The following is a 71,014-nucleotide window of genomic DNA, read 5'->3' on the forward strand; positions in this document are numbered from 1 at the left end:
TTTTTAGAGTGTTATATTGTGTAATTGAGATTTACTGATAAGTCACATTAATTGATTTATCAATAAATCTCAACCATACAATATAACACTCTAAGAAAGCTTTAGGAAAATTTCACGAGAATCCGTAATCGGAGAGGATCCGTAATCGGAGGGAGCCCGGTCCTGCCATACATGAAAATGAAGACTCCTCGAACACCACCCAGAACGTTACAATTTCAACCAATCACATATCGCCAGCTGGAATCAACATATCTGGCTCAGATTCACCAACCATGGTCCCATCCGGCTTACGTTAGCATCACTCGCCACGGTCAGAATCTCCTTCAACGCTTAAATATCCCAGATATCGCCACGTGTCTCACCCCTCCCCGCGTTGTTGATCCATCCGTTAACCCTATTTATTCTCTCTCTCTCTCTCTCTCTCTTTCTTCTGCAACTCTTCCGTTGAAGAAGAGAAGAGAGAACTCAAGAAAAAATTAAAAAAAAAAAAAAAATGGGAAAACTTATATGCGACTCGACGACGTCGTCACAGATCATCCCATGGAGGGACCCAACTTCAGCTCCATCAATAGATAGCATCGAGACCGTCGATCTCACTGACCAGATCACCACCACCGCCTGGGAAAACGTGTCCGGCTTGGAAGACCAACAAAAGCGCCATCTACGGGGGCTCTACGCTAAGGGAGTCCTGTGGAAGCACCCAGGCGATCCTTCCTCGGCGGTGGTGTTCCGGCTGAGTCACGGCGGAGAAGTCAAGGCCGACGGGAATTGCCTCTTCACGGCGTCTCAAAAGGCGATGATGAAATCATCGACGGCGGAGATCATGGATGCCGGAGATCTACGGCGGAGGACGGTGAAGAGATTTATGGAAGATCTTGGATCTTTTGTGAGCGGTGAGGAGAGAAATGCGATTGATGATGCGATAAGGCATATGTACTCTCCGGATCTAAAGTCTGGTTGGGGTATACATGTGGTTCAGGAGGTCAAGTTATTGGCTAAGAAGGAAGATCGGGAGGGTTTGGATTCATCTATCAACGAGCTTCTTCTTCTTGGAATGCAAAGGTGAATTTCTTGCTTCTTTGTAGATCTGTTTTCATTGAATAAACGTTTCTCGCTTTTGATTGTTTGAATGTGTGTTTTCTTTTTATTTATTTTACTTCTGTTTGATTTTTGTGGAAATATAGGAAAATTAGAAGAACATGTTTATTACATATTGAGCTGTTTCATTCTTCGTTGTTTGGATCAAGAATGCCAAAAAAATTCCATTTGAATGAGTGGAGTGCAATACCACTATGCTGTATATCTTTGTTAATCTTGAAACCGGTTTTCATTTTTTTCCCTTCGTTTTCTCAGCAACCAAACAGGGTCGGGAGCTTGCATATAGTCAGTGACAGGGCAGAATGATTTATTTATTTATAATGTAATCAACCTACCTGATTGGGACACGAGGTCTAGTTTGGAGCAAGGATCCTCTAGAGCGATTTTTTCCTAAAGTTTCCTAGAGTGCTACATTGTGTGGCAAGTAAATCTCAACCACACAATGTAGGACTTTAGGAAACTTTAGGGAAATTTCACTCTAGAGGATCCTTGGTGTCTAGTTTGGTTTGGATTGATTCGCATGGCTTTTTTTTATTTATTTTTTTTATTTTTACCCTTGGAATTTATTTACATTACTACAATTAATTTTAGGGTAGGGCTTCTGGCCAGTCCGTGCTGTTGGGCCCATGGAGGTCCACCACGGGTCCCTTTTTGATAAGCTGAACCGTTCAATGTGTAAAACTCGTTGAGTACTATATGCCTGTAAAAAATCATGTTGATCGGATATCGATAGGTATGTGATCAAAACATTTTTTTGTCAACCGTTAATTTGTTCACCGACCAATTTTTTTAATACGAAACTAATTTGATCATATAGCTATCGATATCCGATCAATGTGATTTTTTATAAACATATAGTACTCGGCGAGTTCTACACATTAAACGGTTCGAATTATCAAAACGGGACCCGTGATGGCCCCCCATGGGCCCAACAGCACGGTCCAATCCGATCCCGGACTGGACAGAAGCCATATCCTTAATTTTATCTGGTTGGTTATATAGCCATTCTTTGTACATATTTCACAGTGGGTTTTTCTTCTTAATAAAACTTTTGATTACTTTTGTTTTTCAAATGGAACAGTGCATACATAAATAAATTCACAAATATGTGAATGCTGTATTTATGTTTTTATTTGAAAAAACTAGTGATAAATTTGTTACTAGATGTTGTTTGATAGGTATGAGTTCTATTTATTAGAATCAAATTTGTAGATTGTTGTGGTTTGTAGTATTATATGTTTGTTAGTTTGTATTTTGATTTTTCTTTTCTGATTGAAGAGAGTTTGCCGCGGAGTCTATTTACAAAGAGAGATGTATTGCTGTGGATGACGGCCCGAGTTGGGCCAAGTACATGTCAATCTCTGGTTCTCCTGATGATGAACATGATATCATCACTTTGCAATATACTGTGGAAGGTTTATTAACTGTAGATGAGAATAGAGAAGGTCATGCTGCTGCATTTGGAGATGATTTAGCAATAGAGTGTCTTGCAACTGAGTTCAAAAGAGAGATATATGTGGTAAGAAGACAATTCGGTCCCTTTTATTGTACCTGTTGCTCTCTTCCTTTTTTAATACAATCTGATTGATCTCTGATAGTTTCAAGTTTCTTGACTCTTACTCTTGTATGGAAAATGATTGAATATCTTCTTAACTTGCATGCTGATTTTGTCACTTTAGAGTTTCGGTCTTTGGTTCCATCCATTAAGTCCACTTGCATGATTGTCAAAGTTGAGTCTTGCTACAGACCCCTAAAACATCACTCATAAATTTACCCACCACAACGTGGTAGAGGTTGTGTTTATAGGAATTTGATTCCTACACGAATCAACAATTGACATGTAAGTTGTAAACATCTCGATATCGTTCGGGCAAATTTAGTGGTGAGATTTTAGGGTTCTCAAACTTTTTACTATTGTGTTATTAATTTGGGAATTTGCACTGATGGTACTCTGAGAAATTTGTGAAAATGAAATGAAGAAAGTTGTTGACTTGTGCTTGCTTACCTGAATTAACAATTAATTAAGATCTTGAAGAGTGGGAAACTTCAATTAGTGTTGGATGAAAATTGTCATGGCCCCACATAAAGCAAATTGTCCTTGGTCGTGGTTATAGTAACATTTTTATATAATGAGATAGAGCAACCGAGTAATTGTTGAGACATAACAGGAGGCTTGCTTTGTGATTGCTTCCTCTTCCCCCTTTCAACAACGGACATATTGTGTCCTTTTGAAGCATCCTAAGCCTTGTGCTTTATGTGGGGCCATTACTACTAATGTGAGATGAGCTAGGTTGAAGTTATAAAGTTATAAGTACTGAAATTACATGGTTGGCAATACACTACGAGTTTTTCTTTTCATATCCAGTTTTCTACTCCTCAATACTGCAATTCCGGAGGTTCTTTTCTTGATAAATGTTCTGTTTCTTTCTGCATAAAATCAATTACAGGTGCAAGCACATGGGTCAGATGCAATGGTTGATGAAGAAAATTGTGTTTTTTTCCTCCCACATCATCCAAGGAGTGAAATTTGTCAACCTCCCTTCTTTCTCTTCATGAAAGGAACAGGTAATAGAACTTCTTTGTCAACCTCACAGGCTTTTTTTTTTTCCTTTTTTTTTTTTAAACGGGCGCATGCTCGTGTAGTTTAACTGCTTCAGTCTCACTCTCTCATCCATCCTCAAATTGTGTGCTTAAACCTTCTTACTTACAGGTTGGTGTGGTGCTGGAGGAGATCATTATGAGCCCCTTGTTGCTTATCCTTCAACACTCATTTCCCAAGAGAAGGTTGCGGTTGTACTGTGAGATTATCAATAGTTTGCCAGTATTGTGGGCGTAGAAGTTAAATAGTAGTAGTTATTCATTTTTCCCCCAAAATTTTTGGCATATGCAATATTGTTCTCCTCATTCATTTCTAGGCACAAGGAGAATTTTCATTGCATTGCCGTCATTTTTCATTGTTCTGCATTTTTTAGGCTTGGTCAATTTCGACTCTAACTTGCGGGTTTTAATGCCTGCCCTTGAGGAACTTTGTAGTGTCGTATTTGTAATGGTTTTACCGGCTGTTGTTATTGTTGAGTTTTTTGAAGGGTACTTGTATCGTTTTGGTACTATTTTGTTTGATTTGGGGAAGAGGTGTCTTTTTGCTGTATCCGAAGCTGGATTTTATCTATTCAATGATAGTAAGCTAGCGATTATTGGAACCGTTATCTTTTTTAGTTCGCACTTTTACATGTTCTTTCATCCTAGAAGCTGCATGGCACAAAAGCTGTACACTGCAAGAGTTCCAAATTCTAATCTGCGGAGTCAACTCGTCTGAATCTTTTTGATTTGACTTAAAACATAGACACCCTCGAGAATCCAGAATCGTGCATTCAACATCCTTGTCTGTACATAATGAGAAAGATGTGAATTTCGGAAACATGGACTGCCAAATTTGAAGTTATTTTTGCAATTTTTTTTGCTTGGCATGTTTGACATTTTTTTTAAAATTATTTTTTATGTACATAATAGAGGAAAAGAAAACATGGCTCGGTTTCAATACGCCTACTGGATGATGTTAAATGCTTTTAACAATATCCCACGAGCAAACTAGCTATTTCTTTTGGGTGGATCTTGTAAGTTGGATTATTCAATTTTGGGGGTTTTTTTTATAGGTTCCTGATATTAAGACTTTATAGTATAAAGAACATCTTAAATAATGTTTAAGGTCTCTCAATTTGATCCAGATAAATTCTGTTCCAGATAAATTCTGAATTTTCTCTGGGTTCAACCCAGAGAAATTTTTTGGAAATTCAGAATTTCTCTAAAACTATAATACTCTGATTTGATCAATTTGTCTTTGGTTCTGCTGTTGCTGATTCAATCACAATTTCTTGCACAAACAAATTAATAGTTCTTCTATGAATTTGTGATAGATTTTCTTTAAATTTAATGTTATGAATTTCTCTCGTCTAGAATTTCTTTGGAATTATAAAACTCTGATTTGATCAATTTGTCTTTGATTCTGCCGCTGTTGATTCAATCATAATTTGAATGAAGGATAACCTTTCGTTCCTGTTCTGTCGATCTCAAGCTAAACCACGTCAACAATTTGAACTTGAATTTGAGTTTAATGTGACCTTCGCATTCAAGTCACCGAATGATCTTCACACAGTATTCGAAATTCTCATCCAAGCACCTTGACTCATTGCCGATTCTGAATGGTGATCCGTCAACAAACTTCATTGGGATAAAGAAAATTCGTGCTTACTCTCACTGTTCAAAAATATCTGTAAGTCAACACTTCAATTAGAAAAACATAATTAAACCACCTATGTAGATACAAATTCGGCCGTATCAATTTATCTATGTGAACTCATCATTATATATGTGTTTTACTAAATTATTAATCCAGTGAAATTCTTTGATTTAAACCCAGAGAAAATTTAATTTAATCCAGAGAAATTCTCTGGTCTAAACCAGAGAAAATTCAATCTAGTGAAATTCTTTGGTCCAAAGCCAGAAAAAATTCAATTTAATCCAGAGGAATTCTCTGGTCCAAACCAGAAAAAATTCAATTCAGAGAAATTCACTCTAGTCAAATTTTCTCTAGATTTCACAGAAAATTCTGGTTCACAAAAAATTTCTCTGGTGACTTCACAGAGAATTTTCTCCAAATCAGAGAAATTTCCAAATTTCTCTGACCAAATCACATACTCACCCCTGTGATTTTCTCTGGCCATCATCTGAGTTTCTTGCAATATATTCACACTCAATCTGCTTCTCATACAGAGCGATGTGAGTTGCCGGCAGGGAATATACAATAGTGGTGTAATACTAGATGATCTTCTCTTTGCCCTCATGTCATTTAGTTTAGGATTGATCGCTTTCTCAGTAATGTCCGTTAAGGCCGAATCATACATGACCGCAGGCAACATACTAAAGTAGCAGAACATCAACCCCTTACCTTATGACATAGTCAAAAGTCACAAAATGGTACATAAATGAAAGTCATATCAATAATGACACGTAAGACTCACATGGTGAGGAAACAGGGATCCATTCTCTCACCTCATTACTCAGTCGCCAAGCACATATAGTATGAATACATATTACGGTGGAGTAACTCTTCCAAAAGAGTGACGTCATCCTCGATACACCGTACAGATATAAGTCTAGTCGCTTTCTAGCGCCTAACCCGAATTCTCTATTTGCTCACCTTCTAGGCGCCAAATGAGATCTCGCATCTGGCTAATCATAACAGGCACAACATGGAAAGTGGGTACTAATATCCATGTTTGATCCTTAACACGACCTCATCTTGGTTGTAACCAAGGCGACATATATAGTGGATTATTTAAGCCTCTCTTAGCTCCAAATAAAAATAAACCACTAGTCTCATCCTTGCTCGCTCCCAGGCGCCAAGGGCGATTGCTCATGTGAGTGAGCCAATCTTGCCTGCTGACATCATCATTTGCTAATCATTATGACACAAATCATAATAATGTCAACATCCCATCATCTCAAAATAAGTGATCGATTAAAAAAAAAATTGACCACAGCTTGCACAATTCTAGATTCCAAACATAAGCCTTATCAGCACCTCTTGCGATAAGTATATACAACGGAATCTCCTATGTGTGCCTCACATGAAGTGATTCAAGATCACAATTCTAGATTCCAAACATAGGCCTTATCAGCACCTCTTGCGATAAGTATATACAATGGAATCCACCATGTGCGCCTCACATGAAGTGATTTAAGATCACTACTTCTTGCGTAATAACCTCTCTAAAGATATTTTGGTGACCAATTTGCGTTCATTCTTGATGCGCCCAACTAGCGCATATGCACCCAACTAGCGCATTGAATCTTACAAGGAGCAAATTAATATACTACTAGTAAAGCATTTCATCCACAGTCTAATGAGCAAGGTCAATGTCTAAACAACTCAGTTAACCATTTACCAAAGATAACACTTATCATGCCGAATACGCCCACATAGCGTACTTTAGGCTCCCACAACAAAGAAAAGATCAAGGAATATAGGCCATCTGTTTCTCCTAAAGACAATCCAAGGATTCACTCAATAGCTAAGGCTTTGGCTTTTATCGATAGATAAGTCAATGGGTTTGTAATTTTGCATCTAGAATCGTTCTAGGATATTTCTTATGTAAGTCATCGAAGACAAAACATGAATTCTCCCAAAGCAATCCCTAAGGATCGTACATCCGAGCATATAAATTATATCACCCATGTCCATCATATCTAACATAGAGGACTGCCCACCCTAGGTGGCGACAACCTTATAAATTCCTGGCTCATAATGACTAAGTAAGGAAAAATTTCTTTTGGACCATTGATCATGCCTCAGTGGTCTTCATTGATCATCGTTGGCCTATCATGGCTTGACGAAATCTAAGAACCACTATTTAGATAACTGTTTTAGGTTGTAAAAGATTTATTGGAACTAGCAACTTTTTTGCGCTCCTAACTTTTCACCATAAAAGCAGAAGGTAAATCTCTACGGATCTACTTATCCAACTCTCTAACGAGAAAGTTGGGTCATAATGTCCACAAATCAATGTTCCGAACTTATATCAATCATAGCCTAAGTCAAAATAACCTCACTCCCCAGGAGGAAGTCTTCTCATGGTCTACACTTTCCTCAATGGTGCGACTTTTCGGTATCAAACGAGCCTTATGCCTCAACAATGACTATCCAAATTACGCATAACTTTATAACAGTTTTGCGTCATAATGGAAAGTCAACCAAATTATAAAAATAGTTAATCCTCAAAGACTTTGTCTTAAACTACGCAACATTGATCCACTTTCTAAAAATAGTGGACTAGAGCCTTAGGCATTATCCTAGGCTCTTTATCATCTTGCGAAGCAATCATGAATGTTTCCTTCTCAATCACCCAGTGATGACGTGGAAAATTTTCACATTCGCTACCACGCAACTAAGAATATAGAGTATTCTTCTCTAATGTAGGCACATCGCTCCCACTGTCCCTAGGATATTGGAAATTTATTTCCATTCTCAACTAGGCTACATAGAGCGCTATGCTTAGAATTCTCTATCTTATAGAGTTCCAAAAACTCTATTCACGTCACCTTTACTAATAAAACTTTATGTGACTTAGTTACACTACCACAAAGCTGCTTACCGCTGATCAAAAAAAAACAAAGCTGCTTACCTATATGCACATGACCCGGAGGATTTACATGACCGCATACAATAATGCACCACACGACCCTTTGTGTTTATAAGACAGCATACAATAATGCGCTATAGAACCCTAGGTCTTAACTTCGCAATCTTATGAGAAGTAAAATAAAGATAAGCTGCTTAACGGTTACAGATCGCCCATAGATGGCTCTCCGCTAACCCATTACTCAAATGGAGTGTAAAATCTGATATGGAGGGAACTTAGTTAGGGATATAGGCAACAAACTAGTGCAATTCCCAATTGGGAAACATTTTGCGCCATTATCCACCTAACATTAACAATATTTAATTCCTTATCTCTACTACACCATTGTGTTGTTGAGTACTAGGAATAATTAATTTTCTAAGCATCTATCTCTCTTCACAGAGTTTTCTAAAATAACTCAAATAGATACTCGCCACCTCCGTCAAAACTAAAGGCACGAAAGCTATTATCTCATTGATCTCAACCTCATATGTGCTATGTCAAAAATCATCTCAAAACTTTTGACTTATGGGAGATCAAATAGTCTTGACTCAGATGCGTAAATGTGTCGAGATTGAGGCTTAGCTATCATACCCTTACACATATCTAGTCACAAATATCATAATGGACTAAATGCGCCAAAACAAATGACCTTCTACGACTTTCCTACTTACTTGTGCGCACCCATTGCAAACAAAGTTACACATTCACATGAGAGCAGGATGTCATAGGCGAGGGGCCTGAGAAGGCCTACTCAAACCATCATGTCATCATCTCATTAATGTGATTAAGTATAATAAGCCACTGGTTCATGACCAATGTCATAAATTAATTTCAATCATCTTAATGTGTGAGTTCTCAAAGACAAGTTTTAAAGGTTTAAGTCCAACTAGGTAATGACTCACGACTAATTCATATTCACTAGATCATAAAAGGATGTCATGGAGATATCAAGTGCGCCTAAGTCGAAAATTTAACTAGTAAGTGCTAATCCCCTGCACCTTCAAGTCAATTTTATTCTCCATACACTTTACTGCATCTAGTTGAAAGATGACGATACTCATCTTGCTATATCTATTTCTCGCTTCATAGTTACTTGCAATTAATTCTACTATCCACAAGAATGAGAGAATAAGCTATCAACTATAACAGCTCCTGAAGTAACTTAAATGCGAATTAGGCTAAAGAGTCTAATTTAACACGATACTCTCACGAGCCATGCGTCAAATTCTTAGAGTCATAACAACCTTGTCAGCTTTGACTTTTTCATTATTATGCTGCAACGTTTGCGCTTAGTGGTAAACGTCATTCAAAAACGTTAGCCTAGCTAAGGAATCATACAAAGAAGCCCCTCCTCATGTCTCACACTCAAGTGTGGAAACAGTAAGTGTCCAGTCTTAGACAAGTTGGCAATGCTAATAGATTTTGCAGCCACTAAGCGCTAATCTTTTCACTTAGTGTCAATAAATTTTGCAGCTTCTAAATGCTAATCTTTTCACATAATGTTAATAGATTTTGCAGCTTCTAAGCGCTAATCTTTTCACTTAGTGTTAATTCAACGCACACTATTATAGTGCATGAAATTTTGCTCCATCCACTCTCAATAATTGGGTAGAGAGCAAAACACTGCTCATACTTGTTACTCGTCTTACACTTAATGACTAATTTATTTAAGCTCGCATTTCTTGGATGACGTGACTCTTGAATGTCATTTCATCTAATGATGTAACATTATTTACAAGTCAAATTACAAAGTCAATCCGCGCAGCTCAATAGGCAAGATCATATACAGATCTATTGAGGGCTTACTAATTTCATAACTCCAAAACTCGCCAACCAAAACTACGTAGCGTGCCGCTAACCATAGCACATACATTAGTTTTTATTATGCCAAACAAGGCAACAAAACCACGGCGACTTTGAGTCATGTTTCCTTACTTTAGCTCAATTAAGACTTGACCTAAAGTCTCCAAGACTTTTGCTCATCTAAAGAATGGGATTACATTATTCACATTTGAACATCTTTACTAAGTCTAGGTCAACCAATTAACTTCCATAAGCTAAGTCAATTTAGAGAGAAATTCGCATTTGGATTAATTTGATTAGCATAATATAATTTTGTCACAAAAATCTAAATTAAATAGTGACAATATTACACAAGTCACAAGATCAAAAATCCGCTATACTCGTAATCATCTCTTGCACCACAGGTGACAATTATCCAAAATTTAATTTAATTTATGCGCAAAATATTGGTTTTCGGAAGTTAATCTACAAAGATTTCTCTCAACCGAATAACCTCCCACTGACTATGGCATGTCTAAAAGCATGATAAAAAAATTCTAATTCCATACAATAGCATCATAATGTAGATTCACAATCAATACATGCTATGTTACATTTAATAACGGAATTAAAATAAAAAATAATTAATCATGCTATTATAATCACAACATATTACAAATCCTAAAAAAAATAATATGCTGTATTTAATATTCAAATTATGCCATAACAGAAACTGTATCACTTCTGAAATTTTCTGGAATTTTTCTGAAATTTTCTGGAATTCTAAATAACTAATAAACACACATTAAATTAGAAATAAAAAATTTCAGAATCTGATAAACTGAAAAAATTATTCCAGTAAATAGTAAAACATTTCAGAAGTCTACAATAAAAAATTCAACCCCAGAAAATAATTTATGCAATACCAGAAGCATTTTAAAGCATAAATAATGAATTATAATCACAGGAAAAATACTTTTTATTTTCATAAAATTTTTAAAATTTTACAAAAGATAGAAAATATAATTCTGAGTCTAACGGTACTAACCACGCTTAAAACAAAGCTATAACGAATTAATTATGACCATTTAACGTAATTCTGAATTTAAAAACAAAACAAACAGACCCTTACATCAGCAGCCAAGTCAGCGGAGGAAAAACGGCGCGGCGCAGCTCAGCGCGTGGCGCGCGTGTGTGGTGCGGAGGGCGCGCGTATGGAAAGCGCGGAACAACGCGCGCGTAGAGGCGCGTGAGAGTGCACGGAGGCGTGTGAAAGCGCGTGGCAGCGCGTGGAGGCGCGTGGAAGCCTCCCATGGCGTCAGGTGGCGCGTGAGGCCCACGCTTCGCCTTCTAGGGTGTTTTCTGGTTCGATTTTTGTACTGCCGGACTCTATTTTTCACAATAAAAACATTTATGGCATTAAAAATAACATTTAATGAACATAAAAATGAAGTGTATCACATTCTCAATCAATGAGAGTTGAAGTGCAAAAAACCGTGCACTTCATCTTCCTCCATTAATTTTCATGCATATAATGTATATATATTTATATAAAAAAATACACATATTTTAATGCATAAAAAATAAACACGAAAAAACCCATATAGGCTCTGATACCAATGTAAATCATAAAGCATTATAAATTAACGCAGCGGATAAAAATAATTCGGATCATACCTTAATGACACAATCTCGTGGGTAAATCACGTGCTTCCAAAATCTGATCAGTCAACGAACCCAACAATGGAGTGATACTACAAAATGAGTATTACCCACACAAGTCACAGTGCAAAATAGCTTGATTGTTATTTTCTGAGAGAGAGTCAGAGAAAGAGTCTGGAAAAAAGAGGTTATGGGTAAAAACCACATAACTTATATATGATATATGCATATCTTTAGATTAACCATATAATCTGATATATAACCAATATCTATCTATCCATCTATCCATATTTATTGATATGATAGATATAGATATCCTAAATGGTTATCCAAATAAATTTTGAATTCAAATTCAAACTTACATAAATAAGGTTCAAAAGGTTCAAATTCAAAAAGTTCTAAGAATCATGTCACATGAACGTCCAATTTCTAACATGTAATATTTGTTTGAGAAGTGAGAACTTGACCTTCATTTTCTACCATTTTCAAATACATATTGGAATTTCTATGAAATTTGAGGCTGAGACTTGAGCATATTAGTTCACTTTATTTGAATTTCTTACCCTACGGCCAAGGTAGGCAATTTTTTAGGGTGTTTTTTTATGAATTGACAAAACTATCGGTTAGTTAATACGTCTTTAAAGAAGTATGAAAGGATATTTTTGTCAAATCACTAAAAACAATTACTAATCAATAGGGCCACCGGCCAACCTTTTATCTCTAATAAAGTTACATTAATTAGCTTTTTAATTAGAAAGAGAACCACAAATAAATAAATAAATAAATAAATTAGAAAGAGAACCATGTGTTTCATGCCCCTTTGTCCACATGAAGTGTTGCCGGCAATGGTGTGCATGCTGCCTTACCTAATGTACGAAAAATATTTTTTAAAAATATCGATTTAATTTAAAAGAAAAGCTTATAAATTTCTCTTTTAATTGCTGTAAAGTTTTTTTTATTGATATGATTGTTCTTCTTGTTTTTCATTAAAATGATATTTTCCCAAAATGTTAGACATAGAACCCCATTATGTGTAGTAGATCTTATTAATAAGTGTACAAAAATATATAATTTAAATATAAATGAATTGAGACTCATTGTGAGTTTTATAGACCTCTCAAAAGTCAGTGAATTAGAGGGTCTAATTAGGCCACCAAAAAACTAATTGATTAAAACACATGTTTAGGTTTCGTTTGAAAAGCAAAAGTTAGGGTTTTTTTGGTTATTTTAGTCATAAAAAATAAAATAAATTTTTTAACTCAATAAGATAAAACATCACATTCAACTCATAATAATTATATTATTTCTCTCACAAAAAAGTTAAAAAAATCAAAAAAATCAAAGAAGCCTAAAACCCTTCCTAAATCAGACTTTTTAACCCCATATTAAAATAATCAAAAAAAATCAAAAAATTAAAAAATTAAACCACTTCCCAAACAAACCTTTAATATTATAAAAGTTTTCTAGTTTCACTTCCCACCGTAAAATAATAATAATAATTTTTTATTTATATTACAAAGCCTAGTGTTGTTGATTGCATATGGTTGACTGCCTGAAGGTAAAAATTAATAAAAGCATGTCTTGAATAAATGTTGCAACTATTAAACCAAAATTCATGAGATTGGAGAACTGGCGTTGGCAGGCCCGGCCGGAGGTTTTCAGGTTCAAAGTCAATAATCAATTAATAAATTTTTAATATTTTTTATATTTTTTTTTATTGAATGAAGATTTTTTTAAAAAATAAAATATAAAAGATTTGTGTCAAAATCATAAAAAATACTTATCATTACATTTCAATAACTAATAAGTATCGTTTAATCTTCACTCTTCTTGTATTTTAAGAAACAAATAAATCAATCATACTTGCATAATTTAATTTTTTTGTAAAATTATTTTCAATAAATAACAATACTAATTATTTTAAATAGGCCTTTCAATTTTTTAATGGATTAATTCATTTTAAGTTAATTTGAGCCTTCCTTAATTTTTTTTCAGACTTAAAATATACTTAATTTATTAGACTAAACTATAATAAGAGAGACCCTTTTTTTGGATTTATTTTCAATGGATAGCAATGCTAATTTTTTTAAATAGCTTTTTAATGTTTTAATGGATGAATTTATTTTAAATTAATTTAAATTTTTAAATTTTTTTTAAACTTAAAACATACCTAATATATTATATTAAATTATAATTAGAGATGACTTTTTTTTTAATCTATTTTGATGGTCTTAGACAGTGACCTTGTGACCTATGGCGCAGGGCCGGCCTTGGGTGTTGGCCTTCCATGGATGGTTGCGTCAGACTTCAAATTGCCTTTGCTTCAGCCTATGGTCTGGGCCACTTCAGAGATAGCAGCCATTTTATTTATGTGAAGTCATTGTCAAAGAGCTTTTATATCAAGTTGTCAACTGATATTCTACTTAAAAAATAAAATAAATAAATAAAAGCCAATGTTGATTGTTATTATTATTGAGAGAGGAATTGAATCTACGAAATGAAGTTAATTGGTCATTATTAGGACTTAACAACTAAAAATGTGAGATGATTTAAAAACTCACTCACACACGGAAAATTATAAAATATTTTTGTAACATCAGGTATACTTTGTAATTAATTATAATTTATTATATTTTTTTATATTTTTTAATTATTTAATACAATATTTTATCTATTTATTTTTTTACCAATTACTCTCTGCGTTCCAAAATAATATTTCCTTTTGAAGAATCTAACTTTTTTGGTAGTACAATTATTACACTTTAAAAAATTTGATTTTTCAAAATTATCCTTTGATAATATATTTTTTAGAAAATATCAATGTCATAATTATACTTTTTATGTTGTTAATGAATTTTTTTAAAAAAAAGATAAAAAAAGAAATTTATATTATTTTTGTACTTGACTTTTGAAAAGAAACTAGTATTTTGAGACAACAAAAAATAAAATAAAAAATTAATATTTTAACACAAAAAAATATCATATTATAAATTATTACCTACCTATATTCCGAAATCAGCGCTCTCACACTTTTTGCATTTCGATAATATCCTAAAATTTGCTAGCATTTTAAATGGGGTATATGCCATTTCTCTTTCCACAACCAAGAAGCATAAAGTGGCCCTTCTATTCGTTGGATTTATTTGTTTCCGGCCTGGCCCAGGCTTTGGAAATGGGCCATAGGAAGCCCATCCTAGGTTTACCACAGCTTTTTGTTTTGTTCTATTTTGGATTTTTGCTTTTTTGCTTTTTAACAAGTGGGTTGGTAGAGGTTTCGGTGAAGAGATATATGCTATTTTTGTTTCTAATATTTAATTCGTGTCATTTTAATTTCTGCAATTAAAAAATAATAACTTTCATTTCTCTTCATCTCAACCAATGATAAAAAATGAAAATCATAAATACATAATAGTAGTAAAAACTGAAGGGGGGGGGGGGAGATTATCAAATAAGTGATATTTATTAAAAAAATAATAATAATTACAATTCAGTGACAAATTTTATAAATATTAATAATTAAAATCATAAATTTTCTCATGATTTTGAAAATTATTTTTTAAAAGATCCACTTAATTGTAATTTTCCTAAAAAAATTCATTTTTCACAAAATATAGTTGTCATCTAATATGTGTATATTACTTACATATCAAAGCATATTGCTTATGCACTACAAATATATCATTGAAAAATGTTAGTTTTTATTTATTTATTATTATTATTTTTTATCTATACTATACTATTATGTATGTGAAGACCCCTGATTATATTGACATGTCATATTTTAAAGTTTTTCAAAATGTCCATACAATACTAGTTTTTAATAATGTATATTTATGATTTTCAAGCATTAAAATGTTTGGTGATTGAAAAAATAGTCATCCATTTAAAACAACATAAAAAAGTGTTAATTCATAAATAATATGAAATATTATTCTAAAAATATTTAATAAATTTTTTGATTAAGAACACTAGCCCTAATCCAATCAAATTGTCGATATATATCTTGAGAAAATTTCACTTCAATAAAAGTTTAAAAAATAATCACAAATAAATTGTAAATTTTATAAATATTAATAATTATAAATTTTTTTTATGAATATGTAATAAATTTTTAAAATTACCACTTCATAATAATTTCCTCTTGTATATTTCAACAATTACTTGTCCAGACCAAAAAATGGATTTTAACTCTCAAATTGGTTCTAGAAATTCGAGTCCGTAACTGGAAAGTAATTTCCCGGCAGCCAAACAGACCCTCAATTGTTAAAACGAACGAACAAACAAACGAACGGCCAAACTTGGTCCTGTAGCAAATCATCCCATCAAGAAAGAGGAATCAAGTTGACTCCAAAGCTAACGCGAATCACGACACCATATTACCAAAAATGTTTTAGACCTTTTCAATTGTCACCTCACTAGTGGTGGTATTAGTGATGGTAAATTAGTGGTCTATAGCATTGCTCCCATATTACAAAACAAACATCATAGAAACTCTTACTCCAGTACCTCATACACACGTGGAGTTAGATCATCTCTAACAGTGAATTAAATTTGACATCAGATTCAAATTTTGGTGAAAAAAGTATTTTTTGATGTTCCAATCGTTTCACCAAATTGATATCAAAATGAGAATTTAACAAAAAAAATCATCAAATTGAGAACAAGGTATTGATTTTACCAAATTACTGTTCCTGACCGTTAAAGTAGAAAAGCTTAAGAATTTTACACATGGTGGTCGACCACCTGGATGACCACCTGGTCGACCCCTTGGTCGGCCATCCGGTTGACCAACCGGTCGACCAGTGCATACAAACATTGGCCTGCAAACTGGTTCAAACAATTCAAATAGGTAGGTTCAAACAGTTCAAAAAGGTAAAAAAAAAATTTAAAAAAAATTAGTTTTACCAGTCGACCCATCGGTTGACCAATCGGTTGACCCACAGAATTTTGATGCACTGTTGGAGCAATTGATATCAAATTCAGAAAATGAGTCATTTTTTACTCAAATTTGGTGAAAAAAAAAGTTCACCGTTGGAGATGCTCTTAGTGATTGAAAAAAGAAAAAAAAAATTCTGACTAAGCCTCTGTTTGGCAAGTTGATTTATGGGCATTTTTTACTATTTTAGCCACAAAAGATAAAATAGACTATTTTAACCACAACAAACAAAACATCACATCCAATCCATAATTATTACACTTTTCTCTCACAAAAAAATCAAAAAAGTCAAAAAATTCTTCTCAAACCAAGCTTTTTAGCCTAAGCTAAAATAATCAAAAAGTTCAAAAAATCAACCAATTTTCCAAACGAAGTCTAATCACACTCCATTGGGGTCTTGGGGGTCACCCCTAGTGGGGTCCGGAGCATTTTTCTTACAAATTTTTATTTTTATTTTATTGGAGCAAAATCCAAACAATAAATTGCTTTCTTAATAAAAATATCAATTTATCAATCTATAATTTATTTTGAATATATTTATATGATAGATATTAAGTTGATAAAATACAAAATTTATGGCTAAAATAAATTTGAATCATTAATTTTTCTTTTTAAATAAATTTTAGATTAATAAAGGTGGGTTCGTAATATTATTATCTTACATCTCATTGATTTATGAGAAGTCTAGTTGGTTCAATACAATATTACGCCTTACGTATATTGTGATTAATAAAAGAGATAAAATTTATAATTTTATATTAAATTATTCAAAAACAAACAATGATCGAGACTTTTACCTTTATAAAACTTTCATAATTCTAAATTATTTGTAATATAAACTCCATACATATATAAATAGTATTCAAACATAAATAGAGAGTAAGAATCATTTTAAAAGTGCAAGGCCATCCGAAGGGGCCAAACATTTTCCTTCAAAAATATAAAATGAAATAATAATTGGGTAATGCTAGGGATATCAAATTTTCTACCAAACAAATGACAAAATATCTATGGGTGTGGGGTCCGCAATTTTGTGGGCCCTACACCATGTGAAATATTTGGTCATTTATTTGGTAGAAAATTTGAGAATTCTAACATTTTCCATAATAATTTATAATTTAGCACATGTTACGTGGTGGTGGCAACCAATAATTTTTCCTCGATTAAACCTAATTTTGTTCTCTCTCTCTCTCTCTCTGTTGTGTTGGCAAATTAGCGAAGCAAAACCAGCCTTTCGGAGATCTCAAGGGTCTTCTACCTCTCGATGTATTCGAAGTTCTCTTGACTCCTCCCCCACCCCCCCCCCCTCATTTCTCGACTCTGTAAAACCCTTCCATTCGGCTCATCTTTGTTCAAAAAAGACCTCTCTTTCTCTTCGATAGATTCAATTACATACAGAGACAACTATATATATAGAGGGAGATGTCGACTCTTTCTTCATCCACGCATTGTCGTTCGTATTGTTCTTCATCATCATCAGCTTATCCGACTTCTTCTTCCAATCATGGGTATAGACGAATATCCGTTTCTTCGATTTTCCCAAAGCGATTCCTACCCAGAAACGTTTCTGTGCAATCGAACCGAAAATCGTGGTCCAATGTGGTCTGCATGCAAGATGGTTAGCTCATTTCGCTTTTAATTCCTCAAATTTTATTAATGAATCCACGATGGTGTAAATTCGATTGATGTTCATGTTTGTCTGTCGATTAAATGAGTCTGCTAAGTAGTTGTGCGAGAGGGTGTACTTCTATTCTATGTATTGAGAGAGTTGTAAATTTAATTAATTTTCTCCGTTTCTTGCGATTGCCTTGAAACTAGAGGAAAGGAATTTTCAACTTAAATATTTGATTAACCATTACTTTTTGAAATAAAAAATGGAACCTTTTTCCACCCAATTGGACCAATTCGAATATTTGGCTAAGTTAACATCCTAATTGCTATCAATTTAACTCAACAAATAGATGTTTGTTGACAAGTTCATCCTTTTGCTTTCCTCAATTTTATCCACAGCCAGATGGATGGTTCTAACACTTGAGCTTATTTAGTTGCCTATTTGCTTTTTTTTCCTGCTGTTCAATCTGATTGTATGCTTTGCTTGAAGTTAAAACTACTACTGGGCTTGTGTTTTTTAGTTCTTATCTTTGGGATGATATTGATTTGATGGGTTATATTTTGGTATTCAAGTTTTTTTATTTTTAAAATTAAAATTCTTATGTAAATGGCCTTTTTGGTAGGTGTAGTAGCCGCAACAATAGCCCAAATTGAAAATGAAAGTCGTTTAAAGAAAATGAAAAATGGGTTGTTGTCAGTTGCACCTCCAGAGGAATGTAAGGACGCCGCTGGTTTTGATAACAACAATGATAAATCCACTGTCAGTATTACTGTGGTCGGAGCCTCGGGGGACCTTGCTAAGAAGAAGATATTTCCTGCACTTTTTGCACTTTATTATGAGGATTGCCTCCCAGAGGTTTGTATAAATCTACTTCATTTATCCATTATTTCTTTCTATTTGGAAGTTTTAGTCTGTGATTTGTGTCAGCTTAGTAATTGGTTTCCTTTATATGTTATGTTAGAATGGAATTTTGTAACACTGAAGGATTTGTTTGGTTGCAGCACTTCACCATCTTTGGGTATGCCCGGAGTAAGATGACCGATGCTGAACTTAGGAACATGGTTAGCAGGACCCTTACTTGCCGGATTGATAAGAGGTGAACCCAGTTCTATTCTATCTTTTTTTTGCATGATTTGTATGTCTCTTTAGAGCATGTTGCTATGGTTTGTCTTGACTACACGATTTGATTATAGTTCTCAATTTGGGATTTAGTTGGTGTAATTGTTTATTGGAGCTTGCAAATTAAGCTTTTCTTTTTTCTTGAAAAGCAATATATGAGGTTTCATTTGGTTTTTCAGGGAGAACTGTGGCGAAAAGATGGATCAATTCCTTCAAAGATGCTTCTACCATTCTGGTCAATATGAGTCTCAGGATGATTTTGCAGAGCTTGACAAGAAACTGAAGGAACATGAGGTAATGTTTGGTTGGTCTAAACCTTTTTAAGCTCCATGAGACTAACTTCTCCTCAACATTTTAGTCTAAACTAGCTTGGGATAGTGAATTTTATGACCACATTGTGTCCACAATGTTTTAGATGTGTTGTTCTTTGATCTGCTTCTTTTAAATGAATATTATTGAATCTCATTGAGATCCTAAAATGGGATGTAAAAGGAGCTGCCTAGTGCACAAGGCTCTCCTTCTATGGGGTTTGGGGGGGAAGGTCAAATGTACGCAACCTTACCATGTTTTGAACCATTGATGCCCACTTGCCAGGGTTATAAAATGGGATCTACGTTATGATTATGGAAAAATATTATTGTCTTTGACCATAATCATGTGCATTATCCATTTGGCAAGAGAGTCCTAAAGCAATAGAATAACCGTGTTTTTGGTTGACATATGTTCTGAATCATGGGAAATGTGTAGTTCCTGGGCTTATGATCTAAATGTGACAGAAATTTAGAGAAAGATGATTTGTTTTTGATTTGCGACTTAAAATAGCAAATTCTTTTCTTTGTTGAACAACTACACAATCATAACCTATGCATATCAAAATCAATAATATCACCCACGAAATTTGGTGATAAATATTCCTGTCTAAGTTTAGACTCATGAGATTTGGAGAAGGGATTGCTAGGAAGTGTTTCTAGTTGGACTTTTTTCTTTTTTTATTTTGAGCTGACCAAATTATCAATTTCAGCATTCAGGTTGGTTGGTTGATTGTTTGAGGATAAGATCTGATCATGAGAACTTAACACTATGGTAGGATGGTTGTTATAAAGAAAGGCAATCAAATTATGTGATGTAGGACAAGTGAAGGGACTACTCTTCCTACAAGTAGTGAGCCAAAACTAATATGGGACAATGGTGAAAGAGTTATTTCAATGTTAATTCAGTTTTTTAGGCCAAAAAGCTTAGAAAAATTGTGTATAATTGTAATGTTTACATGTGTTGACCAAAGGTAGGGTTTGGGAATAAAAGAAAGAAAGGTTTTAGGGACAGTTTCCGAGTGTTGTGAACAGCAAGGTAAAGACAGGCTAATGGGGATAAATTGCTTGTTTTATGTATCCAAATTTCAAACGTATCTATTTCCATCTAGATTTACAATGATGAACTGCTATGCAGGGTGGGAGGGTTTCGAATCGCCTTTTCTATCTATCAATCCCACCAAATATATTCGTAGATGCAGTACGATGTGCAAGCCTCTCTGCCTCATCAGCTGATGGCTGGACAAGGGTCATTGTAGAGAAGCCCTTTGGTCGGGATTCCGAATCTTCAGCAGCTTTGACGAAATCTCTCAAGCAATACTTAGAGGAGGATCAAATTTTCAGGTGGTTCTTGCTATCTGAGTCAGATTCGTATTAGGAAGCAATGGGCTATAATCTGATCATTGTGGTTTTTATTTATTTATTTTAATTTAAACAGAATAGACCACTATTTGGGGAAGGAGCTGGTGGAGAATCTATCTGTCCTTCGCTTTTCCAACCTCATTTTCGAGCCCTTGTGGTCCAGACAGTATATAAGGAGTGTACAGTTGATATTCTCTGAAGATTTTGGCACTGAAGGGCGGGGAGGGTATTTTTCTTTCTCAAATTGGTGTTTAATCAGTCAAGATCTGATCTTAAACTTAAAATTATGGGTTGTTCCAGATACTTTGACAATTATGGGATAATAAGAGACATAATGCAAAACCATTTGCTTCAGATACTGGCCCTCTTTGCCATGGAAACCCCTGTCAGTTTGGATGCAGAAGATATTAGAAATGAAAAGGTTTTCCTTTACTACCAATAGAAAACTTTATAATTATTATTAAGAGACATAAACCAAATTTTTTTTTTTGGAACTAAATTGATGATCGAATGGGTGTTAGGTCAAAGTTCTACGTTCAATGAGGCCTTTGCAACTCGAAGATGTGGTCGTAGGACAGTATAAGAGCCACACAAAAGGAGGTGTATCTTACGCAGCCTATACAGATGACAAGACCGTACCCCAAGACAGCCTAACTCCAACATTTGCCGCAGCTGCTCTTTTTATTGATAATGCAAGATGGGATGGGGTGCCTTTTCTTATGAAAGCCGGGAAAGCTTTACATAATAAGAGGTCTGTGAAACTAAGAAGTGATCTGAATTGACAATGCTTTATCTCCATTTGATCTTTTGATATATACTTTGTGTAATATTGCTTTTTTTTTTCCCCAGTGCTGAGATAAGAGTTCAGTTTAGGCATGTGCCTGGTAATCTATACAACCGAAGTTTCGGTGCAGATCTTGATCAAGCAACAAATGAGCTTGTTATCCGTGTCCAGCCAGATGAAGCTATCTACTTGAAGATCAATAATAAGGTCCCTGGTTTGGGTATGAGATTGGACCGTAGCAACCTAAATCTTCTCTATGCAGCAAGGTACTATCTAAGAATTTTGGTAGAATACTGATATATACCTTTATTGTTCTTGTTATAAAAATCATTGTTGCTGCCAATCTAACCTTCTCATGCATGTGTTACAATATACTTGGTACTTAGTATTTTTGGTAGACATTTCATTGACTGATTCAATTACCTACCTAACGTTAGAATCGTTGTCTTTAAAGGGGGAAAAGCTTCAAATATGAGCCATTAAAAACAGTTAAAAAAAAGCTTGCTTGATGTTTTGTCAAGCTGTTGTACCCTAAACCTTGACATGCATTAAAGATGAATGTTTTGAATGTGAATCATGAGACACATATCAGTGACTGGTATGTAGTTTTACATGTGAAAAGGATTGTAAGTAGGGCTGCAAACGAGCCGAGCCAAGCCGAGCCGAGCTTTTCTGAGCTTGACCTCGGCTCGTTTACTTATCAAGCTTGTTTATTGAGCTCGAGTTTGGCTCGATAAAGAACTGGACTCGGGCTCAGCTCGGCTTGGCTCGGCTCGTTAATATTAATGAAACTTGAGCTCGGCTCGATCATTTTTTTTTAATATTATTTATATTATTTAATATATAAAAAAATGTATTTATATTATTATTTATATATATTTATATATTATTTAATATATAAATAATATATTTAGGCCTCGTTTGGGAACAGGCTAATTTAGTAACTTTTTGGCTATTTGGCTAAAAAGGTAGGTAAAAAAAACTTGTATGTTTGGGATGGCTTTTTGGCTAATTACGAAAAGATGTGCAAAAAGTAGAGAGAAAAGAGAATCTTTGACTTTTTGATATGAGTTGTTGGCTTTTTGGCTAATTTAGTAACTTTTTGACTAATTAGCTAAAATAGCCTCTTGCCAAACGAGGCCTTATTATATAATTTAAATAAAGATAAATGAGTCGAGCCGAGTCCTTAACGAGCCGAGCCGAGCCGAACCGAGGTCGTTCATGAACAGTTCGTTTCATTTGCTGCCCTAATTGTAAGTCACAAAGTATCGTTAGATAATCACGCTAGTTGTGATCCTTTGAGAGTTTTTGTTGTCCTCCATTATATGGTGCCCACCAAATGTTTTAAGCATGTTTAAAAGAGTTTGAATTTTGAAAAAATTGGAAACACTTCACTTCATCAATGTTTTCTTGTGTTTGTGGTTTCTAGATACTCAAAGGAGATTCCCGATGCATATGAGAGACTTCTTCTTGATGCCATTGAAGGGGAGAGGAGACTGTTTATTCGAAGTGATGAACTTGATGCTGCTTGGTCGCTCTTCACACCCGTACTCAAAGAACTAGAAGAAAAGAAAATTATTCCTGAATATTACCCTTATGGGAGTCGCGGCCCTGTTGGAGCTCACTATCTTGCAGCCAAATACAAAGTTCGATGGGGCGATCTTGGTATCAAGCAATAGCTTGAGAGTATATGCATAACAGTGGAAGGAATGTTTCCATGAATCATATTTAGTTTATTGGGCTTACTTTATCGTTGGGAGACTATGGTCAGAAGCCAATAGTGTGTGAACACGTGTAATCAGGGAAGGAAGATTTGGGCGTTCTTCGCTATTTATGAGTGCTAAATTTGTTCTTTCCATTTTCCTGATATTGTTTCTTTGTTATGTCAGGTTTGATGGAAGATAGGTTAGTTTGTCATTACAAATCTATTTCAGATTCAGATGAATGGTTTCTCCCAATTTTCAGCAGAATCAACACAACTTAAAGGCTATGTTTGGAATCTTGGATGTGAGTGGGGATTTGTGGAGGGAAAAGGAGTAGGAAAAAGTGTTGAAATTTACGTAATATTTTTGTCACTTTTTTCCTTGTGTATTTTTTTTCTTTTTTTTTCTCTTACTTTTATGATCCAAACACAGCTTAAAGTTTTTTTAAAGTTTTTTTTTGTGCATGATAATGATGGAAAAGGGATAAAAGATAACTGAACTGAATCGAGTATTAGTGTTTAAGCTTGAATTAATGAAAAACTTAACGACTTTTTGAAAGCTCAAATATTTTAATTTTTTAATGAAAAACTTAATGATTTTTTCAAAATTTAAATATTTTATTTTTTAGATACATTTAAATTAGATGTATTTAAAAAAAAATTAAAAATTGACTCAAATATAAAAAAATATATATATAATAAAAAATTAAAATTAAAAATTAAAATTTTGATTTTAAAACTAAATAACCAAACAAATTATTTTTAAATTATTAATTTTTGTGTCAGACAAACAATTTAAAATAGATGTTCTAATGACAACGAAATTTATTGGATCCTCAAAAGGACCCAAAATGAATTAACCAAAAAAATTAAACAAATTTATTATGCATCTTATGCATTATAGCACACTAATTTTAAATCGGTAATGCTACGTTGCTCGAAACTCGTGGCTGGAGTTTGGCTCAACACCAAAACGACGTCGTTTTGGTGTCGATTTTGATTTTTTTTTTTTTTTTTCTTTCTTTTTTCCGTGTTTTTGTTGCAGAACAAAGAAGAAAAAGAAGAAGGGAGAATAAGAGAAGAAGGGAGGAGGAGGAGGAGGAGGAGGAGGAAGAGGAGGAAGGAGAGGAGGGGAGGGGGCCATAAAAATCGGCTGGAGGAGGAGGCGGGGCTGCGACTGCGACGATCGGCGAGGCGACGGCAGTGATGCTGCGCGACGATCTCCTCCCTCCCTTCTTCTTCTCCCTCCCTTCTCTTTCTCCTCTCCCTCTTTCGAGCCAATTCGAGCCCTTGGTGTCGAGCTACGGCTCATTTCCGATTTTAAATATACGTGATGAAATTTTCATAATCCATAGAATCAATGAATGACTCAAAACACTGATGTTTACTAGTGACATGTTTTATTTGACAGTGGATTGTGTTTAGTTGAAGAATTTGATAAAAAATTTGGAAAGAGAAAAGAAAAAAGTGTGTGAAACTGGGTGAAATATAAGTATGTTTTATTCACATTTCACCTATCTTTTCTATTTTCCTTTTTAAATCCCTCCTTAAATTCTCCAATCAAATACAGTATTGGTGATTAATGCGGAAATCGACAGTATCTGCCCAATTGATGATGTGACCGATGTTACAAAATTTATGCTTCTCATGGTGAATCCTTCAATATTAAAAATATATATTAAAAAAAAACCATTTACAAAAAAAAAAAAAAAAATTGTTTTTTTTAATAATAAAAATTAATGTGGTGAAAATAAATATTAGAAATGATGTTTTTTAACTTTCAAATTTTTAAAAATATGTAAAATGAAAATTGATCAGATTTGTATGGTCATGACTTGAAAGTCTTCTAGCCATTTTATCAACAATGTCTTTCATATGGTTCTTAGTGATCCTACTATGAAGAAGAGGGATACCCAAGTACTTACCCAAATCATTGATAAGAGACGTACCATAATTGTAATTGAGGGGGAGAGCTTCTTATCCTGGTAAAATCTGTCACTTCTGCAATCTCTAACTACCTTATGCAAACCATGGAAATACCTAGAAGTGTTTGTGATAATATTGATAGGATTAACAGAAATTTCCTCTAGGGTAGTTCTTAGTCCAGGAAAAGAGTGCACCTTGTGAATTGACAACAAGTCTGTAAATCCAAAAAACAGGGTGGACTAGGCATAAGGAAAGCTCGGGAACAAAATTGTACCCTTATTTCTAAGTTGGGGTGAAAGATAGCTAGCAAATCTAACGAGCTTTGGTGTCAAATTAGCCTCGTTTGAGAAAGGATTATTTTGGTAATTTTTTGACTTTTTAACTAAAATATGAGGTAAAAAATTTTTTTGTATGTTTAGAATAATTTTTTAATTTTTTACAAAAAGATGTGCAAAAAATAAAAAGAAAATAGAATATTTGACTTTTTGGTATAAGTTATAGGATTTTTAATTTTTTTAGTAACTTTTTAGCTTTTAAGTTAAAACTATTATTTCCCAAACGAGGCCCAAAATCACTCTATTTCTAATTGGCCTAGCAATAGAATAGTTTCCCACTCTTGGAAAAGTATAATAAGAAATGGAGAAATTCTGGAAAAAAATATAAAATGGACTGTTGGCACAAGTGAAGATATCTCCTTATGGACTGATTGGTGGTGTGCTTCCCAACCACTTTGTTACACAAACCAAGGGCCTCCTATTGACAACACAACTAAAGTCAGTTCCATAATTGATGATGATGGTAATTGGGATTTAACTCCTATTCAAGACCTTATTGGTCAAGCAATCCTCAGTATCTATAAACCCAGGTATGTGACTTTTACTAATTCTCCTCATTGGAAAGGATCTACTAGTGGTGATTATTCTACTTCAGCAGCATACCAAGCTACATTAGAGCATGAGAATACTGGTGGCGACTGGCAGTGGCTTTGGAAAATTAAAATTCTCCAGAAATTCAAAAGTTTTCTCTGGTTAATTATGTATGAAAGGTTGCTAATTAATCACATGAGACTGGTTAGGAATATGTTTGAGACTAATATTTGCCCCAGATGCAAAACAACCAGAGAAGACATACATCACCTCCTTAAACGCTGGCCCAAAGCTAAAGTAGTTTGGCTGAATCTCAGGAATTATGTCTGGTGGCAAAACAACAACACTTTACCATTACAGGAGTGGATCAAAACAAATATGAGAAGTAAGGTCGAAGTCAATAACACTCAATGGCCCGTGGTCTTTGTTACAGCTCTCTGGATTGTATGGAAGGATAGAAACAAAGAAGCATTTGAGAACCAAAACCAACCCCCCCCCCCCCCCCACATCAGTGTTTAACTCCATTCTTAAATAAGCTATGGACATTCAGGAAGCCTTTCTGAATATGTTGCATCCAAATTTTTCAGAACCTAAACTAACTAGATGGTCTTGTCCTTTTGTAGGTAAGCTTAAACTGAACACAGATGGAAGCTCCAAGGGAGATCCAAGGCAATCAGGTTATGGAGGGCTGATCAGAGATAAAGTGAGAACATGGGTATGGAGTTACCATGGTTATTTAGGCAATTGCACAAGCCTAGAAGTTGAGCTCTGGGAAATCTACAAAGGGTTGACCATCATCATGCAAAAGGGATTATCAAACATTGAGATAGAGACAGATTCACAAACAACAATGGAGCTGGTACGAGATGGAGCTGCAGGGAACTCACCCTACAAAGCAGTCATTGAGGATGCAAACTTTCTCCTAAGAAGATGCAGCTGCTTAATTCAAGCCATACCTAGGGAGGCAAATCAATGTGCTAATGCCTTGGCCAACTTAAGAGTCAATCAGCAGGAATACTTAGTGTTTTTAAAAGACCCATCTAGTTTTATGTTTTCCTTGTTAATTGCTGACGTGGTGAATGTCAATTCTAGAAGGGATTAATCTATCCCATGGTTATCTTGTAAACTCTTTTATATTTTCTCATGAATCAAAAATAAATAAATAAATAAACTTACCAGGAAAGCCGTGAGTCTCATGTAAACATTAGCTTGGTACTTATTAAATATCTTCCCATGCTTAAGTTGGTAGAATCAACTTAGAGAGAGCTAATGAAAAGAGAGGTCTATGGTTTCATTTATTGTTTTTTTGGTGTCTTTCTCCTAAACGTTGGTAGAGTGAAAAACTATCCTGTAGAATTCTTCGTATGGTAAAAATTACCCAGTCTTTCAAGAAGATCAAGTGGTTGTATCCCAACCAATTATGTTTGTCATTTCTAACAATATTCCTTTTTCTTTTCTTTTTTCTTTTTACCATATAAGTACATAACTCATTTCAATTAGACAAATACACTGTTATTAGGAAATTCTCAAAAACTAATCAATGTGTTTAGTTTTAATTTTCTGGAGATTGTGTCTTTTGTTTTTAGTAAATATTTTTAAAATTCTAAGTAATTCTTTTTACTTTTTAAATGCACATTACTTAGATGTATCTAAATAGTAAAATATTTTCAAAAATTAATAAATACACAAAAATATGAAAAATATACTAAATTTTCATTTTTTTTCTTATATTTTTGGTATTTTGTGAATTTTTTAAAGATTTTTTTCACAAATATTATACTTTTTAAGTGTATTTATGTTAAGTGTGTCTAAAAAAATTTTAAAAGAAATTTGCTTAAAATATTAAAAAAAATCAATGAAAACAAAAAAAAAATACGAAAAACGAAAAAATAGAATTTTTTGAAAAGTGAATTCTGAAAACTGAAACTGAAACCAAACAGAGTGAATAAGACTCACACCTCTTAAGAAGACGGAGTCATAGCCCAAATAATTATCTACTATCAATCAATAGTGTTTCTTGAATTTTTTTTTTATTTAGTAATTTTTAATATTTTTAAGAAACAATTTCTAAAAACAAAACCAAACAACAAGATTGTTAATTTTTTTCTTCCCATTGAATTTCTCACTCTTGAGAGCTAAAATGCCTTTCATATTTTGAGGCTACAGGAAGTGTAGTTTTGGGGGGCAATATATCCAACATACTTCGCTATTCCTCACCTTAGAAAGACACAGGGCAATTCATCAGCTAGTGCACTGTTACACCCTCCAAGAATGAGCTTCTACGCTGTAATTAATTTTCACATTTTTATTATATTCTGTTTATTATCTTATGTTTCAACATTGTATTTGTAACACGACAGTTGTAAGACTCATTTTACCAATACACCGTTACATACAAGATGGTAAACTAATATCCACGCAAAGTTTTACTTGCATGTATACCATTAAAAATTACTTATATAATTTAGAATACACGTCAATATGCTACTTTTGGTGTTTTACGTGTAAAAAATTCAAGACAGACTAGGTTTATTGGTGTTTACTAAGACCCCGATACATTAGAGACACCACGAAATTAGACTTAATGTCAACATGTACCTAAGGTCTCAAAAAACTTTGAGCTGCTAATGTAGGTTTGACTAGTTCCAAACGTAGTGTTCATTTTTGTTATCTTGTAAGAGAACAAATATATATCATTATTTAATATTCTATCATGTTATTTAATGTAATTCATAGAATGTAAAGTTTCATGTAACCTAGCTTTCATAATAGTTGTTGGTCCTTGCGAATCTTGGTGTTTAAGTTCTCTGCTCCGATTATTCAAAGCAAATTTGTAAACTTTGGGGCAGGAAATGCAAGAACAAGAGGAGTTTGAATTTTAAAATAAGTTGTAAACGAACAAAGCTATGCATGAACTGCTTGGCTTGGTACTTGTTCAATTGTGTATTCAAGCCAAGCTTGAGTCTAAATTTGAGCCCGATTAATAAACGATCCAAGCTCAAGTTAAAATAAGTTCAGATTGGTAAAAGTTTTGACTAGATTATTATGATATGTATAAAATTATGTAAAACGTATTGTAATATATAATGTTGGTTGCGATTCCAATTCAAACTTTGAGCTGAGCACAGGTTTGTAAAATTTGACAATCCAGAGTTTGAGTTCGTTGAATTGTATATTCAAGCCAAACTCAAATCATTGCACTACTCAGCTCCACTTTATCGCTTTCACAGCATATTAAAAGAAAGAGAATGGAATTATCCAAAAATAAATTCTCTTATCCACTGGTATAGAATTCTTTAACACCACCATGGTCAGAACTTTTCAATTTCTCTAACCTCAAAAATCAATCAAGAAACTTGGAGTTCAATAAAGCCTCAGTTAACAAGCCCTCTAAATTGGGAAGACTGACCCCACAAAGTAGAACGAAAATCATGAAAATTGGGACCTAGTGAAATTTCACCTCAGACCATTGGAAGCTCACCACATTCACTGATGACCACCTTCTTCCTGGGACGATCACCTCTGTCAGTCTCTTGTGACTCGATCAGCTTGACAATGTCCATGCCCTCCAAAACTTGTGCAAACACTACATGCCTTTGATCCAGCCAGGGTGTCTGTCATTCACCCAAACATCAAGCACACGTCAAGTCAAACAGTTTTGAGTCCCCCCCCCCCCCCCCCCCAAAAAAAAAAAATAAAAAATAAATAATAAAAAAAATAAACCATGAACTCCCTACGAAGATTTTACTTGCTCAAGTAGACCTAGAATATTTGGATGCATTACGCTTTGTCTCCATTATTTAATTGAAAATCAAGAGCACTTTGATTTGAAGAGGTTGGTTATGGTGGCAATTGGTAGTCTACTGATCAAGAAAGTGAACAATAATCCAATAGTAATATAACAATTTTTTGCCAAGTACCTTGACGGTGCATATAAAGAATTGGCTCCCATTGGTATTTGGGCCTGCATTTGCCATGCTAACAACTCCAGGTCCAACATGAGTCACTGCAAAGATTCAATACTTCATATTTTGCGTGGAAATAGAAGACAATCTTTGGCTTAGGAAGAAATAAGGTTAAAATGTCAAGATAACCGTCCTCAAAGTCTTATTTCTTCTTTTTTTGCTGTTTTGAGGAATATCATAGATGGGTATATTGAACCACCGGATCTATTGTCCATTTAGTCTGACATAAGTAGAGAGGATTAGCTTACACTTGAAATTCTCATCTTTAAATGTACGACCATATATACTTTTACCGCCAGTTCCCTGCAACAGAGATCCATGAATGGAGGATTACTCAACAGATCACAAAGTCTTCGAAAAGATATGCTACTAACCAGAAATGTATTTGTTAAAATATGAAAAGCCACGGCTTGTCAGGATATCATAGGACACCATGGATTTCACAAGAACAAACAGCAGAGTGACAAAACAAGATAAAAGGCATCCTTAAGGAAAGCCAAACGTCAATTTGACCCACCTTATAACGAGCACAAAGCACAATACAACATAGAAGTATTAAATAAAGACATTAGAATGGAACACAGCATGTCTATCAGAATCAACTGATCCAGCATTTTTTTTTTTTTTGATAAATAACCAAACTTTATTAAAAAAGTATCAAGATGATGCAAAGAATACAAACTAGAAGCCACATAGGCTCAACATATTAACAAGTCAAATCCTCCACGAAATCTACAAAGGCCAAAACATCAAAGATTAACCGAACCGGTCACCCAACTATGCAAAACCGTGAGCAACCGTCGTTCCAACCAAGGAACCGAATGAGACACTCCCTGGAAACACACCTATTATGCTCCAACCAAACCAACCAGACAAGACAATGAGAAGCAAGCAACCACACTTTCCGACGCCGCCTACCAACTCGACCCCCCATCCAACTCTACAAAACTGCCGTAACTGAAACCGGCTGCACCCAAGCCAATCCAAAAGTCGCGACAACAAGCATCCAAAGGTGATAAGTAACTGGACAATGAAGTAGCAAATGGGCCACCGATTCCGCATCACCACAACACATGCAACACCAGTTGACCAATATATGGCCACGGCGGATTATGTTCTCCAATGTCAAGATATGCCCCAACATGGCCGTCCACACAAAAAAGGCCACCTTCGATGGTGAACCTAACACCCAGACACATTTCCACGGAAAAACAACAGCCTCCGCATGAGCTAGCACTGCATAATACAAGGAAACAAAAAACTTCCCCTTAGCCCCAGGACAATTCCAAACCAAAGAATCCTGCCCATCCCTCCCAACTCCCAACTCATATAAAAAACCCAACAACTCCATCAGCTGATCTTGCTCCCAATCCTGAACATCACGGTGCAAGTGCACATTCCAAACAATCAAATCCCCATGCCCACACCTTACATCACCCACCGTTACCTCACTATCAACAGTAAGACCATAAATCAAAGGGAACTGCACTTCTAATGGAACGGCCCCACACCACATATCCCGCCAAAACCGAATTTTATCCCCCATCCCTACCTTCAACAGAACCCTCTTCCAAAAACTCCTCCCACCCCAACCAAATCCCTTTTCAAAGACCATGGCCATGCGATTGCCCCACCCTACCTGAACACCACCCTCCCTGCCCCACACCAAACTTCCCAACCACCACCCTCCTCCAAACAATTAGCACACCTAGTGATGATTTCTGGGGATGCTTGATGCTTCTTTCTTTTGGGTAACAAAAAAACTCACCAATTCTGGAAAACATTAAGGACACCTAGTGATCACTTCTAGGTATGCTTTTCTTTTTTCTCTTTTCCTTCTTTTAAGTAAACATAATATTGCCAGCTCATCTTCTTCTGGGTAATCATGTTCTATTAAGGGCTCTCTATTGCATCTCAATTTGCGCAAAACAAAATGACAATGGATTTTTTCCTTTAATAAACAGAAAACATTGTATTAAAGAGGGAACATGGCACTCCTTTATCAAAGAAGAATTTCTAGACCTAAGGATTGGAATGTCGAATGCGGAGGAAAGAAGTTGAGTCTCGAAACATCTGCAACCCAGTAACTAATAGGATTTAAGTTGAAAGAAGGTTATGAATTCATTTTGTATAAAGTGGTGTTCAAAATAATGAAGTGTCATGTGAACAGACATGGCAAAAAGAACTACCAAATCATAAGAGAAGCACTGTACTGAGGTTGTATATGGGAGAGAACAAGATAGCAAAAACGACAAAGGTTTGTAGTCAGATCTAATGTCGGTATGTTTAAAAAAAAAAAGAGATGCACCTTCAACAATTACCAGATAATCAAAACAACATGCGTTCTTGTAATGGCATACAGAACACATGTCTTGATGCCAATATTTAAAAGGAACTATGTGCCTTTAAACTTTGACAGATAAAGCAGGTAGGTGGACGTATATAATTAAAAAAGTTATATCAAATTGTGAGTGCGGAAAACGGAAAGAATAGAAGAACAAAAAGCACCTACATTTCCTTTATCAAAGTCTCCTCCTTGAATCATGAAATCCTTGATGACGCGATGAAATGCAGAACCTTTGTAGCCAAAGCCCTTCTCTCCTAAAAAATTTTTTATCGAATCAAAACACAATCAAAAGCTTAGTCACTTTAGTCAACAAAGAGAAGCAGACAAAACTAAACCAGTATCGTATAAGATCAAAGTATGCAACCTGTGCAAAGAGCACGGAAATTCTCTGCAGTTTGGGGGACATCATCTCCATACAAGCCTATTACAATCCTGCCAACAAGCTTCCCTACTGGATTTCCAATGCTCACATCAAAATACACTTTCTGTGTCACTTTTGATTGTAATTCGGCTACCTAGAATCGAATAAGCATATGTCAAAAGACACCATAGAACATACATATAGACCTTAGGCCTTCTAATAGTCACATAATTGTACCAGTTTTGGAACAATACTCTCAAAAAAAAATTAATTACAAAATTTTGCCAAGGTATTGTTTAAATGCAATGAATAAGCCCCTATGCAGGGACACCTATGGCAAAAATTGATTTCAGAGGTGCAGTGAGGAATGTAGCACAAGTTTGCAAGCTCCATTACCAGAAGTGTCTATGTTACGATGCATAAAAGAAGCTTCTCTACCAATACCAAGCTCAAAACGTAGAAAGCTGAGTGATTTCTCAATTCTCAGAAGGAAGAACATATTTCAGTTCAGTAGCTTGAATTTATGAAATAACACAACTATTCGGACTTCTGAGCTCAATTTCTCATTTAAAATTTTTTTTTTTTTCTTTTTACAGGAAATTCATACATTAAGAAACTAAATTTTCTTATGTTCCATTTTCTTAAGAAACAAACGCATGGAATAGAAGTTACAAAGCAAAACACTGACCTCTGCAGAGGCACGAACCGAGCTGAGAATACCGGTTTTCCTGTGCGATGAAGTATTGGGTGAACATTTGAGAGGAGAGAGACGCAAAGGCGGTGCGAATAAGCTCGAAGACAAAGACGCATCTGAGGCCAATGCAGACTTGCGAACATTATTGATAGAAGCATATGCAGCGGGGCTGAGAAGCTTAATCTGCGAGAGGTTCCGTGGACCAGAAAGCGACCCAACATGCGACTGCGAAGAAGAAAAAGTTGAAAATTAATCAGAAACGCAGAAAGAGAATATCTATATGTGTAGTAGTTTGAGATTAGGGCTTTCACTGACCAGAGCTGTGAATGGAACAGCCATTGAAAGCGAGCTTTGAATTCTTCGCCTATTGAACTCTCTCTCTCTCTCTCTCTCTCTCTGTGTCTGAGTTTGTGGTAGTTGTAGATGATTTTTGGTGGTAGGTTGATGGGGTGGGATGGGGATAGCTGAGGAGGTAGAGAGAGAAACAGAGAGAGAAGGTAAGCTTGACGGAGATGACGAGTATGAAATTACTGGAATGGGATATGGGATTTTCGTAAATGACAAACACGTCCATTACGTTCTAGAATGGGAATATTCGGCAAAAGAATTTTTAAAAAAATGGCGTCGCCCGGGTTTGAACCGGAGACCTTCAGTGTGTTAGACTGACGTGATAACCAACTACACCACGACACCAGCCCCATGTTGATGTCTGCTTGAGTCCAATAATATATTATAGAGTCTGCATTAAAGCCTCTGGTTGCACAGTTTCTTTAGCTTCTTACCCTTGCAATTGATAGCAAACCTCTGGTTGTCTTCATTGACAATTTACATTTCAAGGTGAGCTCACTGTTCAAATCTTTTGGTTCTTAAATGTTCATATTGCCCCCGTCATTTTATCTACTCTAAAATGGGGCCAACAACAGTGTTACTGATGCTAACTTTTTGTTCCAACAACTTAAGTGAACCACAGATATTGGAACAAGCTTAGCCCCATTAAGTATTTTTTTTTTCTTTTTTTCCTGTTATGTTGCTTGGTTTTTTTCACTCATACAAAATCACCCTTGGTTGTGTTACCAGTATGCTTGCTAAACTTGCAGTCTTTCCCTTTATCCATCCCCTATTCCTCACATGGTGGAGTTGCCCACTTTCCCTTTGTCTGGGTTAGTTTAGGACTGTTTTCTTTGCTTAGTTTTGGTAATGAGATCAAAATTCAACTTCGCCCCATTAACTTAACCATGGTGCATGTCATCTTGCCCAGGGCAATATAGTCTCGATCAAAAATTTCCCTTAATATGAACCGATATCGTCATAACAATAATCATACCTGAGAAAAAAAAAAAACAAAACAAAACAAAACAAAAAACAATGGCGAGCTTGTATTCTTCCCTAGCATAGATTTGTTGTCCTAGAGAGGGGAAGACAACTCACATCCATGAAACCGTCTGCGAAGAACATTTGCATACATGATTCTCTTCATTCATTAGTTTTCCCATGAAAAAACTGTCTGTACAACCTTTTTCTAACACCACCCCATCCTACATGGCTTTGACTTCTAAAGGACTAACAACCAGGCTTTTCCATCACTCACCCCTACATCATGAATGAGATGCAAATGGGGAACCCAAAAAAAAATCAAAGAATATCAACTACGAATGCTTTACAGAAATTAAATCCTGTACAGTGTTTCAAGAAACAGGAATAGTACAGTAGATCTACTAAATAAGGCTTTGTTAATCTTCCATCCGTTGAATCTCACCCATCATGATGCGATTACTCGTCACCTTGAACCCAAGAAGCGCCGGATCAATTTGCCTCCCTTTCTTCCCTTTCTTTTTCCCGCTCCGGCCAGCCTGTGTTCCGTCTGATGACTCTGAAGCTCCTGCTGCAGGACCCTCCGGTTGTGCTGGCTTCTTGGCATTGCTTTTAAGCATGTCAACGAACAATGGTTCCGAAACATCTGAACCAACACTTGATGAGGTTCGTCGAAAATGCGTGTTGTCTTTCTTGGCAGATGACAAATTGTCAGAACTGTGGCTTGCAGGATGGCCCCCTGGCTCACGTCTTCCTCCTAATAGATTCAAAATCAACAATAAGTGATTACTTTGAGCAAAAGAACACCAATATAACGGATGATACTAGAGATACCCTACATTAAGTTCTTCAATGGTTCAGATACCAGGTTCAAAATAACTTCTTTGATCTTTACAATCTTGGGACATGACCAACAAAACCAATATATCAGCCAAATCCAACATACGTGCCTTTGTTACTCTTGACAACCTTTAGTTGAATATTTAAATAATCCACTATTTTATGAGATATTGTCTATTTTGCCACACCAAACAAAGTTGAGGTGCTCTCCTCTCTTCCCAAGAAAATACACACCCAAATGTGTGTGTGCACGTGCACGAGAGAGAGGAAGAGGGAGAGAGAGAGAGAGAGAGTTGCACTGAGTAATGGTAACTGTGCATCATTTCCAACAAAGTGGAGAGCATTAAATCTCACCGAGTAAATGGTAACTGTGCACCATTTCCCACAAAGTGGAGAGCATTAAACTAGCTCGCCCTTCCCTAGTAGCAAAAATGAGAGGCACACTCACTCCTCTGCCTAACTGATTTTTGTGATTGGCAAAACCTTACACTGCAGTTATATGGAACACAAATAATCTCAAAGCATTAATTACCCCAACTTGGTAGATTTCAAATTTAACACATTGTAAATCAACGTACCTTCAGAAGCAGCTGAAGTTGGAGGATGTTTCCCTCTGGTGACTGGATCAGAGGACATCTCGGACAACCCTTCTTGAGATGATGAATTCCTTGAGGCGGGTGGACGTTTCAGCAGAAAATTGTCCAACCCTTTGGATGTAAGGGCTGGTACCCTATCAAAAATAAAGTATAAATTAAGAAAGGTATGCTATCAAGATATCCAGAAGTATTGCAACTTATAATTGATCATATATCCATCCATCAGCTCCAAGATTGCAAGAATTATTTAGAATCACCCATATAAAATACTAATATGCCTATATCCAAAACAGAAATTCAGAGAAACACAGACTCAAGTAGTTTGGCTAAAAGAAAAGGACAGAAAAATGGACTCGTTTAGTCAACTTAAAAACTAAGATGACGCAACTTAACACTGCGTTAATAACTATCCTCATACTCAACTTCCATGGGAATAAAGAAGGCAAAAAGAAATAAAATGCATATTCAACTATCCTAGCACAACAGATCAAGTATGCTCTCTTTCCTCCTCCTTCAAGCCCCACCTGGTCAAAATATGATAATACGATGCTCTTACAAAAACAACGCAATGTGTGTTTGGGAAGGAAAAGATTGGTACACACCTAACCTTTGGCATAGTGCACAAAGTGGTTGCCCCGAGACTTAAACCCATAACCCCAAGGTTTTACCATTGAACCAATAGCATAATATGATGCTCTTACAAATACACAAAAATAATTGAGCTATTTAGTCTTCTCCTTTAAATATCAAAAGAAACTATGTAATACAGCATAAAGAATCGTTACCGGGCCTTAGCAACCTCTTCTGCGAAAGATTCAGAAATTCCAACTTTGTCATTGTAGAAGGTTGTAATCCCACCTGGAACCAATTTTCTCATCATCACCCACATAATCACATATAAAAAAATGGAAGCCAGTCAAGAAAAGATTTAGAGAAAATTACCAGCAATGCCAAGTGAATTATGCCTGCTGATGACATTAATTGGCGTTTCAACACGATCTACAACCGCCAACCCTGCCTTCTCTGCCATGCCTTCTTGAATATCTGAAGCTTGCCCGTTTATCATACCATCCTCAATTCTGAATCCTTGTTTTTTACTGTCCAAGTCTACGAAATCTCTTTCTGTATAGGACTTTGCAATCATGTTGGAATTCATGTAAATTGATTGAGAAGTTTCGTCGATGTCCGAAAAGAATCGGTCTCCTTCACTCAATACTCCAGAATTGGATCTAAGAGGCTGTCTTCTTTCACTGCTTTCCATAGCGCTAGCCTTCTCATCAGCCAACTGAACTTGTGGCAGTCCACCTGAATTAGAGCCATAAGGTCCCAAGGTAAATGATTGGTTTACACCAGCTCCACGATCTGATAAAAGACTGAAGGATTGATTAGAAGAGCTTGTTCCAGAATAGCGACCAGAAGGTGGTCTTCTGTCATAGGATACTCCATTGCTCACATCTATTGAATCAGCTGACTGATGACCTGATTTTTGATGGAGCAATTCCATAAGCAAACGCTTCGAATTATCATTGCTTGTTCCAGCTGACATCCATAAACTTGGATCTTCTGAAGTCATTTTAACTTCAGAATCCCTATTCTGCAATTCAGCATTCAAATGCAATTGTCGTATCCGAGATTCCATCCAGTCATTTGGTACCTGACCATTGCTCTCAGACCAGTGGCCCTCAATTGCATCAGAATGTGAAGCATGAAATTGGTTGGGAACTGAAGGGTGGTGAGAGTGGACACCAGAGGACAACCCACCCACTTGATTAGCAGAGTGCATTCGTGCACTTAGTTCCTGCATATCTAAACCTTGACCGTGAGCCAACGTATTCATGACATCCAGGTCCATTCCAGGAGCACCACCGGGCAAAGACATTGACCGCTCAAATGGCAATAGGCCAGGATCATAAAGGCCTCGTTGGAGTCGATCTTGTAATGAAAGATTCCGCTCAAGGTGACTCAGCTGCTCCTCAGGGGATGGTCTCTGTTGTTGCTGATAAAAATCTAATGGGCTAAACCCTGCAGAGTGAGCTCGCTGTGCACCAGCAGGACTCCTGAGAAACTGATTGGCTTCTTCACCAGGCCAGATAGAACCCATATGCCTTTCTTCCATTTCCAACCTCTGCCTCAACCCCACACCCAACTGCCTTGCATGCAACTGCTCCTGCTGAAGAATCTGATGTTCCAAAGAGTGCATCTGGCCGTGCTTTGAACGTGATACAAGCTCCAATAAATCGCTTTGGTGCCCATGATGTGGCGTTTGACCAAATTTTGCTTGAATAAGATGCTCGAGGGATGGATCAGAATTCCTTGGAGCATGATGGGAACGCTGTTGTAGTTCATGTAAAATTTGTTGCTTCAACAAAACCTGATCAAGAGCATTGTTGGCTCTAACAGAATCAACACGAGACTGTCCACGGCCAGAATCACGCATTTGACTCTGCAGAAATTGTTCAAGAAGCAGCTGTCGAGCTTGAGACTGCTGTTGCTCCTGCAATAGCATTTGTTGTTGATGAAACTGCTGTTGCTGTAATTGATGTTGTTGGAGCTGCTGCTGCTGCTGTTGTTGTTGCTGCTTCTGCAGCTGCAGTGCCAAAAGGTGTTCCAGATCTGGGCCTATTTGGTTAGCCAGCTGTTGCTGGTGAATTGAAGTCCGACTTGGCACTGGTTCTAGCACTGAATCATTCAAGTGGGGATGAGGAGATAACAGATTACGGTGCTGCAGCTGTTGTTGAAATTGTTGAGACAAAAGCTTTTCTGATGCGTCAAAGCGGTTGGATTCTTGATCCACATGTGTTAACCGGCGAGCATCCATGGCATCTTGATACAAATTGGGGCCAGGAACTGTATTTCTTCTATAAATATCAGACCATGTCTCCGCAGCATGAGTTGAATCAACCACTGCACCAAAAGGGCCAATTCTTCCAGCGATAGGGTTGACAAACTGATCCTGAGCACCACTGCCTGATGGCATGTTCGACGTCTGGTTACGCCTTGTATAAGGGCCTTCAAGCTCAGACCACAACAACCCGAAAGGATGCAACTTATTGTTACTCTGATGAGGTATACCAGGTTCGGTAAATTCAATTGGCTGAGAAAGGTTGCCTATGGGATTTGCAGAAGGATCATTAATGCTAGTAGAAGTTTTCCCTATAGGATTGCCACCACTTCCAGGTCTCCCTGGAAACACAATTTCTGCACAAACAGGAATAGATAAATATTAGGACCAAATACAAGGCCCATCAAAAAGGTTAGTACAATTAACACCACAAACAAGAAAAGTAACCTTCATCTTGAGCAACAAAATCATGATAGCTTTGACCCTCAGTATATGGGAGTTGAAATGGACCGTCATGCTCAGAAATTCTTGACTGAACATGCCGCATTGGTTGACCATCAAACCTAGACAGTTGCCAGCGGTGGTCATTTAATGCAGACAAATCAGTAATTTCAGTAAAAGGGGCAGAAATGGGTAAACTAGGCCCTGATTTCTCTTCCAATGATCCAGGCTCTTCTACATTAGAACTTATACTGGCACTATAGGCTTGTCCATCTAAAACTCTCAGATGCGGCATGACCTCACCCAACTCTTGGAAAGGTGTTTCCTCTGGAGCATCTTCCAAGCGAACTGGCAGATCAGTCCCAAAAAACCCTTGCTCAAACCATGAAATTATGTCAGCCCCGAGAAATGGTCCCTGTATTTCTCCTTGAGGATCCCGATAGTACAAACTCAACTCCTCCGGTGGGATACCCCCTTCTAACTGATATTCATTAGGACGGCCCTGAAAGTACCGCAAATTGCCATTCCAACTCTGTTCAGAAGATGGAGAAACAAATAAAGAATTTGAATCATCTGGAAGCTTGGCACTGACACCAAAAGCACCATCATATGCAATGCCATCCAGAGAAGGATGTTTGGTGAAGGCAGAATCTGCAACTTTGAGCTGAGAAGCATTAATGTCTTGCACACTGCAGAAATTGTTGCTGTTTGAAATTGTTTGCATCAATTCATCCGATGCATTCATCCCGACAGTAGCTGCAGGAATTTCAACTTCCCCTTCACAATAAACATCTCCTTCTGAAACAAAGCAAATGTAGTTCCATTCAGAAGGAACCAAAAAATAAAACATATTGCCATTATAAGGGTCGAATAGGGATCATTACTAACCATTTATCCAATTCATTTTAGGACCCTCGTTGTTCAAGGTACTAAAAACATCAGCCTGAGAAATACCATCATTCACAGATCCTCCAAGAGAATCCACAATCTCGTCAGGCATAATTGAGGGCAAAATACCACATCTCCCATTGGTGGGTTCCAAGTCTTCAACATCTGGAAAAGAACAATTCCATAAGTTTCCAAAAAACAAGAAGCAACAAAAGAATTTATAGAATTTTTTTTTTAAAACATCAGATGTTTTTGGGTGAATAAAACATCAGATGTTACATTGCAATAAAATAGAGTGACAGCCCTTTCTAATTAATCACCTGTAACGTTATCAGTTGATTTGCCATTTCTAAATGAATTGTACGACACCCCACTACTGGTGATTTTGCCCTTCCATAAATCACCAAGGACACCCTGAAAACATTGCAGAAACTCATTTAACCCATCTGTGGAAAAACACAAGCATAGAACAGTACAAGTTAATTCAACATGGGGAGCCAATTCAAATAGCTCACCTCTTCTTCTGCATCAGGAGTGACAAAGGCCAATGGCTCAAGGACAGTAACTTCTGTTATAGGAGGTACTTCCTCCATGTGGTCAGGCATGACAGCAAAAGATGGATCCAGTTTTTGCCTGCGGTAAATGTCAAGAAGCTTCCCCCTAGGGTAGCAAAATGTAACAGCTGAGGAACTTGGTTTCCCAGGGACACTTTCAGACCTGTCAAATTGAGTAGCACCAAGAGAACCTGCAGATGGAGGTCTTACAACTGCTACACTTGATCTTCCCCGTCCTAAAGTAAACCCCATATTAGAACCCTCTGCCCTTCCTCTCTCAAGTCCAAAACCAGGTGCAGCACGGTAGGAACCTGGCCCACTAGAATTTCCCTCCATCCTATGGCGTGGCCTCCACTTGTCACGAGAATCTGACTCACGCTCAGGAACTGCACGCGGATTGCTGCCAACAAATGATTGACTATCACTGTGAGCATCTTCCTTCTCTATGTCTGTTTTTTTGTCGGCCCGAGACTCCTTATCTTTTTCTTCTGGACCCCACCTAGATGACCATTTGCTATCACGCCGTGTATCATGCCCAGAACTGCGATTAGTAACATCATGCCACCTATCAGTAGACAAAGCTCTATTGTCAGTGTTTTCTCTAACTGAAGTATTGTCAACACGACGGTCAGTCTTCCTGCGATCTCTTCTACCAAGCAAGCCAGTTTCCCTTTCTTCTTCACGCCAGCGGCGGCCACTTTCAGTCTCAGTTGCGGTTTTTCTCCAATCTCTTTTGTCCTCAGGTACATCTGGACGCCAGCCCTCCTTCTGATTGGGATCAGCAGAATTCCCAAGAGAAAGGGAACTTGGTCCGCGCATTTCCTGTCATAAATAAACCAGTCAAAAAGATGGTCTATATATTATGTTCCTCAATCAGATAAAGAGCACATCGACGTTCAGCTTATACCAATAAAGTTCTAAGAAAAAATTTGAGACAAGGAAATCTGCTTCGGACCTATTTTAATTGAACTTCCCCAAATATTCGCAAGATGATAGTTTTGTTGAACCTCAATGGTGACTACTGTTAGGCCCAACCAACTTTTTGTTTCATAAAAACAGCTAGCATGTTGCAGTAACAGGTTTAGGTTTAGTCTCAATTGAGACGATCAAAACTCGTGCACATTAAATTTCTACAACTCATAAAATTGAAAGTATGATTGTGTCGATAAAAGAAGTAATTGTATATTCTCTACTCTTACAAGTCATTGTTGGAGATGCTCTTACACATTAAATTTCTACTAGTAGATCCATACTAAAAAAATACAAGTTCTATTTTGAGGTCTCCATCAAGTTAAAGCTAATGCCAACCAAATTAGGTCAGCATTGACAACCTTGGTCTAAATGGATAAACATTCGGACGTGGCATTTATACTTTGAACTTTTGAAAGTGAACCTTTAAGAATTAAAGACAAGGTTTGTGGCATCATCCTTAAATAGTCAAGAGATACTATAGGTGCAAGCTTCCTTGAGTATGCAAAAAGAAATCTGTACAAAGACGAGAAGAAAAAAATGCAGCCACAATAATGCAAGCAAAATTAAAGCAAATCACCTAGAAAATAACCTGGAACCATACACACAAAAATTGAAGCAATTATATTTTGATGAACCAAAAGACCACACTAACAAATTGAAAATAAACTGAAACCCTGAAAAGACAGTAGACAGTCATTTATGTTTCTAAAATACACAACTACAAACATTTCATCAAATGCATACTAGTTAAATGGCTGAACCTGCAAAATGAAAACAGAATAAATATATAGGATCTAGACCCAACTGATAAGTTGCACGTAAAGAATACACACACAAAAGATATGTGCATGTGCATGTGCATGTGCATGTGCATGTGCACGTGCACGTGCACGCACACACAGAGAGTCAACAGAAGTACCATGCAATTCAACAAGAAATTGTTATTAGCAAATCAATACAATAATAAAATTTGTATTTCCAGTGCAAATATAAAATGATAGAAAGAAGCATCAAAGATTGTTGTTATGTTAAAACAGAGCTATGGTCAGCTAATCATAGAGAACTCACCATCTTAATCTCACTTGGTTTAGCATAAAGCCACTGGGGAGACAAAGGAATGTTGCTTTCTAGTGCTGCTTGATCTGAAGTAGCTGTAAACAAATATGTAAAATTTCACAAGTGCAAAACGAACATGTAAGAACAAAATGTTCTATTAATTGAGAAATGACTCAATGCTACAAGATTGCAAAACCAAAACCCAACCTTTTGAATCATCAAGTAGCCCGATCATCCCTTTTTCATCACCATTTCCACCAGAAGCTTCCACTGTAGTGCCATCAACCCAATAAGGGTAAGTATTAATTTGTAGCTTGATTCAGAAAATTCAATCTAAATTATATAAATTAAATATAAATCAAGCATTAAGAAACCAACCCAAATTAAATAAAAGGTAGGGAACAGCACTCAGAATTCTTATAATGAATGCCAAAACTCATCAGCAGAAATTGTAGGCAACACAAGAAAAAAAAATGCATAGATGTGATATGATAAAATACACAAACTTTAAAATAGGCAATGCATAACTTAAGAGCAGTCATTGGATTGACTACAAATGGCAATAACATAAGATTAAACAAACAAAGAACTTAAGAGCAGTAGCTGGATTTGACCGTATATGACAATAACAAAAAATTAAACAGACAAAAAACTCCAACACTATCTCTTAAACACCATTAGGTTCATTACCCCTCTAAGAAAACAGCTCAAAAAAAAAAAACTGGAAAAAATAATTGTTGAATTGAAGACCAATATTGCTAAACTAAATAAAGAACAAGACACATAATATGTTAGGGTAATCTAACTACACAATACCCTATCTAAGTGCAAGATCTGTGTCCCCAAAATGGTGTCAATCCCCCTGTCCTACACTGATCCTTAATTAATTTTGAATATAAAAAAATCGGATTCGATGGCCGTGAATGATGTACCCACACCTTTTTTGGGACAATGGATTCCAGCCCCCTGTTTAATGTGAACCTTACCAAAAAAGTTGCCAAATTAATCATCCACACAAACGTTATGGTCTCCAAAATCATGAATCTTAGTAATAAGGCCTAACTCTAAGTGGTCAGCCAAAAATAAACAATGATTGCCACTCATCGAGCAAAGCAGAAATGGACAACATTAACAGGCAAAATAACCTGGGAATTGCCAAAATAGTCAGCACCAACAGATCTCATAGCAGGCAGGGGGAAATGGCATTGATTTCCCAACACAACATATTAGTACAAAATGAGCAAAAATCGATTTGAAAACTCAAAATCAATACTTGATCACCAAGAAAACATACGAAATAAAATAGAACTTAAAATCCAAACAAATGCGCAGTTTTCTTCCTCCTTTTTCTTTCTTTCCAACTGTTTCCCAGGCAATCAAGCAACACAGGAATTATGTAGTATTGTTTCACAACTAAAGCAAATCAGAGTACGAGTAATTATTATTATTATTATTATTATTAATAAAAATGTGAAGAGCAGAACCACAAGGCAACTGATCTGAAACACCACCGAGAGACGAATCCGAAAATGACTTGGAAGCCCTAAAATTTCAAACTAAAAAAATTGAAGTGTCAGCAAAAATTCAAATACAATCAGATCAATAATCCCCAACCTAACATTAACCACATAACGATCCAATCCATAAAACTAAAAAAACCAAACCCAATAAAAATCATATATGGAGATAGAGAGATGCAAAAGAATGAGTACCTTTGGGGGTCCAGGACTGATCGGACGATTTGGAAGAGAGAAGATCATCGGGAAGATCAAGCTTGCCTTCAGCCATGAGATTGTCGATGAGTCAGGGAGTTTGGTGAGAAGATCGAGAGCAGGGGAAAGGAGTGATAAGGGGTGGAGGAAACAGAGCAGCGAGAGAGAAATACACACAGAGCAGAGCTTGTAGAGATATGAGTGAATGAGATTCGAGATTTGAGAGATTCCTAGGGTTTCGAAGCTTTTTGCAGTACACTTGCAGAGAGAGAGAGAGAGAGATACCGAGAGCGCGAGGGGTGAAGGTGAGGAGAAGGGTGAGGGTTTGGGTGGTCAGAACAGCCAAATCAGCTAATCAATGATTATGATTTTTCATTTTTTAAAAATAAATAAATATATTAAAAATTTATTAAATTCATTCAAAAGATACATTTACGAAAAAAGACACCTGGGGCGAGCTTTTATTTCGAAAATGGTCCTGCGAACTCTTATCTTGAATTTGGCAAAAGCTTAACATTGTTTAATCTTATAATTGTGTAAAAATTATTTTTTGTATTTTAGAAAAAATAAGAGTTCTGTTATATCATACAAATTTATTAACACCCCCCTCCCCCGCCTCGTGACGTGCTTTGTTTGGTAGGAATTGAATCTTAATTGTTATTTTTTATACATTTGTTTTTCGTTCTAATCGAACTTACATCTATCCTCTTTCCAAAATTTCTCCCACTCTCAAATGAGACTCTACTCTCATCAAATAAATCACTGACGATCATCAACGACTACCACTAAGGAACCGGCCATCTCTCTCCTAACTCTCATATTTCATCAATCTTCTAGCTCTCTTCCTACATTTCTCCCTCTCTGACAATGACTTTCTCTCTAGTGCGACTCTTAAGTAAGCTCTGACATGAATTCAGTCTCCGACGTGATCTAGTTTCTTGGCAAGATCTGATTTCTAGATTTTTCTGTTAATTTGTTGATTTTTTTTGTTATTGGGACCAAATTTTTATGTAAATCAAAAGTAATTTACAATGTTATAGTTGTGGTTACTAGATAATATCAATGCATGGTAACCTTGAGTTTAGGAACTATATCAGTCATGATTTTCTACAAATCTCAGGTCATGTTTAGTTTGTATCTGTGAAATAATTTTGAAAAAAGAGTTTACAAAATTTGAATGAATGGGTATAAGAGAAAAAGTGATTTATTGATATGTAGAATGTAAAAAAATGAGATATGAGAGAGAAAAAAATGATTGATTGATGTATAGTAGATAGAAAAGTGATTTTGACTTCTCTTTTTTTTCAAAATTTTTCAACCAAACAAATTTTTGAAATTTTTTCTTGAAAATTATCTCTCAAAAGACAAACTAAACAAGGCCTTATTTTTTTTTTCCCTTTCCTTTATTTGATTGTTGCTTCAACTCGGTGATAAGAGGAAGGTTACACATTGGCGTTGATGAGACGAAGTGACGATGGTGATGAGAGGAGGGCAAGGCATTGACGAGAATGAAAAGAGGGCGAGATATTGACAATGATGAGAAACTTATGAGAGAGAGAAGAAATGATCGTATAACAAAAAAACAAGAGTCCTAGAGAAGGAGAAAGAGAGAGTGAAAGAGGGTTTACACTGATCATGTGTCAAGTCAAGTCATTCGGAGGGTTCGAGTGGGTTATTTCTATGTGAATAAATCATTATTGATAAAATATCATCTTTTGATTTTTATCTTGTGTGCTATAAACATTTGTTAACCTCATTTGTTTTTATTTTTAGATTGGGATGTTAACCCTTTTAATATTGGCAACTTGATGGAACCACAAGAAATAGGTTTAGCCAACAATTGCTTTGACATATACCAACTATAAATACACGTATAACAAATGTTTTTTAAAACCTTTTTATATAAATGCTTATGTTAGAAAGTTGATTAAAAGTTATTTTTTGACTTTTTTATATCATATTATTGCTCTATTTTTTTATACATTTAAAAAAAATTAAAAATTAACTTTTAACCTAATTCTCAAAATAGACCAAAATCATTCATTATAATAATATATCAGTAACATTTTTATAGGAAAAATTAGTGAAATATACCTCTCAATCTTTGGATAGCAGGAAAGACCCAAAATCTTTTTTTTATTATTAGTTAAGGTATATCGATGAAATTTCTCTGTGATCATACTAGAAAAATCAAATAAATTTCTTTGTGAAATTAGGAAATTTCTCTGTGTCGGGATGAAATTTCTCTGTGAAAATGTTGAGAGACTCCAACTATTATGAAAATATTGTATGTCTTTTATCTTATAAAATCTTAATATCAGAAACCTTAAAAAAATTCATTATTTTTATATTAAAAGCAATCTTAATATTTTTTTTCTTAAAAAAAATGAAAAATTTTAATATGTACACCCTTAAAAATGGTATACCATATGCACTCCTAATTATATTAATTTTCTTATTTAGTTATGACCAATTTTTTTCTTAGTTATAACATTATTTTAGTTATAACTCATGTTGTGTTTAATCATGACATTTTTTATTTTTTTTTAATTATGACCCAAAAAGTATATTATATCATTTTCTTATTTAGTTATAAGGTGCATATGATACATAAGATCCATTTAGATAGATATAAATTTAAAATGCATGAATTTGATATTAATCATCAAGAAAAATAACTCAATTTAAATTTGATTGTTTACATATGATTTTAAGATTAAATTAAATAATTTTATCATAATAGATTTAGAATAACTATCTAAAATTAATTTTAAAAATTATCTTCTAATAACAAAGATCCTGCTATAAAATACATATCTCCTATTTTAACTTATCTTTTTATAGAATTTTTTATACACATATAATAGCTAAATTTCTAATATTTTTAATATTAAATTTCTTGATTTAAAATTCTCACCCATCCAAATGGGCATTTAAGTTTTTAAAAAATAAGTAAATTACAAATGCATCCCTTAAGGTTTGCTTAAATTACAGATTGTGATTTGAAAAATTATAAATAACTCTTCATTAGAATTTTTTATTTAACATAATTAACTAAAAAAAATAAAATTCATAATTATTCTCTTATACGTGAATAAAATTACCTAAATTATTAATTAAAATATATTTCTAACATCGTTAAAAATTGTTAATTGACTTAATGATTTATTAATAAAATGGGCGATTTATTATGAAATTAGAAATCTCAATGAGTGAAATGTAATTTTCAAAACTGTAGGAGGCGATTCACATTTTAATGAAACCTTAAGAGATGTATTTGTAATTTTTCCTTAAAATAGACTACCGGGGGCAAAGCTGTGAACCCAAAAACTTTACGAACACCTTAGGATGGACAATCTCGTAGTGTAAGGATTTATGGTTTGAGATTTACAATAAAAATGGAATTTTAATTAAATTAGTGTTGAATATTAAATTATATTTTTGATTGATAAGTTATTAATTTTTTATTTTTTATTTTTTAATAGATTGGATATAGACGAGTTTTAGTGGTTTGGAGTAAAGTAAGTTATTTTACGTTTGATTCCTCTGATGACAAGATAATTTTTTGACGGAAAATATGGTGATAAAAAAAAATTCGCCCTAAACCAATTTGCCGAGCAAAATATTTTGATTTTTGAAGACAAACATATTTTTGTGTTTAAACAACTACTTTGTTTTACAGTAGGACGTAGGGCTGAGCAAAGAATCCGTGAAATCCGTAATCCGATCCAGTCCAGTCCAATCCAGTAGGTTTGGATTAGTTTTTTAAATCCGTGGTTCGGTTCCGAATTGAAAAATTAAAAATCCGTAGTTTACGGATTGGTTCCAGATTGAACCCCACGGTTCCGGATTGGAACCGATCCGGATCATATAATAGTTTATATTTTTATTATACACCCTCCTGCATAATATCTTCTCTTATTTCATATAAAACTTAAATCCAAACCTAAACTTGCATAATATCTTCTTTTATTACTTTTGTTTGCTAGTTTTTAGTGTTAATTTGTAATGGTCTAAATACTTATAGTGGAACTAGTTTTCTTATGGTTGTTTAAATTTCAGAACAGTTTGTCGCTATTTCGAAATGACATGTTGCTATTATGAAACTACTATGGTGCAATGTTTATATTTTTATGAAATTAAAGTGTTATATATATATTTTTTGTTATTTAATTATGTAAATTCGTGGTCCTAAACCGATCCAATCCGTGTTTAAATGGATTGGTTCGGATTGGTTCCACGATTTAAATGGATTGGATTGGTTCCAATTTTTCAGGATCCGTACATAACGGATTGGTCCTGATTTTACTCCAATCCAGTCCAATCCGGACCATGCTCACCTCTAGTAGGACGAGTTGTTTTTGAATTTTTTTTTTTTTGGTTGATATGTATAATAAAATTAACATTAAAATCTTAAATAATATCTTTTCTATCTTATCTACAAGAAGGTTTATAATTCACACTAGTTATGCTAAATTAATTATTTGTGTAAATTACATTGATACTCAATGAGGTTTATATTTATTACAGTTCTTCCTCTTACGTTTTGAAAATTACATCTTCCTCTCTGAGATTTAAAGTTTCATTATAGATTCCCCCTCAGCAATTTAATTTTTTTAAATATTAATTTTGCCCTCACTGGATAAATTACATTAACACACCTCACAGTTTGAAAATTACAATCCCCTCCCTATGGTTTAAAATAGCATTACCAATTGCCCTCTTTGTTAGTATTAGTTGGAAAAAAAATTATTTGGAAAAAAATTTAATTGAAAAAAAAATTAATTAAAAAAAAATTGTTAATAAAATTTTTAAATTTCTGTTTAAAAACCAGCGTAAACTCATTTTTTGAATTTACGTTTTTTCCTCAAATTTACAAACTGAGATAACCATTTATAAACCAAAAAAATTATCAAACAAGTTTTTATGACAGATTTTTAAATTTTTGTAAATATAAATTGAAAAATGAAAACGAAATGTTTACCAAACAGGCTTTAGATGGTAAAAATGTCGTAAAATTAACAAATAATTAAATAAGTAACCAACGTAAGAAATGACTTATCAAAAGATTCTTAGGCTATGTATGGTTTGATTTTTAGAAAAAAAAATTTAAAAATTAAAAATTAATTTGGTTAAGAAATAAAAAATAAAAAATAATTATCATTTTAACTTTTGGGCAAGTTATATACATACGTATGACTGTTTCAATTTAATTTGTAAAAAATTATTTCTAACCACTCGAAAGATAACAAATTATAAATTATTTTTTTATTTTTTATTTCTTAACCAAATTAATTTTTAATTTTTTTAAAAAAAAATTCTAAAAATCAAACCATACATAGCCTAAGAATCTTTTGATAAATCATTTCTTACGTTAGTAAACTATTTAATTATTTGTTAATTTGACGACATTTTTACCATCTGAAGCCGATTTGGTAATCATTTCGTTTTCAGTTTTCAATTTATATTTACAAAAATTTTAAAACTGTTATAAAAACTTGTTTGATAATTTTTTTAGCTTATAAATGGTTGTCCTAGTTTGTAAATTTGAGAAAAAAACGTAAATTCAAAAAATGAGTTTATATTGGTTTTTAATCAGAAATTTAAAATTTTGACTAACAAAAAATTTTTTCAATTAATTTTTTTTTCAATGAATTTTTTTTTCAACTAATACTAACCAAAAAGGCAATTGGTAATGCTACTTTAAACTTTAGGGAAAGGATTGTAATTTTTAAAATGTGAGGGGTGTCAATGTAATTTACCTAGTGAGGGCAAAATTGGTATTTAAAAAAATTAAATTGATGAAGGGAGAATCTGTAATGAAACTTTAAATTTTAGGGAGGGATATGTAATTTTCAAAATGTGAGAGAGGGAACTGTAATAAACATAAACCTCAGGGGTATAAGTGTAATTGACCCTAATTATTTTTTGTTATATTTTATCTAAATATTTTAATTTTATAGTTTGACCCTCGTATTTTATAGAGGGTTGACCACTTAAAAACATTTTAAAAACTTAGGTGGGCAGTCACAAATTTGTTATTTTTTTTTTGGAAAAAAACTTAAAAGAAAAAAATTAGTATAACTTAAAAATATGAATAATGTTATATGTACTAATTAGTATACTAATTAATGTATCAATTGATGATGTGGCATGATTTAAGAGATTTTTTATATTTATATGTGATTAATGAGTGTGGTCAATAATAATATCATAACTAATATTGATACACTAATTAATATATTAATTGGTACATGTAACGACAACATAAAAATAGTTAATAACTAAAGTGAAAATATTTTTTTGAAATCAACCAACGATGGATGATGATTAGTGATAGTTATCTTCTATCTTCTAAACTATTAATAAAAGGGACAACTTGTGTTCTCAAGTCATCTCCACTTTAATGCCATGTGTGTCTTTCACTTTAATACCAAGTGTTTATTTTGTCATTAAGGAAAATATATATATATATATATATATATCCATTAGACAAATAATAGGCATAAATCTTGAATTATGACAAATAGTATAATAAAAAAGACTCTTGTCATTTGAATCAAACACAATATAAATTGTTGGGTCAATTCCACATTGACCAGGGAGGGACACTGCAACCAACTTATAAGTGTACTGGCCCCCTCTACCTTGCAAGAGGCCTTTTCCCCTGAGAAGGAACAAAACCGTGAGACTCCGGCCAAAGCGGACAATATCTTGCCGGGGTGCAAGAAGCCAGTCACGTGAGTTTGATGGCCCATGCAGGTCGTTCGGCAGACCCCCCGCTTTTCGTGGCCCAGTCTGTTGAGGGATTATGTTCGGTCAATCCCACATCGACCCTCCCGGGATTATGTTGGGTTAATCCCACATCGACCAGGAAGGGAAACTGCAACCAACTTATAAGCATACTGGCCCCCTCCACCTTGCAAGAGGCCTTTTCCTCCGAAGAGGAACAAAAATAGCCCCCTTCACATTGCAAGAGACTTTTTTCCCCCGAGGAGGAACAAAACCGTGTTGCAATGTCCCTCCCTAGTCGATGTGGAATTGACCCAACATAAATGATAAATATTCTATTTTATTTTACTTATTTAAATTACACACACATTTCGTGTAACGGTGATATAAAGTAAACACCCATGTTGGTGTTGGTGTCCTGAAACTTCTTTCTCCATTTGCTAAATGTCTATGTCTCCATTCAAAACAACAATAAAATTATATAAAGGAGGTGTATGAGACTCAAATATTATACTTAAAAATTAGATAAAGGAGGGAGGACATGGAGCTCAAATATTAAACTTTTTGTTTGCTAAAGAAAGCTATTTAGACATGCATCATTTGTGTCAATTGCTAGTTGTAAGGTAACGACCACAACAAAGATGATAATTAGACTCTAATCTTGTTATTAATTAAATTTAAATAAAATATTCTAACTCAATTTATCTCATTCTTTATTGATCATAAAAAGGTTTTCCTTCATGCCAAACACAAATAAATACTAATATAAATGCTAACGTTTTACCCCAAAAATTTCATTGCAATTGCTAACAGAAAGCTATGAAGTAGATTAAACCATGTTATGGACTTCTTGTTTTGTGTTCTGTGTGTGTGTGTGTGTGTGTTTTTTTTTTTTAATAAATTTTTATCAGAGGAAACAAGAGCAGAAAAACAGGGAAAGGAAGCAAAAAAGGCTAACTAACATCTACCAAAAAAACGTCTATCTTTGGATGAGGGTGAGACACTCAGTCAAGGGGTAACTGGTTCTTTAGATGGGCCTAAGCCACCCAGTGGGCTACCAAATTTGCTGAACGAGGTACCAACAAGAAAGAACCAAGCTGAACAGCCTCACAATCCCCAGGCAGAACAGCTTCAGTTGCACTGAGGTGAATAGCCAATTCGTTATCACCTTCAATCTCTGCATTGGACAAGTTTCTGGCCCGAGCAAGCTGACAAGCAAGACGGCAGGCTAAAGCTTTGCCTTGGAGAGGGAAGGAGATGCTCACGTTGTGTCAAGTCAAACCATTAATTGCATCGTTTTGACAGTTTTAAACCATTGTGACCACAAAAATTGTGACCCTCTAGCATGCATTGTTGATATTCAATACCATCAAACCATCCAAAACCCATAGCAATCCATCAAAGGAAATTTCAATTAATAACAATTGAAAGGGAACTGGAATCATCTCAAGCAGATAGAACACACAAAATGTCCAAGACAAGGAAAATTTAGTTGAAACATGAAAATTAACAGTTTGCAATTAGGAAACAAATTACAACACACAAAACTGAACACAACCAAGAACACAACAATCTATTTGCTTTCAATGTCAGTTAACCCAACTATGCACATCAAAACAACTTTATTCCATCCATTACCCATCACTAAACCCAAAAAACCTAAATTCTTTACAGCAAGCAATACCCAAAACAGATTATTGCTTTCCGCAGTTGTTCTGACCTGGGGTTCAGTCCAATCCATCGACTGTTCCAGTGACATGCCTCTTCTTCTTCTTCTTCTTTCTCAGCTTGTCACAAATGAAAGCCCTCTCCAGATGCTCAACCCTCTGCACCAGCGAGCTCAGCATTCGAGTTTGCGTGTCGTTTCTCTCGACAAGCTGCCTCATAAGACTCATCATTTTCTCATTGTCCTCCATCACCCTCTCCAGAAGTTGCTTGTTATAATCTCCTTTATCTCCAGAATCCACGCAACCTTTCAAGTTCTCTTGCGCCTGCTCAGCTCCAAGTTCGTTCATTACATCAGCAAAACTTCTCTGACGATTCAGAGAGTCCACACTCTCTTCTGCACAATCACTCAATGCCAGGGTTGGATTTTCATCCTCAACAATTTGCTTCACAACACAACCATCTTCATCCCCATTCACTTCAGATTCTATTCCAACCTCAGTAATATCCATCTTCTCACAGATTTCATCTTTAGTTCCCGCAATTGCCTCAACTTTAACAGAATCATGTGCCTCTTTGGCATCTGGTGCTTCAGATTGCTCGAATTCCAATGCCTGATCATCATCAATTAAAACACTACCTTCAATTTCTAGGGTTTGATTCTCAGCCGAATCTTTGATTTCTAGGGTTTGGTCGTTAGATTGATCCTCGTCTACAACATTGCTTGGGGCTTGATTGCCAGAAGCAATGTCGTCGATTCCCTCCTGCAACGCAATCGCCTTCTTAATCACAGCCTTCCTGAAATCCCTAACCCCAGAATCGACTCCGCGAACAGAATCCAACTTGAAGAGCAGCGCCATAAGCGTCTCGCTCACTCGCAATCGCTCCTTCGAGTTCCTCCGAATCAAATCAACAATCTCGTTCTGCGAAACCTTCCTTTCGACCTCCTCAACCTCGCGCTTTATGGAGACAATCCTCTTCACGCTCTTCCGCACCACGAAACCTCTGAAAACCTTCTGGATCTTCAATGCCGATGCCGATCTGCTCGTCTCCGATCGCACGAAGTGAACCGGAATCGAAACGACCTTCGGTTTTGATGAAGATCGAGGGCATGAGGGTTGGGTCCACTGGCTTCTGAAGAAGGGACTATCCATTATTATATCTCGAAGCTTCTTAGAACAAATTGAAGATTGCTTTGAGTCTGTGTTTGATTTTTGTGTTTTTGAGATTGTGGCAGAGACGATCACGGCACGGGTTGAGATATATTTATAGGAGAGATGGAGGGAAGGATGGGGAGGGAAGTTCTAGAAGGTTCAGGAGAGTAGCTTTTAAGGGAATGATTCTAGATGGTTGTGGATTCTTCTTCTGTGGCCACCGGGGCGCCCCGCGCGATTAATTTGTTGACCAATCGGACTCCATCGTTTTAATTCTTTGTTCCATATTTCTTTGATAAAGAGTAATGCTATAGACCCCAAAAATTCTATCAAAAGTTTTACCAAATGTCTCACATGGGTGTGGGACCCACACAATGTGGGTCCCATGTGGGTCCCACACTCATGTGAGACATTTGGTAAAACTTTTGATAGAATTTTTGAGGCCTCTAGCATTTTTGTTTGATAAAATATTACGGTAATTAATATTAAATACATTTTTTAAATTTTCAAAAATTTAGCTTGGGTTATTACTAAAATGGATTAAAGAATGGGTCAAAACAAATCCCAGATAAGGTGTTGTAGCATCTCTAATATTAATTTTTTTTATTATATTTATTATCAAATTTAAGTGAAAATTTAGGCTTAATTTGACATGTCTAAAAAAATATAAAAAGTTAAAAAATTATTTAAAAAATCAAAAAGTTATCACTATTCACTAAAAATAAATATTAAAAATTAATTTTACATACAAAATTACAAGACAGATCTGACCGGTTCAGATCTACACCTTTATTTTTTAAGAAAAATTGCACAGTTGGCGTACAATTTTAACACACTGTTGTCCCATTTTGATAATCTAAATCATTCAATGTGTAAAACTCGTTGAGTATTATATGTCTGTAAAAAATCACATTGATTGGATATTACTAATTACATGATCAAATCAATTTTGTATAAAAAATAAGTAGTGTTATAATTAACGGTTGAAAAAAAACTTATCTGATCAGATAGTTATTGATATCCGATCAACGTGATTTTTTACAGACATATAATACTTGATGAGTTCTACGCATTAAATGGTTTAGATTATCAAAACGGAACCCGTGATAGCTCTCATAGGCCGAACAACACCGTCCAATGCAACGCCCGAAAAGTAACCAATCATTTCTTAGCAATCAGCTGCGCAGATAGTACGACTGTACAACTCACACTCCTAATCTTCCCCTACACACTAATTTATACAAATTTTTAATACACATTTTATCATAAAAAAAGAGTCAAAAAATTAACCCAAACAACTATCTTTTTTTCCTCAACTTTTTAGTCTAAAAAGTTAAAAAATACACTTATTTAGGACACCCCAAACAACCTCTCAAAAACTTCATCTCATATGGAGGACTCCAATAGTAGTAGTTTTTTTTTTTTTTTTTTTTTGGAAAAGTTCTAAACCTATCTTAAAAAATATGCATTAGAGATTTGGTTAAAAATTTAATTTATCATTGATTTGATGAAAAACTATCTTTTAAAAAAATTTCTCTCTTCATTTGACAAATTCAATAAAAGAATTGGATCAAACGTTTAGTCACCAATTGTCATGCCGCTACTGTCAGAACTGTTCATCATTTTCTTCTATGGGAAAATAACTCACATTGAACAATTACAATCATACAACAAAAAAAAGAACTGTTTTGGTTGCTTTTATTTTCCACAAATACAACATTATTATATGCCTGGTTATTATTCATACAAAGGGTGTGAAATTTAAAGGACATTCATTCTGGTAGGAATCTGGATACCTGCTCTCTTCAAAAGTTGGCTAGAAGCATGCTTTGCCATTGAAATGACTTCTCCCTGCGAATTAACAATATGCATCCACATGAATCCTGTGAACTTCTTAACTAGAAAGAAAGGGCAAAAGCAACAAATGTTTGTTATTATACGCATCTTCCCATATTTCAGTTAAACCACAGGCAGATTGTGAAAATCCAACTTATAGACAAGAAATTTTGACAATATGGAAATATCAAATACAGCTAGCTAAACCCTGTAGATCCCGAACTCCTATTCCACTAACCAGCTCTTTAAAGATAGAATTTGCGGCCCCACCTATTGAACCAGATTTATAACTACACTTTCTTTCATCACACTAGATCTATGAATCCAAAATGACACACGAACACAATATTTATATTCTAGCTTTGTTATCTCTTCTTGGGCATCCTATATTGTTAGGGAAGCAAAGGTCATCAGTGGTTACAGTTCAATACAGCACTTACTAAAATAAGATAAGAGTCATGCAGAACCACTGGTATATTAATGATTCCTGTAGTACAGAAACTTTCATTTTTAAAATTGGACTTTCATATGAGACCATGGGTACAGGGACTGACACCAAAAATGCAGCTGAAGTTGGAACAAAAAATAATTTGGAGTATGCAGCCCCAAAGGTAAAATTAAGACTCATTATACATCCACCATCAAAAGCCATCCCTCCCTTTCCCTTGCACTGTCAAAAAGTTGCAAATTCTGTTTCCTTTTATCCCTTTTCTGTTTCCTTTTTCTCAATAAGTGGCAAATTCCAAAGATTTTGTCCATAACTTCGACATTTTCTTCCACATTTTGCTAGACAAATTCCACTCTCTATGAGACTTGATTAGACTTGTCATTCAGTCAACTTTGTGAGTAAACTGATTGTAGAGTGTCTTAAAAACAACTATCAATAAATTATTTTTAACTTCATCTAGGAAATTCGTCAAGGTTTTAAGTGGAAAACATGTTTAATTATACAAAAATTGCAAAAGCAGCAAAAATGTTAAGCTTCTTGACATAGGAAGGAAATCCAAAAACGTTGTACTCCTTGACGTGACGTGACATGTAAAGGTCTTGACCATTGCACATGATTCAACACTTAATGAAAAAAAAAAATAGAGTCTAAATACATGTAAAAATCGATATAAAAGATGCAAAAGTATTTAAACATGCAAATGCAACATTTAGGATAAAATTTTTAAATACAAACAGAAACAGGTATTCGAACCTCATCCACACTCAATATTTTTTGATCCTTCATAATCCAGCGGCCGTTGCACATAACTGAGAGTATATTTTCACTTCGCATGCAATATACAAGGCTGGCTATGCTGCATATCAGTTCATATAATAAAAAAAAAAGAAAATATACAAGGCTGGCTATGCTGCATATCAGTTTATATAATAAAAAAAAAAGAAGGGGGGAATTATTCCATATGAAAATTTTAATGTAGGAGATTGCTAAACCATGGCCTTTCAAGTTTTATTCACAACCCCCTCACTTGAATCAAGGAGCCACTCAAGTGAGAGGGAGAACTGTGGATTTGTCAATCTCCTTTGACATTCTATGGAGATCCAACCAAGTTGCATTTGGACTCGCCCAGGCCCGAATACAAGTTACACAGCAGCAGCAAAATCTTACAATGAAAAAAATTGTGTTTAAGTACTGCATAACGTCTCAAGGATAGATTCATACCTGTCATGCACAGGAACCATAGGCCAAGAGAAAGGGTTGACTATGATCATGTCAGCCTACCAAATGGTGAAGGCAAACAAAATCAGCCTCAACTTCATGGAATTGCATCAAGAAGGGCTAAGAATTGTGAAGATGAGAACTGATAAAGGGTAATAAAGATTGTTCATATTCTTATGTATACCTAGAGTAATAATCTTGAGGAGGTAGTAATAATCTTGAGGAGGTAGAATTTGATTGACTAATGTTTTTATTATCTCAAAAAAATAAAAAATAAAATAAAAATGACATATATGGAAGCTCAATTTTCTGCCTCAACTTTCTTCCCTAGTTCTTTAGTGTTCATATTTGCTATTCAGCCTTTGTTTCTTTTTCCACACAAGGTAGTACCACATTGAAAAGCGGGTTGAAGTCTTAAACACTAAATTGTTGCAATTCGAAGATGAGAGACCAAAGTGAAATTTGGATAAAAGTTCAAGGTAAAAAGTGTAATTTACCCCAATTTAAACATACACTTAAGTGCAACTGTTGGGAATCTTCTTATTTCAATACTGGAGGACTTTCTATTGTATTAATTTTGAATTTTATTTACATTTTCTGTCAATGTTTCTTATCATAGACTTCAGAGATAAGTGCCTTATTCAGTTAACTAAGGCTGACCCTATGTAACGTTCAACAGAAAGTCAAGCTATGAAATATATTTCCAAGATAGTTACAGACTTGAAATGCCTACTCATTTTCTGTATTAAGCAGGAATAGGAAAACATAAGGAGGGGGAAAAAGCAAAAGAAGCAAGATGAAGCTGAAAAGGAAAAAAATCAACTTGGCACAATGTATCCCAATAAGATGGGGCAAGGTTTTAGGGTGGTACTAACCCTTTTCCCAATCTCAAGTGACCCTATTTCATTGTCCCACAATACTGATTTGGCACCATTTACAGTCACCATTTTGAGAATCGTTTCAGCAGGAAGAGCTGTAGGATCAGTTGTTCCCTTCACATAAACTTCTCGTCCTTTGTTGATCAGAGAAGCTAGGTACATCTCATCAACTGTACAGAGACACATCCATAGATAAATTCACAACCACTGAAATTGCTATGAGCACACTGGAAGCAACAGAAAGGTTTGATTGTGTATTGCTGGGGATGAGAAGGTACTCTGGAAATTTGTTGATCAAGGGAATGCAGTTAAACCAAGATTTTGCCGGAATTAAACATACCAATGCTCATTCTATTATTGGATGGTGCCCCATCAGTTCCCAAGGAGACACAAATGTTAGCATCAAGCATTTCCTTTATGGGTGCAAATCCAAGCATTCTCATTGCAGCAGCAGGACAGTGGGATACTTTTACCCCAGCTTTTGAAAGAAAATTTATCTGGAACAAATAGTTTAACACAAAAGACACTATCAAGCAACTATAACCGTTGTCACGTTTCACGCAACAAGTGATTCATCCTTAAACATAAAAAAATTACAGCATGAGACTAAACATATCCATATCACTACCCACGTAACATGAACTGAATAATGTGAAGTCAAACTTTCTAATGGAGCTTTAAAAATGTGGGCCATCCAACCCCCATCCAATTTTTTTTAATAATAAAAATAAATAAATAAGAACGAACTGAAGGGGGTAGTAGGGTATTCTTGCATACACAATCAGCTCCAGCATTGGACAGGGGGCTGACTTGTCCAAAATATAGTGATTACAAAAATTTCTGATATCATCAAAGATGCAGCGCAGTAGAAAGAACCACCACTCACTCCAAGAACAAGAATATGTAAAGCAAGCAAGATGAGAAAATTTAGAAGCTCTCACACTTCTCCTCACTGACACAGAAGACAAATCTGAAAGCTCCCACTCTACAATCTCAGATTAGTTGATTGGTAGTCAGAAGTCAACTACAGTGACACACATATGACCGCTCATACAAGTGTAAAAGCAAATCTACATTCCACTTCACTTTTTTTTTGAAAATTTTGACTTATTCTGAATTTGTTTTCTACATCTGGTTGCACAAGTAGGCAAGATTAAGCAGGTTGGACATGGTATTAATAACATGCAACATGGAATGAACAAGGATAAAAAAAAATTACAAAAAAAATTTTGGGGGGGGGAGGATATATGCCGGGTGTCTCATGGAATGAGCGGGGAGGATTACCTCAGTTTCATTGACCCAAACACTGTGAGCTGCCAGCAAATTGCTTTGTAGGAATTTGATTTTCTCCAGGTATGTAACTGTCCCATGTTCAACTTCTCGAGTACTCATCACAAATTGATTCTCATAAGCTATCTCTGCAACATGCTAAATATTGAAACAGTAAATAAAGAGAATTAGTTGGATCTATCTATTTATAAGAATATGTATCTATTCTCTGGCATCAAATTTGAACCCTGCATTTGACTTGCTGTCAAATCTATATATAGGGCAGGCAAAAAATAAAGAGAAAAGAAGCAAACAAACGAATGTGCCTGATTCCCAAGATATTGGTTGAATACTAACCTCTATAAGAAAATTAACATTAAACAAGTCACGTCATGTGACTCAAGTTTGACATTCTATGTAATATTATGCTACTACTAGAAGCTGCAATGCAGTCATTTTTTATTTTTTATTTTCAATGCTGTTAATTACATTGCAATAGGATGAAATTGAACTAACAAAATGAAAAAAGATAGAATTAGAAAAATTCCAGGCTATCCAGAGACCATAGGGTATAATAGAAGCTTTACATAGATGCCAACAGCAAAAATAGAATAAAAAACTAGAAATCAATCCTAAAATGTAATATTTTCCCACTCCATATATTTAAGCCGTTTCTGAACTGAACTTTCAAGAGAAAGAAACATGCACAATCCCAACCCCTCTCAGCAGCACTAGAAGTGAGCAATTACCAAGGGGAAAAAGAACTGCTTTAATTTCCAAAATAAAAACCTTTGCTGAGAAGGGGAACAAATAAAGACACAGATGTTTCCAAATAAGAACATTCTCTTTCTATTTTAGGTTTTTCATTAGGCGTGATTTTGTGGAAGAAGTAGGAGATTAAGAATACACTTCCTGCAGTGGGCATCAATATTGCAAGGAGGATAGTTTCAGTTCCAAGAAAAATATCTTACAATCTAGCCATCCACATATAAATTTTCACTTAAATCCAAGTTGATGTTTGTGGCTAGTAACATCCAATTTTCACTTTCTGTTCTGCCAGACATGCATAAACATAGAACTTAAGAGTATATTTATATTTCAAGAAAGCTTTGATATGTATAGTACCAGGCTATGGAATTCAAAATCTAAAAAAGCATTGATCTAATATGCATATGAAGAGAGAGAAAGAGAGAGTTTTCTTACCATGTGGATTCCAGTTTTCAGTTCTTTTGCAGTGTCCCTCGTTTCAGTTAGTAAACGATCAGTAGAATTCATAATTTGCCTTATTCCAAGCCATATTCTAATGCGGCCATCTGCTGCATTATGGTGCTTCTCATACAGTTTCTTTTGAGACTGTACACTTAAAGTAAATACATTATTTTATACATTGTTCAAATAATAAAATATTTCAAGGATAGAAATCAAAATACAACAATTTTAAGAAGATCTAAATTTGTAGTAGAAGAAAAAATACAGTATGTCAGGGTTAGTAGATTAGGTTCATTGAAATTATAAATGCCAGGGGAAGCTTTAAAGGGGGAAAGAAAGATACAAGGAACTATTTCAATAATTTTTTCCCAAACCCTCAGCTACTCCTATCGAGCAAAAAGAATTTGCACACGAGAACCCTGGTTTGAAGGAATGAAGACCCAAAAAAAATCATTCCAAACTTTGTGCAAGTTTCTATATTTATAGCTTATCTTTGCATCACAATCCAAAAGTATTAGTTGGCCGCCAGTGAAATAAACCCATTGACATTTCAATCAAAAGTTTAGTCCAGAGAACAGAAGTAATAAGCTTACAAAATGAATAATTTCCAACCACCAATAGTGGAACAGGTTTTTGGCAGAAAAAGAAATTAATGAATAGGGAAAAGAAGGAAAAGTTAAAAACAGCATGTTATCTGTGTATCAGGCATTATGCACCACTTCCACCATCTCATGATGAATAAACACCAAATGGGGCAAAAGATCGCCAAGAATGGGAAAGTTGAAAAGCAAAAGCAACAACTAATAGATGATGTCAGAATTCAACATCGAAAGGAATAGGTATAGCAGTATAAAAAGAACTCACTTACAAAAAATTTAGTAGATATTTTAATTATTTGTGAAGCATTTCAACTCTCAACAATAGAAGCCAAACAATTTCAGAGTTGTCCATCATGAGCTTAGCATTTTGTGCAAGTTAGTTGTATGATCAAAGAAAAGCAAGCATCTAAGTTACCAATACTCACTTGAAAGACTAATTCAAGCACTTTGTGTCCTATCCTAGTAATCAACATGAACATATATATATATATATATATATTATATAGATATACAGATATGGTCAACCTGAATACAATCATCTGCGGTTCGAACACCCCAAGATGCTGGTAAACCATTACCAGAGTCCATAGTTGACTCAGTTAAACATGCGCGCAAGCCCAGCAACTCTACTGCCCTCACCATTCCAGACACATGCTGTCCTCCAGCTTCTGCAAAGCATGTTACCTGATTCAACAGATCATATAATACAGCTTGTTACATCAATATTCCATTTCGCAATTACATAAGCATACTTTCTAATTTCCTATTTTATTCAAATTCTGATAAAAAGGCGACTGTTTGACAATGTTGTTCATAAAAAGCATGGTTAGCAACCACACTTCCATTTTGACTATTAACAGAATTTTATTTAAAATGTAACTTTAAAATAAGGAAATTTAAAGAGTGATTACTCTAAATACGTTTGTCGACATTTGCACATAGTTTGAGAAAAAAGTGCAAAAAATCCTAATTTTTTAAAATTAAATTTGAGCCATTATATTCATTCAAACACGCACAAACATCACAAGAATGGTCGAGTACAAATCATTAGAGTGATTCCCGGAAACAAAATGGAAGGAAAAAGCTGATACTAACACCAGAGTGAATGAGTTCGATTCCGCAAAGTAAAGTTGAGATGTATGAATCTTCTTCAGTCATGTTAGACTCGTAAGGCCAAATGCGATCGTGTAACCAAGTCATCAAATCAACATCGTCAGCTATGCCTCTGGCGAGTTGTTGTGAGGTATGAACATGTGTGTTGATCAAACCTACATCACAACAACAACATATACATAACCACGTACATCAAATCAGTGACAGTGTGTGTGAGTGTAGAGAGAGAGAGAGAGAGAGAGACCAGGGAGTAGGAATTGGCCGTGCAGATCCACGATTTGGTTAGCAAGAGGAGAGAATTCGCTGAGGATGTGAGAGGATTGGCCAATGGCTTTGATTCGATCGTTGTCGATGACGATTGCCCCGTTGCGGAAGACTCGGGATTGGGGATCCATAGTGAAGATTATGGTATTGTGGAGTATGAGTAGTGAACTGTTGTTGCTATTCGATGCCTCCATTTTCTTGCTCTGTTCGAGTTTCAACTGTGTATATCACTCTGCAGAACAGATGCAATTGTGGATTTTCAAGTTACGCCAGTGCTGCGATGGCATTGGAGGCTAAACTGTGGCGTTTCAGTATTGTAGCGGCACGTTTAACTTCCGAAGCTGCACTTGTTCTGAAAGCGATCAACGATAACACTGTTTCGACGATTGACTTCTTCAGCTAAATCGTGATAAGGATCATCTGCATCTTACTGGAGTAAAATGTCGTTTCGGGTTGACAAATTATTACACAGTAACAAAAATAAAATGATTAAGGAAAATAAAAAATTGTCCGTGTTGATTTGGAATGTTCTATAAAAAAAGTGTACTTTTTGGTTTATTGGTTTATATGGATTGGATTTGATGTGATGTGTTTGAGAGGTAATGCCATTTAAATAAGATGATGTGACTTAAATAGGATAGTAACTTTTTGACTTTTTGTATTATTTAATTTATACCAAACCACCCCTAAGTGTCCCCTTTTTTTTTTTAACCCCTTTAATCCCTCTCTCTTTTATTGGTTGGATTTTTTTTTTTCATTTTTTTATTTCTCATATCTTCCAATCACCATCTGTCACATGTGTGTGGAGGTGGTGGGAGCAGTGATTGGAGGGAGTCTCTATCACTCCTCTAAGGAAAATGGTCTGTACCTCGAAACTCCTTTCCCCTACGAATCCCCCGACTGCCCAAAACGACATCGTTTAGTGTTTTTTTTTTTTTTTTTTTCTTTATGTTTGAAACGCAGAGAGAAGAAGAGGAAGATGAAGAGGGAAAGAAAGAGAAAGAGAGAGAGAGAGGGGGTCGCCGTCGATCGCCGATCGCCTCCGCCTCCGATCGTCGCAGCCCAGCCCGATTTTGTTTTTTTTTTTCTAGATCTGAAATGAAGGGGAAAAAATAAAAATAAAATTGTTGGCTAGTGTTGATGATGGTGATGGTGATGTTGAAGAAGATGTTGATGATGAAGATGAATGGTTGAATTTTTTTTTTTTCCTGGATCTGGTGGTTGAATTTTTTTTTTTTTGGATCTGATGACATTGTTGATGATGAAGATGAATGGTTGATGTTGGTCTCGGTTGTTGATGATGAACTCTCTCTCTCTCTCTCTCTTCTTCTTTTTCTTTTTCTTCTTCTTCTTTCTTTGTTTTTTGATTTTCTTCTTCTGGAAAAAAATAAAATCAAATCAAAACGACGTCGTTTTGATTTCGGGGAGATTTAGGGAAGGGCAGATTCGAGCTACATAGCATAACTGAATGATTAATTAGAGTGACCAGATTTTAAATATAAGGTAAATTACATTGACACCCAAGATGTTTATATTTATTATAGTTTTTCCCTTCACCTTTTGAAAATTATCTCTCTCACCCTAAGATTTAAAGTTTCATTACAGATTGCTCTCTTGGTTAGTTGACTGTTAAGTCAACTAACAGATTTTACTGATGTCAACTGATGTCAGTAATTTAATTTTTTTAAATACCAATTTTGCCATCATTGGGTAAATTACATTGACACCCTTCACATTTTAGAAATTATAATCCCCTCCCCAAGGTTTAAAGTAGTATTATCAATTGCCCACTCGATTAGTATTAGTTGAAAAAAAAAATCATTGAAAAAACATTAATTGAAAAAAAAAAAATTTGTTAGTCAAAATTTTAAATTTCAGTTTAAAAACCAACGTAAACTCATTTTTTGAATTTATATTTTTTTCTCAAATTTACAAACTGAGACAACCATTTATAAACAAAAAAAATTATCAAACACGTTTTTATGACAGTTTTTAAAATTTTTGTAAATATAAATTGAAAATTAAAAACGAAATGGTTACCAAACAGGTCTCAGATAGTAAAAATGTCGTAAAATTAACTAATAATTAAATAAGTTACCAACGTAAGAAATGACTTATCAAAAAACTCTTAAGTTATGTATGCTTTGATTTTTAGAATATTTTTTTAAAAAATTAAAAATTAATTTGGTTAAGAAATAAAAAATAAAAAATAATTATCATTTTTATATAATTTTTATCTTTCGAGTGGTTAGAAATATTTTTTTACAAATTAAATATATTTCTTCATATTTATTTTTATTAAATTAGTTTTTTTTTTTTAATGTCAAGGGAGATCCGTATTAAATTGAAACCTCAGGAGGTGTCAATGTAATTTATCCTTTAAAGTATATATAATGGTTAAGGGTAAATATGTCATTTTAACTTAAAAGTTAATACCGTCAAATAATTACATTGACAATAAGGATCAGTGCAATTTCTCAAATGTGAGGGAGAACTGTAACAACTCGAAAATTTAAATTATCTCTTAAATTTTTTACTAGTATTATAGTTGTATATGATAATATATTATTAAAAATAAAAATAAATAACGAAATAATAATAATAAATAAAATAATGTAAATAAATAAAATAACATATCCAATTTCATAGCTATATGTGCTAAAATGTAATCTACTTTGGCATAGGATTATCAAATATGTGATTAATGTATTAGTTGGGGCCAAAGTAATACAACTACGAAATTATGAGAATAGTTGGGCCAAATGATAATATAATGAAAGGTGTACAAATGAGTTGGACCATGGACAATAGGCCACCTATTACGTCTACGGAATAGATGATGCGAATCATCAACTAGAGTGTTTGATTATAGGGGTGAGTCATCACTATAGCTCGGGTATAAAATAACAATGATTCATCCCACTAAAAATATCACCACTAATAGCACTAATGCATTAAAAAAAGTAAAAAAAAAAAAAAAAATACAACTCCAAAACCAAAACATCACATCAATAATGGCGAGACCCACTGCTACCTAATTAGTGAGAGCACTAATTAGTGCTCCCAAGCATTTTTCGGTATAAAAAGGAAGCCACGACGTGAAAGTAAAAAAAACACACAGGAGAGGCTGTAAGGAAGAGGCGTCGAAAAGCTAGCATAAGGCTCCGTTTGACAAGAGTTAAACGGAGTTTTTTTGTCTATTTTAGTCACAAAAAATAAAATAGACTATTTTAGCCACAAAAAATAAAATATCACATCCAACCCATAATCATTACATTCTTCTCTCACAAAAAAAACTAAAAAAGTCAAAAAGTCAAAAAGCCGACCCACTTCCCAAACGGAGGCTAAATAGGATTACACTGTTAAATAGGTACTTATTTGGAGAGTATTGGTATAATAAATTAAGTCCGAACGATCTGTAATAGAAAGAAGAATTTTCGACGGTGGCTCATCCATCCGGGGGCACTTCGACGATCAAGTCAGTACTCAATATCTCTCAAAGATAACTAATAGTGCTTAACTTACTAAACAGAATATTAAAAGCATACCTTAAACCTAGGGGGTGCCTCCCTTTTATAGCCAACACAATCCCAGTCCCAATAAGAGTCTAGCTCTAATGGACTTAGGATTACTGCTAATCTTGGACTCCCAGTAAGATTAGGATAAACTCTCTAAGAGTCTCATATTTACCAAAATTGAAGTCTTCTCTCATTCTAGGACTCTTGTCCCTTATCCGCTTATCTCAGATTCCGATATTCTCGCAGATAACCTCGGCCTAGCCAAGATCATCTCAGTGTCATGGCCAAGACACGTGACACCTCGGCTGACACTTCGGTGTCACCTCGGTCACGTGTTGTCATTCAAAAATTATGTCCCCACAAGTAGATATTAATCTTATGGTGAGTTATACAAGTTATGTTTTATAGTACCGTGGTTATGATTATTTATTTACATAATCTGTGTTTTGCTACTTAAATGATTATTTGTTTAGACTAAGTGATCTTAAATATTTTCGTTACATAACTATCCATGGTTATTTTGTGTCCCTTATGCTCTTGACATAATATTTCTCACTCTGCCATGTGCTTATAGCTGTTTACCAATTTTCAGGAAACAATGCAATTCAGAAATAGTTTTTGGAACGAGGCAGCGGAATAGACACACACAGCACTTTTATGATATGTTTATATGTAAATATCGGCCTTTTTGGTCAATAAATTTTGTAATAAAAATAGAAGTTCCGATAATTATTTTGGTACTCTCACTTAAATATTATTTCCGCTCGCGTTATTAATTTGTTCAAGAATTGACCAGAGGTAACTTCAGTTACTGGCCATCACGATACTTAAGCCTTGGGTACGGGGAGCGGGTCATGACAGAAACTGTAATAAATATAAATCTCATGAGGTGTCAGTATAATTTACCCTTAAATATATATTATATTCTATAAATTTGATATTATTGCAATAATCTTCATTTTTGTAAGAACAAAATAATTAAAATGAATGCAAAATGATGATTTGTAAGCATATGTATAAATAATATAAAACATATATTTTAATATAAAAAAAATGATAATATAATTTTTTATTATAAATTCGATTAATGAATTACTAAAAAAAATATAAGTAAATGTCATGTGCATTAAAATTTTAAGTGTATTAATATGATTATGTGGATGTTTGGCATCTTTTAAAAAAGTTAAAAAATCAAAAATACACTAAAAAATTAAAAAAGTTGACACTATTCCCATGTTTAGGCGGGAAAAAAATGTTGAGAAAACTGAGAGCAAAATTATGAATTTACCTTTCTGAATTTAACAGCCAAAAGTGCATGTCAGTGTACTTATCTTTACACATCTTACCAAATACACTGACGTGGCTAATTGTAAGCCACGAATTCCCAAAGTCAACAAAATTGAACAATGCATTGAATGCACACAGTATGTGTTAGGAAGGGTACAATAGTAATTTTGATATTTGATACAAACCTGACAACGTATGATAACTCCTTAGTGTACTTTTCTCAAACGTGTCAATGTGACATATATGATGTGACACTCTAAAAAAAATAAAAACTCTTAGTGTACTTTTCTCAAACGTGCCAATGTGACATGTATGATGTGACACTCTAAAAAAAATAAAAACTCTTAGTGTACTTTTCTCAAACGTGACAATGTGACATGTATGATGTGACACTCTAAAAAAAATTAAAAACTCCTTAGTGTACTTTTTCCAAATGTAACATGTGACACTCCAATGTGGTGGGTATAATGTAACATTCTAAAAAAATTAAAAACTCTTTCGTGTAGTTTTTTCAAATGCGACACTTTAATGTGACAAGTAAATGAGTCATTACACATACAAAAGGACTAAATGGATCACAAGAAAAAATATGGTACTATATGAATTAGAAGTCCAAAATATGAGACTTATTGGTCAATTTCCAAATTTAAAAAAATAAAATAAAATAGATGCTCACAACTCCATCTTAAATAGATTGAAAAAAGAAAAAGAAAAAAAGGGGAATAAAAATCACACAAAAATTTAAAATATAAAAATTTAGATATATGGATCTAAAAAAAATATGACAATATCTACATTTGAATTATGATTTAGTAATATAATTATCTATTTTTCTAATGTATATATATCAAAATTTTAAATCACTTAATGAGACAAATTAATCAATTTTAAGTCTTATTTAAAGAATAATCTGATTAGTGATCCCAACTCCTAAATTTCGCGGGCACTAGTAGAGGAGCTAACGGATTGGGTTATGTGAGGTTTAAGTTGTTGGAAGTAACATTTTCCCACTCTATAAATTATTATTTTTTTAATTTTATTTTTTCCCGGTGTGATTCTTTTTCTGTGCTGTTGGTTTGGTTTTGGTTTCGGTTTTAGTGAGGTTTATGTGTTTGTTTATAGGTTTGCATTGTAAAGAATAATTATTAGCGATTATGGTTGCAATCAAAATATCTATGTCCATTTCATGCCAAGGATTTTGATTGGATTAATCAATTTTCAAGTCTTATTTAAAGAATAATCTGATTAGTCATCCAAACTCCTAAATTTCACAGGCACTAGCAGAGGAGCTAACGGATTGGGTTAAGTGAGGTTTAAGTTGTTAGAGGTAACATTCTCCCACTCTATAAATTTATTTATTTTTTAATTTTATTTTTTCCCTGTATGATTCTCTTTCTGTAACGCCCTCAATTGAAAACATAAATCATTCATTCACAAGTTTTATGAACATAGAGAGAAGAATACATTTTCATTCATCAGAGTCTTCTTTACAAAAATATTACATGTTATCAACAAAATAAATGTCCTACGGGCTTACAGCTTTCCAAGTTGTCACTTGGCTACAACAAAAGAAGAGTTCTAACTCTAGACATGAAAAGCCCTCGCTTGCATTTACATTTAACACAAAATATAAATAGCAAAACAGAGTCTTCAACTCCTAAACATCCCAAGCTAAGACCTTGGAGGCGACATATCACCTGTACCTGAAAAATAGTGTCCCAAGTAGGGTAACCCAATGCCCAGTAGAGATATGCTAAACAGTATATGAGAATTAACTAAAACATTAGCATCCGATAAATGTTTAATACTTATAAAACCATTATACACCTTTTCCCATAATCAACCACATTGGCACCCGTATTTCAATTCACTCCCAGTCATTTACCCAAGTCAATCCATTGACATAGTTCATTATTATAAAAACAATTTAAAATGAGACTACAACTCATTTATCAATACTTCAATTATAAACATCAATTATACACTTCCATAACTTGCCATTTTACGGAACTACATCCAAGGAAACCGGCACCCTGTAGACATCCCATTTTTGACCGACCTTAAGACTCAGACGTCACCAGTTGAGCGCTCGGTGATATTGCATATAGTGCTCGTTCAAAGGCTTCAGAGTCTCGGCTGTGAGCCTTACCTCCGGACTTCCAGACTCTTTTGTACTTTGCCTCAGTTTGCGAACCAGGCTCTGTTTTCTCTGTTTTCTCTTCCCGAAGGAAGGGAGAGGTCTCGTAGATCATCTCTCAGTGGCCGTAGGCTACGTTTCGTGGTCGTAGGGCATTTTGCCCGTTTGGAGTCCGGTTTCCGATTTTTCGGAGCCGTTGGCCGTGTGCCTCTGTTCGGGACCACTTAACCACCTCCGTTTGCTCTGATTTTTGGCATGCATATTATTTACTCCCTTTTGAGGGACACTGTGGCTCGAGAAACCAACTTCGTGGTCGAACACCACTTCCGGTGCCTAACAGTCAGTTTTCGGGGCCTCGGGCTGCGCGTTTCGGCCCCCGAACCTTTATTTTGCATCGGCTTGGGTTCATTTTTGGCAGGGACCTCTGTTTCATTGTTAAGAAGGTTATAGAAGGGTGGGAGGCCAGTAATTTTTCTGACAACCAGTTTTATTCCTCCATCGCCCTCCGTCGCCTGTTTTTTCTCACTTGAAAGCCAATGTTGACCACCCTAAGGCCACTTTTTCTTGCCCCAAACCACATATTTGTGTTGTACACACCTGGGAGGCCACCAATATGACATGGCCGGCTAGTAATTGTGTTTGCCCCTTTTGAACCCCTCCAAAAAGTGGCCTTTTCTCTCTCCTGGTTTACTTTCTCCAGTTTTTGACCACATGGTTGTGTTGTGCACACATGGGAGGCCCTCTTTTTGGCATGGCCGGCCATTAATCTT

General features: G+C 34.9%; 6 protein-coding genes, 1 long non-coding RNA gene and 1 other non-coding gene across 12 annotated transcripts in view; 3 read left to right on the top strand and 5 right to left on the bottom strand.

Annotated features, from left to right (window-relative positions):
* LOC114264470 (uncharacterized) overlaps window positions 1-4,298 on the top strand; it is a 4,390-nt gene extending 92 nt beyond the window's left edge. The window contains exons 1-4 of the mRNA XM_028205088.2: window positions 1-1,062; window positions 2,377-2,617; window positions 3,546-3,663; window positions 3,809-4,298. The exon at window positions 1-1,062 is cut by the window's left edge and continues 92 nt beyond it. Of these exons, the coding sequence (XP_028060889.2) occupies window positions 494-1,062; window positions 2,377-2,617; window positions 3,546-3,663; window positions 3,809-3,900 (1,020 nt within the window). The 5' untranslated portion in view covers window positions 1-493 and the 3' untranslated portion in view covers window positions 3,901-4,298. The remainder of the gene's footprint in view (window positions 1,063-2,376; window positions 2,618-3,545; window positions 3,664-3,808) is intronic.
* A 13,486-nt stretch (window positions 4,299-17,784) lies between these two features.
* Window positions 17,785-23,996, top strand: LOC114278876 (glucose-6-phosphate 1-dehydrogenase, chloroplastic). Its single transcript, XM_028221038.2, has 10 exons — window positions 17,785-18,277; window positions 18,894-19,126; window positions 19,273-19,367; window positions 19,570-19,684; window positions 20,837-21,042; window positions 21,137-21,286; window positions 21,361-21,481; window positions 21,582-21,811; window positions 21,910-22,110; window positions 23,274-23,996. The coding sequence occupies exons 1-10, from the start codon at window positions 18,082-18,084 to the stop codon at window positions 23,521-23,523; spliced, it is 1,797 nt and encodes a 598-aa protein (XP_028076839.1). The 5' UTR covers window positions 17,785-18,081; the 3' UTR covers window positions 23,524-23,996.
* Window positions 23,997-25,799: 1,803 nt separating this feature from the next.
* Window positions 25,800-27,521, top strand: LOC145791206 (uncharacterized). The gene is made up of 2 exons (XR_014331086.1): window positions 25,800-26,337; window positions 26,962-27,521. It is a non-coding gene; the product is annotated as an uncharacterized LOC145791206 (long non-coding RNA).
* A 2,071-nt stretch (window positions 27,522-29,592) lies between these two features.
* LOC114278874 (photosynthetic NDH subunit of lumenal location 5, chloroplastic) lies at window positions 29,593-34,287 on the bottom strand. Its single transcript, XM_028221037.2, has 7 exons — window positions 34,021-34,287; window positions 33,700-33,930; window positions 33,015-33,165; window positions 32,816-32,904; window positions 30,552-30,606; window positions 30,259-30,344; window positions 29,593-29,952 (listed from the first exon to the last, which is right to left on the bottom strand). Exons 1-7 carry the CDS (start codon window positions 34,042-34,044, stop codon window positions 29,800-29,802), a joined length of 789 nt encoding a protein of 262 aa, XP_028076838.2. The 5' UTR covers window positions 34,045-34,287; the 3' UTR covers window positions 29,593-29,799.
* Window positions 34,288-34,324: 37 nt separating this feature from the next.
* Window positions 34,325-34,398, bottom strand: TRNAV-AAC (transfer RNA valine (anticodon AAC)). The gene has a single exon. It is a non-coding gene; the product is annotated as a tRNA-Val (tRNA).
* Window positions 34,399-35,159: 761 nt separating this feature from the next.
* On the bottom strand, window positions 35,160-45,286 carry LOC114278873 (uncharacterized). 2 transcript variants are annotated; one of them, XM_028221036.2, is made up of 12 exons: window positions 44,918-45,043; window positions 44,690-44,761; window positions 43,413-43,475; window positions 43,218-43,300; window positions 41,139-41,999; window positions 40,944-41,037; window positions 40,624-40,788; window positions 39,742-40,533; window positions 37,395-39,650; window positions 37,238-37,310; window positions 36,435-36,586; window positions 35,160-35,773 (listed from the first exon to the last, which is right to left on the bottom strand). In XM_028221036.2, exons 3-12 carry the CDS (start codon window positions 43,438-43,440, stop codon window positions 35,436-35,438), a joined length of 4,842 nt encoding a protein of 1,613 aa, XP_028076837.2. In that variant the 5' UTR covers window positions 43,441-43,475; window positions 44,690-44,761; window positions 44,918-45,043; the 3' UTR covers window positions 35,160-35,435. The 2 variants fall into 2 exon arrangements, with proteins under 2 accessions (XP_028076837.2, XP_028076836.2); XM_028221035.2 differs by lacking the exon at window positions 44,690-44,761 and having other exon boundaries at window positions 44,918-45,286.
* An 8,090-nt stretch (window positions 45,287-53,376) lies between these two features.
* On the bottom strand, window positions 53,377-54,468 carry LOC114278846 (uncharacterized). The gene has a single exon (XM_028220985.2). The coding sequence runs from the start codon at window positions 54,466-54,468 to the stop codon at window positions 53,377-53,379; it is 1,092 nt and encodes a 363-aa protein (XP_028076786.2).
* Window positions 54,469-56,090: 1,622 nt separating this feature from the next.
* LOC114278872 (uncharacterized) lies at window positions 56,091-63,794 on the bottom strand. 4 transcript variants are annotated; one of them, XR_003635091.2, is made up of 10 exons: window positions 63,283-63,794; window positions 63,021-63,193; window positions 62,451-62,609; window positions 61,321-61,470; window positions 60,133-60,276; window positions 59,189-59,345; window positions 58,846-59,018; window positions 57,974-58,029; window positions 57,506-57,603; window positions 56,091-56,319 (listed from the first exon to the last, which is right to left on the bottom strand). XR_003635091.2 is itself a non-coding variant. In XM_028221032.2 (10 exons), the coding sequence occupies exons 1-10, from the start codon at window positions 63,494-63,496 to the stop codon at window positions 56,230-56,232; spliced, it is 1,419 nt and encodes a 472-aa protein (XP_028076833.2). In that variant the 5' UTR covers window positions 63,497-63,794; the 3' UTR covers window positions 56,091-56,229. The 4 variants fall into 4 exon arrangements, 2 of the variants coding, with proteins under 2 accessions (XP_028076833.2, XP_028076834.2); XM_028221032.2 differs by having other exon boundaries at window positions 57,506-57,608; XR_003635092.2 differs by lacking the exon at window positions 57,974-58,029 and having other exon boundaries at window positions 57,506-57,608; window positions 63,283-63,775.
* Window positions 63,795-71,014: the final 7,220 nt, after the last annotated feature.

The sequence above is a fragment of the Camellia sinensis genome, chromosome 5 (assembly GCF_055761805.1).
Source record: "Camellia sinensis isolate YWXY chromosome 5, ASM5576180v1, whole genome shotgun sequence".
Lineage (NCBI taxonomy): Eukaryota > Viridiplantae > Streptophyta > Magnoliopsida > Ericales > Theaceae > Camellia > Camellia sinensis.

What these genes read in the sequence shown, in the direction of transcription:
- LOC114278876 (XM_028221038.2), top strand. Translation starts at nt 18,082, where the DNA reads ATGTCGACTCTTTCTTCATCCACGCATTGTCGTTCGTATTGTTCTTCA. An exon ending in ACTTGCCGGATTGATAAGAG is followed by an intron (nt 19,368 to 19,569) that starts GTGAACCCAGTT and finishes TTGGTTTTTCAG; the next exon opens with GGAGAACTGTGGCGAAAAGA. An exon ending in AGAAACTGAAGGAACATGAG is followed by an intron (nt 19,685 to 20,836) that starts GTAATGTTTGGT and finishes ACTGCTATGCAG; the next exon opens with GGTGGGAGGGTTTCGAATCG.
- LOC114278874 (XM_028221037.2), bottom strand. Translation starts at nt 34,044, where the DNA reads ATGGCTGTTCCATTCACAGCTCTG. An exon ending in TTTCCGTGCTCTTTGCACAG is followed by an intron (nt 32,905 to 33,014) that starts GTTGCATACTTT and finishes AAAATTTTTTAG; the next exon opens with GAGAGAAGGGCTTTGGCTAC. An exon ending in TAAAGATGAGAATTTCAAGT is followed by an intron (nt 30,345 to 30,551) that starts GTAAGCTAATCC and finishes GAATCTTTGCAG; the next exon opens with TGACTCATGTTGGACCTGGA.
- LOC114278873 (XM_028221035.2), bottom strand. Translation starts at nt 44,993, where the DNA reads ATGGCTGAAGGCAAGCTTGATCTTCCCGATGATCTTCTCTCTTCCAAA. An exon ending in GCTACTTGATGATTCAAAAG is followed by an intron (nt 43,301 to 43,412) that starts GTTGGGTTTTGG and finishes ATTTGTTTACAG; the next exon opens with CTACTTCAGATCAAGCAGCA. An exon ending in TAATTCACTTGGCATTGCTG is followed by an intron (nt 37,311 to 37,394) that starts GTAATTTTCTCT and finishes AATTGGTTCCAG; the next exon opens with GTGGGATTACAACCTTCTAC.
- LOC114278846 (XM_028220985.2), bottom strand. Translation starts at nt 54,468, where the DNA reads ATGGATAGTCCCTTCTTCAGAAGCCAGTGGACCCAACCCTCATGCCCT.
- LOC114278872 (XM_028221032.2), bottom strand. Translation starts at nt 63,496, where the DNA reads ATGGAGGCATCGAATAGCAACAACAGTTCACTACTCATACTCCACAAT. An exon ending in CCGCAGATGATTGTATTCAG is followed by an intron (nt 61,471 to 62,450) that starts GTTGACCATATC and finishes TTAAGTGTACAG; the next exon opens with TCTCAAAAGAAACTGTATGA. An exon ending in CAATAATAGAATGAGCATTG is followed by an intron (nt 59,019 to 59,188) that starts GTATGTTTAATT and finishes GTCTCTGTACAG; the next exon opens with TTGATGAGATGTACCTAGCT.